General features: G+C 40.6%; 2 protein-coding genes across 3 annotated transcripts; one reads left to right on the forward strand and one right to left on the reverse strand.

Moving 5' to 3' along the window:
• Positions 1-21,708: 21,708 nt before the first annotated feature.
• Positions 21,709-41,633, forward strand: depdc1b (DEP domain containing 1B). Of its 2 annotated transcripts, XM_061777040.1 has the most exons (12): positions 21,709-22,385; positions 25,824-25,854; positions 25,912-26,089; positions 26,276-26,420; positions 30,947-31,074; positions 31,159-31,289; positions 31,375-31,422; positions 33,760-33,900; positions 34,007-34,173; positions 39,975-40,151; positions 40,866-41,048; positions 41,140-41,633. In XM_061777040.1, the coding sequence occupies exons 1-12, from the start codon at positions 22,338-22,340 to the stop codon at positions 41,302-41,304; spliced, it is 1,542 nt and encodes a 513-aa protein (XP_061633024.1). In that variant the 5' UTR covers positions 21,709-22,337; the 3' UTR covers positions 41,305-41,633. The 2 variants fall into 2 exon arrangements, with proteins under 2 accessions (XP_061633024.1, XP_061633023.1); XM_061777039.1 differs by having other exon boundaries at positions 21,713-22,385; positions 25,824-26,089.
• Positions 41,634-47,247: 5,614 nt separating this feature from the next.
• galr1a (galanin receptor 1a) lies at positions 47,248-58,131 on the reverse strand. The gene is made up of 3 exons (XM_061777654.1): positions 57,281-58,131; positions 57,126-57,191; positions 47,248-50,524 (listed from the first exon to the last, which is right to left on the reverse strand). Exons 1-3 carry the CDS (start codon positions 57,920-57,922, stop codon positions 50,210-50,212), a joined length of 1,023 nt encoding a protein of 340 aa, XP_061633638.1. The 5' UTR covers positions 57,923-58,131; the 3' UTR covers positions 47,248-50,209.
• Between the last annotated feature and the right edge of the window lie 7,864 nt (positions 58,132-65,995).

The following is a 65,995-nucleotide window of genomic DNA, read 5'->3' on the forward strand; positions in this document are numbered from 1 at the left end:
GTCTGAAAATGGATGGATGGATGTATTCTGTTTTTATTTATGTTTAACACAACGTCCCAACTTCCTTGGAACTGGGGTTTAATATCATGAGAATCAAGTTGTAATATTACAAGCATACACACTTGCATTGAGATGAATACCATGGAGGACTTTGTCAACATTTTTATATAAAGTTCACACCACCACCACGAGTGTGAGCTCTTTTAATGGGATTGGGCAAACATTTGGGTCTGTTTCTGATAAAGAACACATAAAGTCAAAAAAAAAAAAAGCTTGACGTCATTGAAATGCACAGATTGATGGCATATTGTATATTCACCCCTCTTCTAAAACACCCCATTTAAAACTAAACGACTGAAAAAAATAATATAAAAGCCGAGGCCAACTAGAAGAAGAAGAAGAATCACCTTTATTGTCATGAACATGCATGCATGCACACAAAATGTTATAATATATATATATGGGATAGTTGAAAACTGAACAAAACATAGATGTATTATTGTCTGTCTATGTCTGTTTTTTTGTTTTTTTTTCACCAAATGTAAATAAAAAAATCTACTTTTAAAATTAAAATTTGCTTGTTTGGCATGTGGATTCTGTCAAGGATCATGTCACAGTTATACAACTAACATTTTCAACAAGCCTTGACCATTAACTGTATGGAGACGATTTAAAGTCAGCTATTAACAATTTCTGTTTGTCATGCTTCACCTTTTTTTAAACATGTTTTCCTTCCATCCTTCATTTTTAACATTTCTTAAAATTGATGTGGCATTTATTAGTGAAACACAAAGCCCATGTAGGCTTTGTGGAAGAATACTTCCAGATGAAGTCCACTTAAAGTGGCCCTAACCAGGCCTAAAAAATGTCCTGTAAATCTGACACACCACAGAGAAGAGTAATGTTAATAAGCATGACAAATTTGAATGAATAAAAAAAAAATGACTACGTATATAAATTCAGGCTTCAAAACTTTAATAATAAGGGCCAGCTCTCAGATACTGTGGGCATTTCGAATGGATGCGCCAAAGGGAATCAAACATACGAAGGGGGTGTAAAATACATGATGTAAAATCACGTTAGGAGGCTCAACTTCAAAATTGAATGGTTATTGTGGACTATAATCATAAAAATAAGCACAGCCTCGTTGGTGGTGACATAAAGTCACAGCCGAACACGACACCTCACGACAGCGGGACGGTAGGAGGAAGCCCAGGTAGTTAGACAGTCGGCACTGCCCCGTTCACTAGTATCAAGATACTGTATCTATGAAGCCATCTTGTCTCTTGTGAAAGTTTACAAAACTATCTGTCATAAAATGTGCACTGCAGAGTCGGGTGGTGGTGTTGATGTTCAGCTCACCATCTGCGTGTGTCTTTAAAAAATCAATCAATCGCTTTTTTGTTTTATTGGGGCACTTACAAAACTTCACAAAGCTGTTCTGTAAATTGAGGCATCCAGCGAAGACACATGTTCGGGGTGTAGCCATCGTTAGCTTGGTAACTGCACGTTGGAGTGACAGATGGGCCTTGTTATGGAAGCTAAGCACAGCTAACTCACAACCAAGCAGCATAGCCAAACGAAAAGTTACTTTGTCCTGGGAGGGAGGGCTAGAAAGTATATGCCCCAGTCCGTGACATCACGATTCTGTGTTTTAGCCTCGCCCACAAAATCAGGAAAATTCAAACAGTGAAAAGATGCTTCAGCCATATCTCAACAATTCAGCACTATATTGTTATCAGTCTTTGCATATGCTTTCAGCACTTCAAACATATTTAATCTATTTGGAAACAAAACACGGATTTCTGCTTAATGCCACTTTAACTATTGAGTGAGCTCATTCTTCTGTGAGCAAAAGTTGCTAGCTGAAGTTGCATGAAAGACATACAGTACATAACCTTCACCAAGCACAGACAAAATAATAAGATGAGATGTTCAGATAAATTTGTTGGTGATGGCTGCATTCTGAAATGATGATACGTCACACCACTAGCACGGGAGACATGCGTGATACGCATTTCCTCAAGTGTCCTCAGGTTTGACTGAAACGTCCTTTCATTAAAATTTTCATAACTTTGATTTAGTCCAAAAAATTCTTTTTCCCCAGCTTTCATTGCATCAACTAAACACTGACAATCAACCATGAACAGAGCAGAACATACAGTATTTGCAGTATATAAAAATGTCGATTAATGCCTTTAGGGCTTTAACATGTTTGCATTTTGTTTGACTGTTAATAACAGTTTTAGGGTCAATGTGTAAAATGGGTCTTATAAGTAACATTAATGCAATAAAAAAGCAAAGAGGAAGAAAATGTGCTGATGCGCTGCAAAAGGATGATTACACAGAATGTTGAGATGGTCACAACATTATCAATAATGTGCAACATGAATTGACACCAAAAGACAAAATAAATATATCCCATCGAAAAAGGAGACCTATATAATTATGTTAATGTGTGCCGCCACTAAATGAGTATCGCTGTGATGTTCTAAAAATGAAAAAGGGCACATGGATTTTTTTCCTCAAAGACACTTGAGAGGTCTTAGGACTGAGATCTGTGATCAATATCCTGGACAGGAGCATGCTGAGCTGCATGAGCTTTTCCTCTGTTCACTGAGCCAGCACTGAAAAGGAAAAGTGTCATATTGTGATCTTTATCCAGTAATCGTCCTGACACAGAGTCAAGTGATATATATGTCCACGTGTTTGCTCCGGGGCTCGATGGCTGTCCACAGAGTGTGGCGCAGCTAACATTTCAGCTGCTGATCCCTGGCAATAGCTGGCAAAAGAGAGAGCGCAGAGGCAGAGGAATAATGAGAAAAGCCAATTATAGACGAGTTGTGTTCAGTTGTAACAAAGCAGTCAAGAAATGAATGGATACTGATAATAAGTTTCAGGATCAGTCAATGTTTATTTCCTGCATCCAAACAAAACAAGTTGTTCAGATAAGTAGATGCATGGCCTGTTCGAAAGACAAAAAACAAGCCTTGACCATTAACTGTATGGAGACGATTTAAAGTCAGCTTTTAACAATTTCTGTTTGTCATTGGCATGCACATACTTTGGCTTGCCATCTTCAACTTCTTACTATGTCCGTCTTCATGTCACAAGTCACAAGATCATGTCACCTAACAAAACAATAATCAATGAGTGACAGAAGTGAACAGCATTTAAATTGCAGGTGGAGGCTGGGAGGAAACTAATTGTGTATATCCCAATTCAACCCTTCTGCCTCCTACCCCCTTGCACTCAACCTCCCCATTCTCCCTTTGGCACAGTGTGCGTATGCCCTTACAAAAAGGACAGTCTGATGGCGCAATTGAGTGCCAACATACAGCAAAAGTGATTTACAAAGATGACGTGAAAGTAGCGTTAATTTGCACACAAAAAATACTCAAAAGATAGTGAAAGCAATAGTCATAATTGTGCTGCTTTTCCAGTAAAATTTAACCTATTGTGTTACACTTTATTTTGCTGTGAGGCGTGAGCTGGGATTATGGCAAATTACTTTTTTTTTCTATCCTTCTTTTGATTCAACATCCTGCATTGGAAATATATGTATTCAAATGAACAATTTTTCTATAGCTGAGAAAGAGCAAGGGCAATGCAAAAAAAAGGTCATCGTTGTAACTTTAAAAAATGTGCTTCGACAATGCCATACATCTTCCAATCTACAAGTTTAATTTACAAATTCTATGAAATTAAATTTTCCTGCTAGTCACTGCAATATTCAATTAATAAATGAGTGAATATGAGCATCAGCATTAGCTTTATTTGTTTAGTTGCACTTTATGCTAGTTCTCTATTTGATCCAATACTGTATGAAAATGCCTGCCTATCGTAGTTCCTGACTATTGTCAAGATTTTAAGCACTCTCCAAATTGCACTATTCTTCTGTCTACTTAGTTTGATGGCGAGACTGTGAATAAAAACAGAACTAAGTGAGTTTAATCTTCAAACCGCTTTTCATTTTCTATGCGATGTTGATATATAGTATTTATGGCAGTGCTTTATAGTCAAAAGGAGAAGTGTTTGGGATGTGGGCGCTATGTAGGTAGCAGCCCAGTATTCTGGAAACAAATTACCTCTTGACAAAAGAAAACGTTTGTCAGAAGATTTGCTAAGTGCACCAATAAAAAGTTAATTATAATTAATTTAAATTATCACATCTAGAATTGAAAAGAAAACAACGACACCCCGTTTATTTTAATTTTGTTTTATTTCTTTTAAGGAAGTCACACCAGAAATATGTCATTATCCACACGACCGGTAAGCTTTCAGTAGGTACCATTAGATGCCTTCACAATGATTTCAAAATATATTCCACCAAAAAGACTGGTGGGACGAGTCTCGACAAGACATGATGACACATTAATGCTCGAAGGCCAGCAGCTTCACCACACTTCATCTATGTGAGGGGTACCACAGTAAGGTTCTGTTGAGTGGATTCTTTTTAGGGAAGAAATCAACATTTTGAACAAAATCAAAAGGATCACTGTATACAAAAATATATACAAATATACACTGAGGGGATCATATGAGTCCCAAAATGTACTGCATATTCTATTCTATTCTATATTTGGGTTTAAATCTCAGGTCTGGCCTCCTCTGTGGAGTTTGTATGTTCTCCTTGTGCATGGTCCGCATGTACTCTGGCTTCATTCTAAAAACATGTACTATAACTTGCCCATAGGTGTGACTGTGACCGTGAATGGTTGATTCTCTAGTATTTTACCTGCGATTGCCCGGCAACCAATCCCGGCCAACTGGGATTTAGGCTTCATCTTACTTGTGACCCTCATGAGAGCAAGCGTTATAGAAAATGGATGGATATTGCTCCAGTTGTCCGCAGCTTACTTGTAGACAGTGGTGAAGCCAGCCCTATTTGGGTGGGCTCAAGCCCACCAAAACCTTGCCTTAGCCCACCCTATGAATTCATTCTCAAACTAATATATACAGCGCCTAAAATACATTTTTAAGACGTCACCATTTTTCTCACTACATATACTTCCAAAGGTGCTATTGTGGCGGCACGGTGGACGACTGGTTAGAGCGTCAGCCTCACAGTTCTGAGGACCCGGGTTCAATTCCCGGCCCCACCTGTGTGGAGTTTGCATGTTCTCCCCGTACCTGCGTGGGTTTTCTCCGGGCACTCCGGTTTCCTCCCACATCCCAAAAACATGCATGGAGACTCTAAATTGCCCGTAGGCATGATTGTGAGTGAGAATGGTTGTTTTTTTTCTATGTTTCTACTCAAAGTCCATGAAAGAAGCCTACGGAACCTTTAAGATTTGAAGACTGCTTGTGTGGAGGAATGGGCCAAAATCACACCAGAGCACTGCATGCGACTAGTTCCCCCATACAGGAGGCATCTTGAGACATTTTTCAGCAAATATCATTGCAGACAAAGGCTTTTGTACAAAGTAAATAAATACGACTTGGTGTGTTCAATACTTTTTACACACAACTTAATTTCTGAGCGTATTTGTTCTACTTTCTTTGTATGTGTGGATTACTTGGGTTGTTCCCAACATCTGGTGAAATTGTCATGTCAATAGCACCTTTGGAAATATATTTAATGACAAAAATCGTGATGTGTTAAATAATTATTTCAGCCGCTGTGTATATACAGACACTTTCCAAAAAATTACAATTTCATAGAAAAGTTTATTTATTTCCACAATTCCATTCAAAAAGTAAAACTTTCATAGATTATAGATTCAGGGCCCACAATTTAAAGAATTTCAAGTATTTAGTTGTTTATTTGTACATAATTTGGGCTTCCAGCTCATAAAACCCACAAAATCAGGAATTCCAAAAAAATTGAATACTTGTACTTACTCTATTTGAAGAAATCACCATTCACTTCTCAGTTTTTGTGGAAAAAAAAAAACAAAGAAATTAGGGTGACATTAAATCAATCAAAATATGGTACTTTCAAAACGATATGTTAATCTTCAATACTTGGTTGGGAATCCCTTTGCTTTAATCACTGCCTGGATGCGCCATGGCATTAAGGCCATCAGCATGTGGTATTGCCTGGGAGTTATGGAAGCCGAGATTTCCTTGATGGTGTAATTTCTTCTTTGTTTTTGGGTCCGGTGCCCCTCATTTTCCTCTTGATAATACACCATAGATTCTCAATGGGGTTTAGATTCAGCGAGGTGGCTCGCCAGTCAAGCACTGTGATGGCATGGGCATCAAACCAGGTTTTGGTGCTTCTGGTGGTATGGGCAGGTGCCAGGTCCTGCTGGAAGATGACCTCTGCATCTCCATACAGATCCTCAGCAGAAAGAATCATGAAGTCCTCTAAAACATTCTGGTAGACTGTGACCTTGGATTTAAGAAAGCAGTTTACCAACACCTGCACTGGACATTGCACCCCAAAATCATGACTGACTGTGGATATTTCACACTGGACCTGCAGAAGCTTGGGTTCTGTTCTTCACCCGTCTTCCTCCAAACCGACTGAAAGTCCCACTTTACTTGCATCGGAAAAGAGCAGCATGGGCCACTGGCCAACAGTCCAGTCGTTCTTCTCCTTGGCCCAGTTGAGACGCTTCCTACGTTGGCTCAGACTCAGAAGTGGCTTGACCCGAGGAACCCGACAATTGTAGCCCATCTCCTGGATGCGTCTGAATGTCGTGGGTTTTGAAGCTGTGACTCCTGCCTCATTCCACTGTTTCTGGATCCCTGCTAGATTCTTGAATCTTCTCTCTTTGATAATCTGCTGAAGCCCATGCCATTTCTTTTGCTGGTGCATCTTCTCCTGTGACATTTTGTCCTTCCACTAGACATTGATATGCTTGGACACAAACACTCTGTGAACAGTCAGCCTCCTTAGCTATGAAAGTTTGTGGCTTACCCATCCTATGGAGGGTATCGATGATGGTCTTCTGGCCAGTTGTCAATTCGGCAGTCTTCCCGATATTGAACCCAACTGGGACAATTGAACCAAACAACGCATTTTAAGGACACCTGGGGAAACCTGTGCAGGTCCTTTGAGTTTAGGAGATGATTAGTGTGTGACACTAAGTTTAAAACATTTATTGCCTGCAAAATTTGTGCTGATTTCTTCACAGTATTCTAATTTTTGGAATTCCTGATTTTGTGGGTTTTATGAGCTGGAAGCCCAAATTACGTAAAAATAAACAAAGAAATACTTTAAATTGTAGGCCCTGAATCTATAATCTATGAAAGTTTAACTTTTTGAATGGAATTATGGAAAGAAATAAACTTCTCCATGATATTCAAGTTTTTTGGAAAAGGTCTGTATTTGTATATATATATATAATTTCTTTTCATTCATTTTCCGCAGGCACGGGACGAACATTCAAACTCCACACAGCCGAGGGCAAATTTTAACCCGCGTCCTCAGAACTGTGAGGCAGATGTGCTAACCAGTCAAAATCGCAACTTTGTCCTCTCTCTCTCTCCCGTCCGCACTGGACACAGTAAACGCTCACGTTTCCAACTTTAGTCCAACACACAATGTTCTATTCCCTTTTTCGTACACCGATTTTCCTTCTTTTTACCATTATTAGTGTTATTTTCTTTCGTTAGTGAGACCGCTTTGTGTGTTTCCCTCTAGATCCCTTGTAGATGTCATTAAATTTACCATAAAATTCCACTCTTGGTTGTATTTTGTGTTTTATTTAAGTTCGCCTCTGTCATCAAGAACTCAAAATTTCATAAAGTGTAGCAACCTTCAGATTACGAGACTGATAAAAAGGTTTTTCGTCATTTTTCCAAAATTTTATACATAAAAAGTGACCTGGTACGCATTTCGAGACATATTAGTTTGATTTTAACAATTAAACTTAAAATTACGGTAAACCGAAAGTAACGCAAGCGTCGCTTCCAGCTTATTCTTTTCTCCTAAATTAATAACATTTTTATTTGATGAATATAGGCTACAATGTTGCTCAGTACACCAGTAGTTTCTTTCTTTTTCAGGATATTCCAAATTGTTGTATTGCCTATGCCCAATGATCAATTTTCCCTCTTCTCTTAGCTTCAAAATGGTTTGCTTTTCTACATCTACTTGTCTTGTAGATGTATTTTACTGCTTTTTTACATCATGGCCAGGGGACTACAGATGAAAACTAGCCTTCTGGCTAATTCTGGCTTTTTTAACCATGTGTACTTCATGTGTTTTATGAAATTGCATTGTCCCCTTTCAAAAATAAACTGATAAACAAACAAACAATAGACAACATTCTGGTCTTCATGTTTGCTGAACAGCAAATGCACTTTTCACAGGTGAAACACAAAGCCAAAAAACAAGCACTATCTAATGTTTAAGCAATCAATCTAAAGGGCAACCTGAGCAACTAGAAACACCCATCAGTCACATGTAGCCGTACCATGACATAAAAGCTGGAATTCTGAACTTTTATCTCATATTCATCATTTGAAATGTCTTCAGTATAAACAACAAGTAACAAGTAACAGTAACAGTAAAAACAAAGTAATCGACCTTGCCGCTGGAGGGGACTATATATATATATATATATATATATATATATATATATATATATATATATACACACACACACACACACACACACACAAACACACACACAAACACACACACATAACTAGACTCACCCCTGCTTGTAGAGGTAGTTGGCAAGTATATACATGGATATAGGCAATATAAACAAAGCTTGCACATATTCTATTCTATATATTTGGGAACTGATGTCAGTCTTCAAATCTAGAGATTACTAACGTGTTTTCTTCTGTTTTTTGTCACCAAGTACACATTGGCTGGTAAATCAAGCATTTCATTGTAGCATTTCATTATACAAAGCTGACATCTACTGGTCAGACGCGGTACATGCAGAAGACAAACGAATGTATATAAAAACTAAAACTATATATTTTACAGAGTAAATGCAATCAAAGTAAAAGTCGGATGAAGCATTGCGGTTTGTTTTTGATACAGGAATTAACATTATGATAAAGTGCTGTAGGCTATTTGTCTATGATACTGTTGTTCATTTCATTTAAACAATAAGGCCAACACATTCATTCATTTCCCTTATGCCGAAACATCAAAATGTATCCACCTCGTGTTGAGATATTTAAAGCTGCCATGCATTGTGTTGTGCTGTTGGTTTCCCGTACTCTTACATATGAGAGGCATCTGCTGAGTTATTCATAAAGCCCCATTATTACTCCTTATGCATTTTTAATTCACTAGACATTGCCTTTATGCCATGACATAGTGTCATTTAATGAATACTTACTATCCAATTATTAATCGCCTGGACAGTCAGTAATAACTTAAAAACATTCCACACACAGCACAATTCGTAGCCTATATTTTATGCAGCCCCATCTTGCAGTATATCATGGTATGTTTTTTTTTTTGTTTTGTTTGTTTTTTTGTCCTGTTCGGCTGTTAGGTCAAGCAGAATGGAAAATCTGTATCCCTTTCATGCCAGATGCCGGAGCAGTTTTATTGTGTCACAGTGGAGTTTTTAAGCTTCCGCTGTGGTATTATAATTGAGCTTTATTGAGAATCAGACTTGATCGGTCGAACAGAACAAAGTTTCTAAAAGGGAGAGAGAAACAAAGACAAAAGACAAAGAACTAATTGTAAACAGGATGAGAGAAGTAAATCATTACATTACCTACAACAATTAAACATTAAATATGAGTGTTGCATGGGGCTATTGCTACACCCTGTGAGGGAAGGACAGGACAAGATAGAATAGGACAAGGACAGGAGAAGAAGCATGCAGGACAAGGGTCGTGAACCCGACTGTACAACTGAAGTGTGGTGGCAGTAATTATGTGAATTATAAAAGTGTACAGGACGAGAGGATAAGTGAGGGGTAACACACGCGAATTGCATCTTCATGAGTTATTTGTTTCAGTAAGTGCGTGACCCCACACCCAGTGAAAGAGTCCTAGGGGTGTGTGTCTGCGGATACATGCAAATGAATTGATACCGTTTCACATGCACAAAGACTGACAGAAGCGTCCTTTAATTGCTGTGGCCGCACCGCAGCGGCTAAGGACCCCACCCAATCAATCGAGGGGTGGGATCAAGCCCAGGGGTCCACCAGAGAGCAGCCCGGCGGACGGGACACGTCCCACACCGAGGGACCCAGGGCGGTCCGCCGGCCCCACCGAGGCGCCCGACAACTGGTCACCCGGTGGGGGCTGCAGGGACCCAATGCCACCCCCCCAGCAGGGGGCAGGGCTGCCAGGCACTACTGCCTAACAGCCAAACCCCCCCCCCCCCACAACCCACCGCCCCCCAGAGATAGGTGTATGTGGTGCATTAAAACTTGGGGAGTGTGTGTGATGCATTGAAAATCCAGGTGGGCAGGCAGGGCTGAGGGGCAGGGCACACGGATCGGGAAACAGCACAGACGCGCTGAAACCCGATCCGACATCCACACCCTCCCGATTGCATACCAGTCCCCCAGAAACCCTTTGATATGTGTATGTGCCCAGATGTGTTTAGTGAGAAAAATATATACAGCGAATGGTGTCAGTGTGTGCTAAGTGAGTGATTAAGAGGCATGGCTCCTGCAGGTCGGGCCCATTAGGCCGTACAACCACCGGCGAAGCCATCCCCAAACCAGGCAGGGAAAGAACCCCCACAGCAGGCCCCAGAGCCCACAGTGGACCGCCCGGCTCCCCCACAGGAAGAGGAAGAGGCGACCGCAGCGGGACGCAAGGAACGGAGAGAAGTGGAGGAAGTAGGCCCGAGGAACGACAGGGGGCCCCCACCATATCTTGATATGTTTAACATAGTGGTAAAGGATTGACCATGGGGAAAATAATGTGAGGTCACACTTTCTGACAGCTATCATAAACTGTCAACGTACCACGCATGTTTTTTGGATGTGGGAGGATTTGAACCACGGTCCCCAGAACTGTGAGGCAGTCGGCTCCCGTGCCATGTGTGTGTGTGTGTGTGTGTGTGTGTGTGTGTGTGTGTGTGTATATATATATATATATATATATATATATATATATATATTTTTTTTTTTTTTTTTTTTTTTTTAAACTGCTCCTGCTGGATATAAAAAACTCCACCAGCTACCACTGCAGGTCATTATAGTGCATTCTATCTGTCCTCTAGTACAGATAAGATTTTAATAAGATTAATTCGTGCTCATACAACAGTGTTCTGATCAACTTGCGGAATTGATGTCAACCCTTATTTTCATCAAAACATTTTTCACAAACTTGCTTGATTGACTTTCCAGATGGATGCCTTATTTCCGCAAGACAACTGTCTTATCTCCTTCTTATCTGTCAGGATCAAAGCATACAGAGGCTCTTGAATTACCTGACGATATGTGTCATCTATTTGTCCCCCAAGATGGTGTAACCCAACCTTGAAATCAGAGCCACCTAAGCCGAATAAATGAAACGCTAATCAAAAATGCTGCTCTCCTTTGGATGGGCGTCAAAGAGGACTGATGAGCCATTCTTATTTGATTTTGTTTCCAAACCACATGATGCATTCAGATAATTAAAATTTCAGCAAATCTTTCGCTGATAACCTGTGAGTGAGTGCCGTTGGGCCGAGATGTGGTTTCAGATTTCTTGCGGTTCCGCTGACACTCTGAGGGCAGGTTATTTATTTTGGCTTGCTTCCATGCCCAAGAAAACAGTGTTTCAACTAACCATGTGTCTGGAGTCAAAGAGCAAGGTCAAAAGCTTAAAGGACTGAGCTAATCTTGTGAACATTGCCATTTATTCCATAATTCTTGATTTACAAATGATGTCTGCAGCGGGGGGGAAAATGCCCTAAAAATAGACTCAGCAGTAATTTTAGGCACATTTTCTGATAAAATACGACATTTTCAGCCAGATTTTGGACACATGAGCCTGTTACAGCCTGACACAATAATCAGGAGACAATGGAATTTTCCTCATTGAACTACTGCATACTCTGCAGTGAAGTTTTTGCCTATATTGAAAGTTTTTAGACAATAATGAGTGAAAGTCGTAACAGTGAAATGCCTCCTTGAGGAGACATCCATGTCATCCCACTCGACTAACTGCTTACAGATTTATTTCTGCATCTATAAACAGGTTTTGTAAGCTCAATTTTGTATTGATTGCATCACAAATATCTCTAAGATATTTGAAAAGAGTTCCTATGGATGACAATGGTGTTTCTGTAGTGCATGGTGACATTGTATGACAGATTATGACTGCTGGCTATCTTAATGTCTGACAACAGGTTCTCTTGGCCAAAAGCTTTACATCGCTTAACGTCCCAAAACTGCGATCAATCATCACCCACATTTATTTGGACATCTCTATTTATACCCACACCAGAATAATCGGCCCGATATTTTTAATTTCATGGAGACGTTGAGCTTTTTCTGAATAGTGAGAGGAAAATGCTTCCAACATCCATAAAATCTAAAATATTGGACCGATCATTGTAATATTTTCAGAGGTTGAAGCTGCTATGAGTAGAAAAGTCCATGTAAATGATGGTGATGATTGGTGACAATTTTGGGACATTAAGCCATGTATATGATTGCTTGGGTTCATGAGGCTTGCAAAGATGTGGCACTCGCCTGCTGTGTTTGTATCATTTTTATTGATCACACCCTAATAATCCATCCATTCATTTTCTGTACCGCTTATCCTCACTAGGGTCGCGCCTATCTCAACTGACTCTGGGCAAGAGGCGGGGTACACTCTGAATATGAGAGTGAAATGATAAATGACAGCAATAGAAGGTATAATACCAACTGGAACAAAGCGGTGTTTGGAAACTCAACTAAGGTGTCATTTTTTTGTGTTTCCTGAAAACTTTTGCCGGTGAGGGCGTTCCACCTGACAGCTTTGATATATACAATATGAGTTAATACTGCCACTTTATAGGATAGTACATTCCTTTGTCCAAACCCGCAATACAGTGTCTCTATTCGGTTTTTTTTTCTAAACTGTTGTCATTTTGGAGGTAGGGTCATTCCACCCGAAAGCAACAATATATAATATATGACTAAATACTGCCACTTTCTAGGATAGTACCTTCGTTTTTCCACATTGGCTATGCAGCGAATTTGGTCTCCACTTCTGCCACTGACGACACACCAAGACATTGGGGGGCTTGTTGATTTTCGTGATGAAAAAGGGTCATTCTGAAGGCAATTAGTTATTTACCAATTACTCCAAATTTGATTGATATTATTGATAAGGACTTCCAGTTTCATTTTCTTGAGCAAAAAATACATAATATCAACTTGTTAGTGAAATATACACCACCATGACCCACAGTCTCTTTAAAGGATCAGTGAAGAGACCCAGCAGACAATATTACTGCAGGAAAACCCTTTTGATACACTCACTGGCCACAGTGGTGCACCTACATCTAATCAGGGCCAATACAAGAACTACAAACATACCACAAAAAGTAAGGAACTGTTGTGTTTGGTATTTCTTTGTTGTAACAATGCTTCATGACAATAAAACCTATACAGTTGGAAATCCTGTTAATTTGCCTTTTAAATGGCGCTACATTTGTTAGTAACATGTATTTGTGGGATGAGCAGCCAAATCTCTGCCAATTTATTTAAATTATTTTGATATTTTTCTTGAAACTTGTTTGGCATTTGGAGAAGTAGTGACCAGTAAGTGAAATAAATAATGTTTTGGCTATTAATCTAATGACTTTGTGTAGTAAATCAAATTTTAAGGCTAAGATATTGTACAGTTTTTAACTCTTAAAAGAGCGTATTTGTTGGTTAGATGAGTATCTACTCCCATTCTGACTGTGTGTGTGTGTGTGTGTGTGTGTGTGTGTTTCTGTGTGTGCCCCTATCTGTCAATGACTGCTCCGATGCTCAAAGAGGCTTGTGTGCATTCACTTAGTTTTGACTGCCAAATGTGGCATGGCTGTCTACAGATAAAAGAAAATGAGGCGAAATGTGATTAAGATGAAGTCATCAAGTATAATCTGCTGCACAGCAACACTGCAGAGGGGATTCTGCTGTCTTGGCCAATGGACAACCAGATAGGGAAGTGCAGCAGTCCATGACACCCTTTCACCCACAGGGGTCCATCCAGAATGAGAGTGACAACAAAGATGAGGTCATCAAAATAGGCTTTGGCATGATGTGCTTGAGAGCAATGCCCAGTAGGGGGAGAATTGCCGATTTCGTGAGCAGTGAAGCCTGACAACTCCACTACAGGCAGTGCATAATTCCCAGCACACAGAGAAAGGACATGAGTTGGAAAAATAAATGTATATGGTTCCACCATAAATAATGAAAAACAAATGACATTCTATACCTTCTGGCTTACTTTGTAGGGCTATTTTGTTTTTCTTATTACACTCCATTGGTTTTGTTTTTCATTGAATTTTAATCTTAAGGAAACACAGCCCACTCTTCAAAAGCAACTCAACAAGAAATAACTAAATGAGCACTCCTCAAGAATTGCAGACTACTTTCTTTGAAGGATTTTTGCTAGCTCTGTAAAACTGTATTTGTTTATTTTCATTTTCCTATGGCTTAGCAAAAGTAATTTGAATTACATCATTATTGTGCTTTATATAAAAAAAATATTGAAACAAACTGACTATAACATGAACTCTGACTGACCATAGCTGAATAGAAATAAGGAACAAATATATGTGTGTGTGTGTGTGTGTGTGTGTGTGTGTGTGTAAAGTGGGCAAAAAAGTATTTAGTCAGCCACCAATTGTACAAGTTCTCCCACTTAAAAAGATGAGAGAGTCCTGTAATTTTAATCACAGGTATACCTCACTTATGAGAAACAAAATGAGGGGGGGGGCGGGGGGGATCAGACAATCACACTGTCTGATTTTTAAAGAATTTATTAACAAATTATGGTGGAAAATAAGTATTTGGTTACCGACAAACAAGCAAAATGTCTGTCTCTCACAGACCTGTAACATCTTCTTTAAGAGGCTCCTCTGTCCTCCACTCGTTACTTGTATTAATGGCACCTGTTTGAACTCGCTATCAGTATAAAAGACACCTGTCCACAACCTCAAAGAGTCCCACTCCAAACTCCACTATGGCCAAGACCAAAGAGCTGTCAAAGGACACCAGAAAAACTGTAGAACTGCACCAGGAATGGAAGATATACAAAATCACTGATAATCTCCCTCGATCTGGGGCTCCACGCAAGATCTCATCCCGTGGGGTCAAAATGATCACAAGAACTTCTTCTTTTCCTTTCGGCTTGTTCCGTTAGGGGTTGCCACAGCGCGTCATCCTTTTCTCCTGCATCCTCCTCTCGAACACCAACTGCCCTCATGTCTTCCCTCATGACATCCATCAACCTTCTCTTTGGTCTTCCTCTAGCTCTCTTGCCTGGCAGCTCCATCCTCATCATCCTTCTACCAATATACTCATTATTTCTCCTCTGGACGTGTCCAAACCATTGAAGTCTGCTCTCTCTAACTTTGTCTCCAAAGCATCGAACCTTGGCTGTCCCTCTGATGAGCTCATTTCTAATTTTATCCAACCTGGTCACTCCAAGAGCGAACCTCAACATCTTCATTTCCGCCACCTCCAGCTCTGCTTCCTGTTGTCTCTTCAGTGCCACTGTCTCTAATCCATACATCATGGCTGGCCTCACCACTGTTTTATAAACTTTGCCCTTCATCCTAGCAGAGACTCTTCTGTCACATAACACACCTGACACCTTCCTCCACCCGTCCCAACCTGCTTGGACCCGTTTCTTCACTTCCTGACCACACTCACCATTGCTCTGGACGGTTGACCCCAAGTATTTAAAGTCCTCTACCCTTGCTATCTCTTCTCCCTGTAGCCTCATTCTTCCCCCACCACCCCTCTCATTCATGCACATATATTCTGTTTTACTTCGGCTAATCTTCATTCCTCTTCTTTCCAGTGCATGCCTCCATCTTTCTAACTGTTCCTCCAGCTGCTCCCTGCTTTCACTGCAGATCACAATGTCATCTGCAAACATCATGGTCCACGGGGATTCCAGTCTAACCTCATCTGTCAGCCTATCCATCACCACTGCAAAAAGGAAGGGGCTCAGGGCTGATCTCTGATGCAGTCCCATATCCACCTTAAATTCTTCTGTCACACCTACAGCTCACCTCACCGCTGTTCTGTTGCCCTCGTACATGTCCTGTATTATTCTAACATACTTCTCTGCCACTCCAGACTTCCGCATGCAGTACCACAGTTCCTCTCTGGGTACTCTGTCATAGGCTTTCTCTAGATCTACAAAGACACAATGTAGCTCCTTCTGACCTTCTCTGTACTTTTCCATCAACACCTTGAAGGCAAATAATGCATCTGTGGTACTCTTTCTAGGCATGAAACCTTACTGTTGCTCGCAAATACTCACTTCTGTCCTGAGTCTAGCCTCCACTACTCTTTCCCATAACTTCATTGTGTGGCTCATCAACTTTATTCCTCTATAGTTGCCACAGCTCTGCACATCACCTTTGTTCTTAAAAATGGGCACCAGTACACTTTTCCTCCATTCCTCAGGCATCTTCTCACGCACTAGAATTCTATTGAACAAGCTGGTCAAAAACTCCACAGCCACCTCTCCTAGATGCTTCCATACCTCCACAGGAATGTCATCAGGACAAACTGCCTTTCCATTTTTCATTCTCTTTAATGCCTTTCTAACTTCCCCCTTACTAATCATTGCCACTTCCTGGTCCACCACACTTGCCTCTTCTACTCTCCCTTCTCTATCATTTTCCTCATTCATCAACTCCTCGAAGTATTCTTTCCATCTAGCTAGCACACTACTGGCACCAGTCAACATATTTCCATCTCTATCCTTAATCACCCTAACCTGCTGCACATCCTTCCCATCTCTATCCCTCTGTCTGGCCAGCCTGTATAGATCCTTTTCTCCTTCTTTAGTGTCCAACCTGCCATACATGTCATCATATGCCTCTTGTTTTGCCTTTGCCACCTCTACCTTTGCCCTGTGTCGCTTCTCAATGTATTCCTTTCGCCTCTCCTCGGTCCTCTCAGTGTCCCACTTCTTCTTAGCTAACATTTTTCCTTGTATGATTTCCTGTACTGTGAGGTTCCACCACCAAGTCTCCTTCTCTCCTTTCCTGCCAGAAGATACACCAAGTACTCTCCTGCCTGCTTCTCTGATCACCTTGGCTGCAGTGGTCCAGTCTTCTGGAAGCTCCTCCCGTCCACCGAGAGCCTGTATCACCTCTTCCCGAAAAGCTGCACAACACTCGTCCTGTCTCAGCTTCATTAAAATGATCACAAGAACGGTGAGCAAAAATCCCAGAACCACACGGGGGGACCTAGTGAATGACCTGCAGAGATCTGAGACCAAATTAACAAAGGCTACCATCAGTAGTAACACATTATGCTGCCAGAGACTCAAATCCTGCAGTGCCAGACATGTCTCCCTGCTTAAACCACTACATGTCCAGGCCCGTCTGAAGTTTGCTCGAGAGCATTTGGATGATCCAGAAGAGGATTGAGAGAATGTCATAAGGTCAGATGAAACCACAATAGAACTTTTTGGTAAAAACTCAACTTGTTGTGTTTGGAGGAAAAAGAATGCTGAGTTGCACCCAAAGAACACCATACCTACTGTGAAGCATGGGGGTGGAAACATCATGCTTTGGGACTGTTTTTCTGTAAAAGGACCAGGACGACTGATCCGTGTCAAGGAAAGAATGAATGGGCCCATGTATCGTGAGATTTTGAGTAAAAAGCTCCTTCCATCAGCAAGGGCATTGAAGATGAAACGTGGCTAGGTCTTTCAGCATGACAATGATCCCAAACACACCGCCCGGGCAACTAAGGAGTGTCTTCGGAAGAAGCATTTCAAGGTCCTGGAGTGGCCTATCCAGTCTCCAGATCTCAACCCCATAGAAAATCTTTGGAGGGAGTTGAAAGTCTGTGTTGCCCAGCGACAGCCCCAAAACATCATTGCTCTAGAGAACATCAGCATGGAGGAATGGGCCAAAATACCAGCAACAGTGTGTGAAAACCTTGGGAAGGCTTCCAGAAAACGATTGGCCTCTGTCATTGCAAACAAAGGGTAACCAAAGTATTGAGATTAACTTTTGTTATTGACCAAATACTTATTTTCCACCATAATATGCGAATTAATTATTTTAAAAAAATTCAACAATGTGATTTTCTTTGAAGTGTAAGAATCCATCATATATGTTGTCAATGCCGTACTACGATGTACCGATGCTGAAACATTATGCTAGTACCATGTTACAAGCACAGCCGCAATTTATCAACAATTTAGCAGCTAATAAACATTAGCTATATTGCTAACGTGAGCTACCATACTCGTCTGTATTTACTGTATACCATATGGCCACATTACTTTGTCATTTTATGATGACCGGAGGATTATATTACTGAATAAAATCAAACACTTACAGGTACAGCGTAAACATGGAATTAGCATAAAAGAGAAGCACAAATCCTTGATAACTTGTAGGATTTCCTGCAAGAGCTTGTTTATACGTATACAATATCTATTTTAAAAGTACTATAAATGGTCTTTCTTTCTAGGTGATGACACAAAGAAAAATACAGAAATAATAAAAGAAAGTTTTCCCTTCTATCATCTTTGGGTTTATTTCAATATTAAGTTTGTATTTATGGCAAATTTTTTTCCCTTTAAAATAATTTTAGGATTGCACCAAACAACTCAAATGCATGGATAAATCTTGGTCAACTAAGACCTACAGCAACCTAAAATAAAACCACTTCTGTTTGTGTCCTATTTTGTATGCACCTATTTTAAATTTACCCAGTGGTCTAATTTATTGTTTGCAATTCAGCAAGTTTGGTTTGATCGTCTTGTTTCTTTGCGAGTTAAAAAGTTTTGTGTGAATCTTTTTGGCACAAATCTGATACCATACGAAACCATTATGTACCTTTCAGCATTAATGGTGCCTTCACAGATGTGCAAGTTACCCATGCATTTGGCACTAGCACACGCCCATACCATCACAGATGATGGCTTTTGAACTTTGTGCTGATGACAATACGGATGGTCATTTTCCTCTTTGGCCTCGAGGAAACGACGTCCATGATTTCCAAAAAGAATTTTAAATGTGGACTCGTCAGACGAAAGCACACTTTTCCACTTTGCGTCAGTCCATCTCAGATGACCTCTGGCCAAAAGAAGCCGGTGGCGTTTCTGGGTGTTGTTGATATATGGCTTTCGCTTTGCATGTTTTAACTTGCATTTGTAGATATAGCGACAAACTGTGTGAACTGACAGTGGTTTTCTGAAGTGTTCCTGAGCCCATGTGACAATATCCTTAACACATTGGTTACGGTTTTCAATCAGTGGAACGTGTTGCAGGCATCAAATTCACAATGAGAGAATATTTGCACACAAAAAAAAACAATAATGTTTGGTTTGAACATTAAATATCTTGCGTTTGTAGTGTAATTAATTATATATAGGTTGAAAAGATTTGCAAATCATTGTTTTACACAACATCCGAACTTCATTAGAATTGGGGTTTCTTTAAGTCCAATGTATTTTTCCAGAATTGCTTATTTGTCACAAAAAGGTAAAATGTTCCATAATATTTTAGTGTGCATTGATAACAACGATGCACGCAAAAACGCAGTGTACTTTTTTTTATATTATGCAGACTGTCTTAAATCTCATGAATTCATTTTATTGTATTTTGGAGCCTTAGTTTAGTCAAATATTAATGAGAAATTGAAATATAAAAGAAACGGAATTCCAATAGCAGTTAGTATTTAGGTTCAGTTAAGGACCAATGTACTTTTACTCACAATGCTGCCATCAAGTGGATGCCTGTACACACTACAATTTATTTATATCTGAAATACTTGGTTGTTTCATAATTTGTGAATCGCTTTTAAACTTTAGGAATGTACAGTGCTACTGGCTCGGTTTTCAATAAATGCATACACTGAGAAACAAAAAACGTTGCAAATACTCTAACTGTAACCCTGCAGTGTAACCAACAATCAAATGTGAAGTAAATCTTTTGTGATCTTATTTCTGAAAAGCCAAAAAGGTAAGCAGAACTGCAATGTGTTCTGATGGAAGCACACAGATTAGCTTTAGCTTATGATAAGTGGCACATACTTGCTTATTTTATGAAACTGTGAACGTAGTGGGGGTAAGGAGGACGGGGTTGGCCTTTACAAGTGTAATTTGGCAGTTTGACATTGAAGTGCTGACTCTACGAGTGGTGTATTTATGGTGGCTTGCAGGCGTTGTACATTTCGTACTCACTTATTTAGGCTTGGGCCTTCGCGGGTAGTCACCCCCAAATCCTACCCCTTGCTGTCATGGTAACTTAAGACCATAAGTATAGGCGGCAGGGTGGGCAGTGGCTCAATGTCAGGTCAAAACAGACTAATTTCAGCGAGGCAGAAAATAGTGGGTGTATACAATGTCCGTGGGGTATTTTGATGATAAAAGGCAACAGATGTTAAGGGGTGTTGAAAACGTTGTAAAAGGGCTGTCCTCACAACTTTTTTTTTTTTTGCACCTTTAATATCGTGTGTCTGCGTGTGTGTGGGTGTGTGTGTTTGTTTCAAATGATGTTTGAGGTCAATTTGTCCTCGTTCAATGCTTAACATCTCAAAATATTTGATTGAAATAATTTTTTTTTTTCTTTATATCTTATAACGTTTCCTAATTTAAGGTCGGACAATTTTGCAAACATAAAACATATTATGCAGGTGTTCAACCCCCGTCACAGACCTTCTCATCCACTGTCGATAACAGCTGGACTAGATAGGATCGTCTCAGCAAAATACATTTACTGCTGTATTAACTTGGGTGCACCATCCACATCAAAAATGTTTTCTCATATATATATATATATACACACACACACACACGGTATGGAAAAAGGATGGATGGATAATTATACTCAAATGGGTTTTAAAAGAGCAAGAAATAGAAACGTGTTTTGTTCCTGATCATTACCTTGGACAAATGTAATTGAATCTCATCACAGGAAATCACACTCATCACAACAAGAGCAACCATGGAGCATGGACTGACACAAATCAAACTTGGCTAGTGAAATGCGTTGCAGAACCAAATGGAGTGTTTCTCAGTAGAGATATGCAGGACTTGCACTTCACCTTGCACTTCACCTCCTGCCCGCATGCAATCACTAACGTGGACAAAACAGCTGGATGTACTTTCTTAATTGTGCCTGCGAATTGAAGGGAAAGCCTTACATGTCAGCATGTAGCATTAAAGGAAGTTAACGAGATCTGGTTTGTTTTCCAATTCTGCCGGTTGTATGTTTTCTGTCAGCAGTGTACTGTTATGTTAAAAAACAAACCAACAACAACAAATGGGATCTGATGTTTCTGCCGTGCATACACAAACATTCACACGCAGAAAAACGTTTCATTGAACAAAAATGACACCAGTCACCGTTGTATCACCGACTCTTTCTTTCTGGCAACACCAAGCAATTTCATATGTATCAGGTCATTCCAGAATTTAAGTACAATTTTGGCACCATTTTTGTAAGAACATACCATTTATTTTATATTTTTTGGTTCAAAACAGGTAATACATGATCATATAATTTGATTTGTCAAGCTCAACATTGACGGGACGGTGGGCGACTGGTTAGCATGTCTGCCTCACAGTTCTGAGGACCGGGGTTTAAATCAGTCCTTGCCTGTATGGAGTTTGCATGTTTGCATGTTAAAAAAATAAATAAATAAAACAATGGAAGACTTAGACCTACCCATGCTCAGAGCAATTAGCTTGATGACATTTCTGTGGTGTCATGTAGCTCACTTCTTCCTCTAAATTGCTAAAAAGGTTTTAGTAGCAGCGTTGCGTGTATGTTGAGAGCATAATTACTACTATTTAAAATATGTTTTCAATAAAACAACAATGTATTGACAATTAAAAAGACATAAAAATCATCCAAAAAAGCAGATTTTAAAAAATGTGCTTTATCTGTTATATTTGATGGAAATTGGTTATCAGGAGGGGGAACAAGAGCTATTTGGTATGTTAAATAACAGTCAGGAATCGCTTTTAATAAAGCTAAAGACACATTTTGTCTCAGGACAGCCTGAAAACAAGGATAAGCGACAGTGTATAGAAAATACTTGTGTTCGCTTGTTGTCACAGCAACATCGACAGCGGGTCTGCTGGTCACGTGCTGAGGTTTCCATCCAATCACGTTGTCCATTTTATGTGACGCAAGAGATTCAAAGTTGGCAAATTGGCAACAACCTTTCCGTCCGTAGTCCGGACGGAATCTGATCAGACACGTTAAGCGTCTAAAAGTAGTTGAGATTTCAATGTTTTTGAACCAGTAAATATTATATCTGTTACGGGTAATGGAGGGAAGAGTTATTGGAGCAGGGCCGTACAGGGCGACAAAGCTGGTGAGTCACGTTAAGAAATCCAAACAAAAGAAATAGTTTGTTTGTTTACTTTAAATTAGGTTATCGTAGCATGTAATTGTTTATGATATGGCTATTAAACAACCGGACAACGCAGTTTCTACGTAGATGTAATGGGTAGATATATATTTGGAATCGCATAAAGTAGTTAAGGAGCAATTCGTATCGACTGTGCTAACTAGCCAAACATCAAGAGTTTGGAACGTACTATGTTCCCAAACTAACGTCCACTTTAAAATCAATAGTTTCCACTTTGCCATTGTTTAGACTAACATCTTGCATCACGTTTGCAAAGTCTGTTGTTTGTGCCGAATTTCTTTTGAAAGACATTGGTCACATCATAGTACAATATGCAGTCTTGATTGAGGCAATATTTTGTTTGCGTGGAAAAGATCAGATAGCTACTCTTATAAAAGTATCCATTGAAAACACTCGAGTTGCAAAGTAGCAACATGTAGAATGATAATAATAACTATTTCTATAGCACATTCAAAACCAAGTTACAAAGTGCTATGCAATCCTCCAGTGGTGGACAGTCAGGGCCAATATGGCCCACTCTGTGAGGCTGCTGCTAAACAATATCATACGGTGCCCTGGAAATGCAAAACAATAGAAGAATGTGAAACACTTTAATATTTTAGAAAACACAATTCTGGTCACAAGCTATGCTTTTTTGTCGACAGGCACATTATACATTATGAGTATAGCTTAGCATTGATGTTAAACAACATTTGATGCTGTACGTACTATTTGTATGGCTTGAGCCGAGGCAACGCGGCGCCACGGCTCGCAAACCCGGTAATTTATTTTCACCAGAGGGGACAGCTTCTGTGCATTTTGATTGAATGTAAACTGGGATGAGAAGACGGCGCGCAACGGAGATGATAATTTTGAATCGCGTCAAAACCAGTGGACGGCCGCTCAAGAAAACCATCCGACTGAACTATGGCACAGTGTGCGTGGTTAGGCAACTGTTTCCTTCCCTATCGACCAGACCAGAATGTATGCAAGGTAGATCGCTCGCACGGTACTTTAAAAAATGAATGGAGCCGGCAGCTTCCTTCCCAATATCCACACTTTCCCTTTAATTCTCACCAGCATCCTCTCTTTAGCAGCCTACTTCTTCCTAAACTCTTAATCTATCTTTTTATGGTTTAAGAAATGTGATCAAGTAAAAGATGTTGGCTATACAGCATCAAACGCCTAGACAGGCTCGCTGTTCAGGGCGTCTGTATCTACAATCGCTATTTGGGATGGACATCACGTTCCATCTGTGTAGCCTACCCTTCCCGCGATGCAGGAGCCAATCATTTTGAAGCGGGGCAGGTCTTGCTGAGAAACGCTGTGGGATTTCCAAGAATGTCTGTGAAATGGGCCCCTCCCTTTCCGGATTTACGCAATCGTAATTTATTTAATCTTTTTGTAAAAGTGTTTCGTCTTTTGTTTTTGTGTTTCCTGAAATGTTTTGTTATATTGTTTTGCACTTCCAGGCCACCGTACTATCAGAAGGACTAACCTACATTTAAAACTAAAGTTATAATGCAGCACTGTATTTGTTCCATGAAATTTTACCAAATTATTCCCAACAGTCTATTTTCTTTGTTTTTTGTGTTTCTCTTTGCAAGTCTATCCATCAAACCATTTTCTGAGCCGCGTATGCTCACAAGGGTCGCGGGAGTGCTGGAGCCTATCCCAGCTATCATCGGGCAGCCAATCGCAGGGCACACATAAACAAACAACCATTCACATTCACACTTAAGGGCAATTTGGAGACTTCAATTAACCTACCATGCATGTTTTTGGGATGTGGGAGCCTCACAGTTCTGAGGACCCGGGTTCAATCCCCGGCCCCGCCTGTCTGGAGTTTGCATGTTCTCCCCGTGCCTGCATGGGTTTTCTCCGGGCACTCCGGTTTCCTCCCACATCCCAAAAACATGCATTAATTCGAGACTCTAAAATTGCCCGTAGGTGTGACTGTGAGTGCGAATGGTTGTTTGTTTGTATGTGCCCTGCGATTGGCTGGCAACCAGTTCAGGGTGTACCCCGCCTCCTGCCCGATGACAGCTGGGATAGGCTCCAGCACGCCCGCGACCCTAGTGAGGAGAAGCGGCTCAGAAAATGGATGGATGGATGGAAGCCCGTTTTGGCTTGCCTCCCCTACCTCGGGGTGAGGAGGGGGCTTTTTGGGTGGGAGCCAGCGTCTTTGGCGAGCAGGAAAAACCAATAGCTCAGAGAACAAAAGGCTTCGGTCTTTTGTACCAAGAAAGAAAGAGGAGTGGCTCCAAAGGCAAGAGCGGGAAGGACAGACCATGCCGCTGATCTTGAATTTCACTCTAGAATTATGTGTGGTCTAAAACTAGTGGACCTAAAATAAGAAATCAATTCCCAGCTTTTGCATTGTCTCACACATCATGGTTAATCTATGAGTGTGTTTAACTTTATTTGGTGGCTAAGAACACTTAATGTCCGTTATGTAACATTTTCGTGTTGTCATTCGGTTGACAAATGGATTTGGCAACATACCTGACAGAAACAGTCATTAATGACATTGATATCATGATATACACTGGGAGCATTCGTGCAAAGTTCGTAAAATATCAAAACAGACATTTAGCATGGTAAATAGCAGTCTTGACCAATAAAGTTGCAGTGACTCTTAAACGCCAGCGGGTGTCACCCATGCTCCACCAATGATCCCAGATGGTTCATTGTACTTCATTTGAGTTCCTGCAAATGGCGGAAAATAGTAATTCCATTGTGGCTTGTCTAACTAATAAATCCATTGTCGTGCATTCATCCCGAACTATCACATTGGAAAAGAGGGTTTTCCAAATTCTTGGTCATAAGATCAGTCTGTAGGAAGAGGTCTTGGAGAAACCAGTAAGAATGGCTGGAGGAGGAGTGATGACCAGTTTATGGCCCAGGTGACATCAACCAGATTTCCTGTGTCTTCTGGAAACAGACCGACTCGTTGAGAGTCAGAAAGCAGGAATGCAAAGGTTATCAGCTTGTGGGGGTTGCAGTAGACAACTGTGCCTCATAGGCGTTTTCGCTACACTATCTATATATCTAAAGGACTCCAAAACTGCAACTATCGATGCTCACTGCGAGGGTTAGGGTCAATTGTGTTTTCCATTATACGTTAGCATTAAGCTTGCAGGCCATTTTTCAGGCAACATTGTTTGGTATTTTTAAATACACATGTAATTCTTTAGTTTGACAGTTAAGTTCAACAGAGAGTGGCATTAAATAGTTGACCCTGCAATAGCATTACACTCCCCATAGAACTTTTGAGAAAATACGAGCACGGCACCAGCAAGCCCCTCAACCGTGCATGAACAGCAGAACTTGCAAAATGCAGATTCATTATACACGTAATTTGTTAATACAAAACTTCATATTAAAAATATTTTTTTACAGTGGAATGAAACCATTCAACTCTTCCGTGGAGGTATGCCATTAAGAAGACATTGGGCGCACTTCCGCTACTATGATTGCACTTTCTCAGGATCCGAGGCTGTGGATTATCTCAATCAGCTTCTCCGGCACAATTGCAACTTTGGGCCAGAGGTGACTCGCTACCAGACCTTGCAGCTGCTCAGGAAGTTTCTCAAGGCCCATGTCATTGAAGACATGAAGGGACGCCATGGGACGGAGGACTTTGAAGATAACAGTCATTTGTACAGGTAAACATAGTTTCTTTATTAGTGCACGTGTGTGAAGCTGGACTGGTTACTGTAGAGAAGTTGGTTGGCTTCCTGATCCCACATGTAATTGTGTGTGTGTGTGTGTGTGTGTGTGTTTATGTGAGTGAGATACTTTGTTACTAATACAACTTGGCTGAGCTCATTGAGGTCTCCTTTTTGTTTTAGATTCCCCACTTTGTCTCCCCTCAAGTCTTTTCCATCGAGATCCCTGTCGAGAAACAGCCCTGACCTGCCAAGACTCATCCGCTGGGATGACTACGAAGAACTACCGCAGCAGGAAAACACTGCACTTGTGAAGTCTACTGGCATGGTGAGATAGTAACAATTGTTCCTCTCTTGGGGTTTGTGTGGCGCTAGAAATTTGTAAGAATAAGTTTGTGAATGCATGTGTAGCGTTTTTGGGATTTGTAAGAATTGTGCTTAATGTAGAAGGAAACGATGAGTTGGAAGCGGCGCCTGCGTCACTTCCGGGTTATCGTAATTTTAAATTACAGTGTTATAAATCAAGATATTTGACATATATGGGGGGCACCACGTCATATTTTTACAAGTTTAACTTGAGGCGAAATGACGACAAACCTTTGTAATCAGTCTCTTATCGGAATCTGGCTAAATTTTAGAAGCTTTGAGTTTTAGACTTTCTAGAGCTTTTGTTCCGAACCCAAACATAATCAATGCAAGCGGTGAATTTTATAGAACATTTAATAATAAAAAGGGGTTTCTACAGGATAAAACACAGACAAACACAAAACAAACAAGGTACAGACGAACATTGACGAAGGAAGGGATTTGTGACGTGAGATGAGCAGAACGGGCGTACAGTGAATGCGTATGGCTGAGGACTCCTGGTCTCGTTAATATCAACCCAAATATGCACTAATCCGTACTTTTAGTAGACCGCAATGTTGGACTTACGTGTCTGGAACACGTTTGAGGCAGGCGAGTCAAGCTCCCGAGTGTTCGGCCGGCCCGGTCCGCACCGGGAACAGGTGGATTCGACGGAGGGAAAAGAAGGAAGGAGAAGAGGCCAACGAGTTCCCAGGCAGGACGTCTCTCGGGTGTCTCTGTTTGCCAGACGTTCGGAGCGGTCCCGTTGCGTCTGCCTCCGTTCCCTCGGACTGTGCTCGGGCCCCCAAGCAGGGTGGCTCGCAGCGCTTGCAGGAGGCTCTGCAGCTGGGGATCATCCGATGTGTCCTTGCCACCTCGGGTGCGGTGGGCGTCCTGCCTGGCCCGGTCGTCGGCGAGTTGGTCGGGTTGACCAAAGGAAGACAAAACTCCCAAAAGCTTCTCTCCTGATCCCAGCTCTGGCCATAAAAGGGGCTTTACCCGCCCTTTTTCTACCACCGTCGCGTACACCGAGGGGCTGGACTGCCTTTTGGTGTTATTTTTCCATTTTAGGATTATTTTGCGGTTTAATACCAGTGGAATAAAATATTAATTACTGGATTTAAGATAACGAGACCATCTCCTCACCCTGCATTGTTCCACGCTCATCCTCTTTCATACCTGTAATGACTGTTTCAAATGTTGTGTGGTGTGGAGAACATTACACCTGGTTCAGTTAACAACATATTTGACGTTATACATTTAAGTTTGCAGCAATACAGTCACTTGTGGCGTTCCTGAAAAGTTCTTAAAATATTAACTCCCAGTCGAGTCACAGACTGTCTTATTAACCCATGTCTGTAGTGTCATTCCGTCGCCCGTGGGTGTCGCTGTTTCCTGTTCCAACTCCCAAGTGGTGGTACTCAACAGAGTGGAGGTGCCTTTGTTGGTGCGATCTTTCGACTGGCGGGGAGTTCACTGACCTAGCGTTCGGGGGCGAACTTGGCATCCTTGGGTCTCCGGCTTGAAGTGCCAGGCAGCCGTGATTCACTTAGGTTCGGCATGGCAAAGCAAATAGTAGTTTATTGTGTTGATCCGTTTAGAGTCTGCGTGTGACTCTGCAATTAACGTCTACCTCGGCGGGGATTGGCGGTAGTGGGAGGCTGGGGTGCCGGGTGGCATCTTTTGCGTGGCATGTCCGCTACATACATTGAATTTGTAAGTTAAAGTTGGAGTACGTTATGGTACTTTGACTTGCGAGTGTAATTAGTTGTTTGACCAACCTAATAACTCAATTTATCAAATATCAAATCATTGTTCCCCATTATTCTGTTCCATCCCCCCAAAACACCAACATTTTTGTTTTTAATTAAATAGAACTGTTTTTCCTAAAACATAAGCAACTCCTCCTTGCAGGTCTTCTCATTTCACTTCACTTGAGCAACCGCGTGTCTGAAGCTTGCTCATAACTAAAATTTTGTCTCACAGCACGACGCAAAAATCGACCAAGTGACAACTTATAAGGGAAAAAAAAAATGTAAGTCAAGGCCGCACTAATGGAACATACATAGAACACTGGTCTCCAGCTCCAGTTATAGTCAAAGAGAAAAAAACTAATAGCTAATATTGTACAGCAGATATTCAAAGCTCTCAAATACATCATTTTAAAAGAAAGAACCGTATTCAGCTCTCATGGCTCTGTCCCTCCTCACTTTTTTGGTCAACAGTGGTTTTCAACTTGGAACGATGCCATTTTTGCCCAGTCTCTTCCTTATACTTGTGTCATGAACACTCACCTTAACTGAGGCAAGGGAGGCCAGCAGGTCTTTAGAAGTTATCTTGGGTTCCTTTGTGGCCTCCTGGATGAGTCGTTCGGTTCTCTTGGTGTAATCTTTGTAGGCCGGCCACTCCTGGAAAGGTTCACCACAGTCCCATGTTTTCTCAATGTGAAGATAATGGCTCTCCCTATGGTTTGCTGTAATTCTAAAGCTTTAAAAGGCACTAAACCGGCCCAAAAATGGAATGGAATGTAAATTTGGCACACCACAGAGAAGAGTAATGTTGACAAGCCTAGCAAATTTTAATGAATTAAAAAAAAGTAAATGGCTAAGTATATAAATTCAGGTTTCAAAACTTCAATAATAACGAGCACCTCTCAGCTCTCAGATGCTGCGGGCGTCTCGAATGGATGCTGCCAAAAGGAATCAAACATACTGAGGGGTGATACCTTATATGATGTAAAATCAGGTTAGGAGCCTCAACTTCACAATTGAGTGGTTATTGTGGACTATAATCATAAAAAATACGCACACGTCAACTTACCCTCATTGTTGGAGACATAATCTCACAGCCGAACACAACACCTGACAACAGCGGGACGGCAGGAGGAAGCCCAGGTAGTTATACAGTCGGCACTGCCCCATTCACTAGTGTCAAGTTACCCATGAAGCCAGGTTGTCTCTGATGAAAGTTTCAAAAGCTATCCGTAATAAAATGCGCACTGCAGTCGGGTGGTAGTGTTGATGTTCAGCCATCTGTGTGTGTCTTTAAAAAGTCAGTCAATCACTTATTTATTTCCAATTTGTTTTGGGAGCTTAAAAGATGTTCTATAAATTGAGTCATCCAGCGATGATGCATTTTTGGGGTGTAGCCATTGTTGGCTTGCTAACTGCATGCTGGAGTGGTAAATGGACTTTGTTATGAAGCTAAGCACAGCTAACTCACAACTGAGCAGCATAGCCAAACAAGGTGACGTCACTTTGTACTTATATAGTGGGGGAGGGAACTTGCGCTAGAAAATATACGCCCCAGCCCCGTGACATCACGGGACTGTGTTTTAGCCCCACCCACAAAATCAGGAAGCAATGGCTTTTGTAACCCTTTCCAGACTGATTGATGTAAATTTATTTCTCGACTGTTCTGGAATTTCTTTGGATCGTGTCATTTTGTTGCAGCTTTCTTAGGTCTTTTGTCTGACTTGATTTTGTCGGGACAGATTCTGTTAAAGTGATTTCTTGATTGAACAGGTCTGGGGGTAATCAGGCTTGGTTGATTGTGGTCACTGAAAATTACCCTCAAATTGTGATGAGCCGCAATTAATTCATGACTTAACAACGGGGGTAATTACTTTTTCACACAGGGCCGGGTTACTTTGAATAGCTTTTTTCCCCCTTAATCATTGAAATCTTTTTTTTTTTTTTTTTTAAAAAGCATTTTAAGATTACTTGGGTTATATTTGTTTCATATTTAGATTTGTCTGATAATCTTAAACAAAGTGGGGAACCTATGCAAAAATACAAGAACATGAGAAGGGGGCCAATACTTTTTCACGGCACTGTAAGTATGTGGTGGCCACTCCACTGGCCAGACTCAACATCGTACTAGCCTGTCTGTCACACGCATGTGGTGTACATGTACGTGACGGTGCTGTGGATAACAGCGTTTCCTATCTGGAAGAAGCCGTCAATTATGTTGCAGCAGGCAGCCAATCATACTGCAGCGGGTCTCTCTCTCTAATTCCTCAAGCAACAGGTTCTTCCTCATGTTTTTGAGATTGCATTTGAGACTCTGCCCTTGTTTTAGTATTTTCACTTTGTTTTTGTTTTGTTCTTAGTTTTTTCTTATGTTTGGGCCTTAAAACAGGTTTTGACCTTTGTTTCGTTATACAATAATAATAATGATAAGTACAACAATAATAATAATACTAATAATGTACTTATTTTTCTAATCCGTTATTCATTCATTCATTTTCCATAAAGCTTATCCTCCCTAGGGTCGCGGGCATGCTGGAGCCTATCCGAGCTGACTGGGCGAGAGGCGGGGTAAACCCTGAAATAGTCGCCAGCCAATCGCAGGGCACATATAAACAAACAACCATTCGCACTCACATTCACACGTTTTTATTGTTATTGTAATTATTATTATTGTTGTTATTTATGTACACATGCATGATGTAGACGTACCAACATTTTTTAACCTGAAAACTGTTTACATATCTGTCCTTTTTAACAGACTTCCGATTTTTGGACCAAAAGGCACAGTGTAGCGATTGGGGATGTGAATGAATGCAAGCTCATTCGCAGAAAAGATATCACTCCCAAGCAAGTGGATAACATCTGGAAATCAATGACTGCTTCACAGTATGTAGCGATCTCTCCAATGTTGATTATTGTTACTTTGCATGTTGTTAATTTTCTTGATGTATTGTATGATTTGACTGCCAGTTTACAGCGAGTGCTGGGTCTAACGACATTGGATGGTGTGTTAAATCCAGTTCACGTGAAAGGCAATCACATAGTTCACAACGTCTTCAACGTCAATAAGTCGGGCATAGTTGTGTTGGAGAACAATTCTGGTAATGGCATAATCCAGTATTTAAGAATGTTTTCTGTTTCTGATGAAATATCTGACTATTACCACTCTGATCCTCTTGTTTTCAGATGACATGCCTTACTGGGTGATATCAGCAATGAAATGCTTGGCCAACTGTAAGTTGTGTGCAATATTTTACTGTGTCAGACTTTAGCAGATATATTTGTGTTAAAGACCTCCAGAAAATCCACTACACTATATACAGAGCCTTTCCAAAAACATGTAATATCATGGAAAAGATATTTCCATAATTCCATTCCAAAAGTCAAACTTTCATAGATTATAAATTCAGGGCCTACAATTTAAAAACAATTATTTACTTGTTTATATTTACATAATTTTCAGCTCATAAAACAAATGAAATTAAGAATTAAAAAAATTAGAATACTGTGAAGAAATCACCATTTACTTGCCAATTTTTTTAGAAAAAAAGAGAAATTAGGGTCACATTAAATCAATCAGAATATGATACTTTCAAAACGATATGTTAATCTTCAATACTTTGTTGCGGATCCCTTTGCTTTAATCACTGCCTCGATGCGCCGTGGCATTGAGGCAATCAGCCTATGGCATTGCCTGGGAGTTATGGAAGCCCATATTTCCTTGATGCTTATGGCCGTTTTTCTTTGTTTTTGGGTCTGGTGCCCCTCATTTTCCTCTTGATAATACCCCATACATTCTCAATGGGGTTTAGATCTGGCGAGTTGGCTTCTGGCGGTATCGGCAGGGGCAAGGTCCTGATGGAAGACGAAATCTGCATCTCCATACAGATCCTCAACAGAAGGAATAATCAAGTCCTCTAAAACATTCTGGTAGATTGTTGCGGTGACCTTGGATTTAAGAAAGCAGAGTTTACCAACACCTGCACTGGACATTCCACCCCAAATCATGACTGACTGTGGATATTTCACACTGGACCTCAAGCAGTTCTGTTCTTCACCCGTCTTCCTCCAAACCCTTGTACCTTGATTCCTGAATGAAAGCCACGCTTTCATTGGAAAAGAGGACCGTTGACCACTGGCCATCAGTCCAGTCCTTCTTCTCCTTGGCCCAGTTGTGACGCTTCCTACGTTGGTTCAGGCTCAGAAGTGACTTGACCCGGGGAACCTGACAGTTGTAGCCCATCTCCCGGATGCGTCTGAGTGTGGTGGTTTTTGAAGCTGTGACTCCCACCTCATTCCACTCTTTCTGGATCTCTGCTTGATAATCCGCTGAAGCCCACGGTCATCTCTTTTGCTGGTGCATCATCTCCTGCCACATTTTGTCCTTCCACTAGACTTTCCATTGATATGATATTGATAACTGAGACAATTGAACCAAACTGAAGCAATTTTATGACACCTAGGGAAACCTGTGCAGGTGCTTTGAGTTGAGTAGATGATTAGTGTGTGACACTCAGTTTTAAACATTTACGGCCTGCAAAATTTGGGCTTCACAGTATTCGAATTTTTTGAATTCCTGATTTCCTGGGTTTTCATGAGCTGGAAGTCCAAATTATGTAAAAAATAAACAAATAAATACTTGAAATAGTTTAAATTGTTGGACCTGAATCTATAATCTATGAAACTTTAACTTTTTGAATGGAATTATGGCACTAAATAAACCTTTCCATGATTAAAATTTTTTGGAAAGGGTGTGTCGGTGGACCACCCATTCCTCCATTCTCCATAGCGCTTATCCTTACTAAGGTCGCCGGTGTGTTGGACATTTGGGCAATTATTTTTCCTGCTGTGACATTAGGGTGGCTAAGGCTGAGTTGGTAGAGCAGGTCGTCCAGTGGCTGAAGGGTTACCATTTCGAATCCCAGCTCCGACTGACTGCATGTCGAAGTGTCCTTGGGCGAGATACTGAACCCCAATTTGCTCCCAGTGCGCCTGGCAGCGCCTTGTATGGCAGCAGCTACCCATTGTTGTATGAATGTATGGGTGAATGTGAGGCTTTGTGAAGTGCTTTGGGCACCGTGATGGTGTCGATAAAGTGCTATATAAGTGCAGGCAGTTTACCATTAGTTTAGGGAAAACCCCTCCGCTCCACAATTGCACCCCCAGAGCACAGAGTGAGGTTCTTAAAAGCATGGTTGGATGAGTTTGGTGTGAAAGAACGTGACTGATAAATAAACTCAGAGTGAAGATAAAGTAATGCATCTACACTGATATCCAAATCCACACCAAAATTAAATTGGTTCTTCCATGACCAATGCACCAACCTTCTACAGAGCTTTTTGAAATTTAATTTTGTATTTTTTATCCTGCCAGTTCTGACCTTTTTTGTTGTCCTGCAATTTCTGACCTATTGTTTTAACAAGTCAAAATAACTGCCTTGACAACAATAATTAAAAGGACAAAGCTAGTGGCCTTTGCTGCTATTACAGTACCTTTGCAGGGTACTGTATTTATCACTGGCAACTTCAGTGTGTTTAGAACTAAAAATTGAATTGTCTTCTTCTGTTTAAGGGCCTAATGGCAATGATGCCAAACAACCAGTTTACCCAGGATTTGAGAGGGATGTCCTGAAAACAGTAATTGATTACTATCAGAGACTTAAAGAACCCCTCTTGACTTTTCATCTATATGAAGTCTTTGTCAACATTCTCAGTGAGTTTTCTTTTTATCTGTAGTTGTTTTTATGTGCACCTGTCACCGCTATAATCGAACACTTTGGTTCATTGTATCCTTCTTGCCTGCTTAATTGTCTCTCCAGGTCTCCTACAGAAACAAGAATTGGCCACTGAGGCTCTTCAAGTGAGCACTCTTTTGCTGCCGCCGCCCAATCGAAGGCATCTTCAGCTTTTGCTGAGACTCATGGCGCGGGTCTCTCAGAACCCCCATCTGCCACCACTCAATGACACTATTGCCTCCCGCACACTGGTATGGATTCCAAACAGTTACAGTCCTGCTTACCATTATTGGCACTTGTGGTGTCTTGATACCAAAATGTTGACTTCAATACTATACTTGCGTAACGTACCTCAATACCGGTACTGAAACAACATCACGGCAAAAATCTCAAACATTAGCAAAAGCAGTGGAATGAAAGCTGACAAAACAACTTCGAATATCTTTATATTTTTACTATTTCAAAAAAATTCAATAACCTTGAAAAATTATATAATAATAGAAATAGCCCATTCTTAACATTCGTCAGTTTTTAAATAATTCGATAAATGTCTGCATGATCATATATATTATATGACGAATATAAAATTGTACAACTATATACGGTATATGTATGATACAGTAATTACAGTCATTAAATAAAAATATTACATCACCCTTGTTTCCTGTTCATTTTAATGCCTGGTACCACTAAATGCATTTTAGCTGAAGAATACATATGCTTAATTTTATTATTAAATATGATTTTGGTTATTATCGAGAAAACCATTGAAAATTGCTTGAGCTTGGTATCAGCTCTTATGCTAAACTCATGAGCTATTTTCGTTGTCACTATATTTGTCCAAACAAATGTATTTTTAGTTGCACCAGACATTAAAACTGAACAAGAAACTAACAATGGGTGTAATATTTTTTCCGTGACTATATAAATTATTTCTATGTATATGTAATTTAATTTACTCATGTAATACTGTATACGCTTTAGTGTGCAGTATTCGAAGAAGAAGAAGAATCATCTTTTATTGTCATGAACATGCATGCATGCACACGAAATTTGTTCTCTGCATTTAACCCATCACAGTGAACACATACACATGTTAGTGGAACACACTGGAGCAGGGGGCAGCTGAAGCGCCCGGGGAGCATTTCGGGGTATCAGTGTCTTGCTCAAGGACACCACAGCCGTGAGTCCGGGGGATGTTGGCAGATGGTCCAGTCGGGGTTTTGAACCTAGGTCCCCCACGGTGGCAGGCGATGATCTTAACCATTGGGCCACGGCTGCCCATGTATTCATGTATATGACTGCATTTGATTTCTCCCATTGCAAGCAATACATGTGTGCACCCACTCAGTGGCCAGCCAGTGCTGTTTTTCTTTGTGTGCGGAGCTACGACACTCGAAAAGTGGACCTTTTGATTGCACGTGGATAGTAAGTGGTTTTCCTTTTGCATTCGGGTGGATTTTTATTCTCAAACTCCCCGATTTCCAGGGTGGTCTCAGGCGACAAGTGTAGCCTGTATCCTGTTGGAGCGCACAAAAGCTGGGCTTCTATGAGGGGCCGTTAGGGACATTATTCAGAATTAGCTCTCACACTTAGTATTCAAATGTTTTGACACACACACAAACTACTGAAAGGCCCTCATAAACACTCGTCAAATGCTCTCATAAACACTCGTCAAATGCTCTCATAAACACTAGTCAAATGCTCTCATACGCACGAGTGAAAGTCTTGCTCTCATAAATACACGGCCCAAGATGTAATTATATTTGGCCCGCAAGACCATATTAAATGTGTTTTACAGCTGGCCCGCCAGTATATAGCACATGTGCCACTAATATTACAAATCCCAGAATGCTTTGCTAGTGTGTTGGCCCCCCCATCTGTCGAGACCGGCAAGCGCACCTTCCCTTTATGTTGCAGTCATTAGCAACTATGGTACCAGTTTCCTCTAGCAAATTTGCACTTTCCCTTCCCAAAAATGCCCAAACGTAAGATGGAAAACAGTTAACTTCCAAGGCAGATTATCTGTTCACTAAAGTAAAAGACAGACCTGTTTGTCGTGTGCAGAGCAACGTGGCTGTAACAAAGAATATAACATAATTGAATGAATGTTTTTTGAATGCCCTTTATCAACTCATACGCAGGGACTGTTAATAGTTTGAGGTTTGGATTTTTATTTTTTATTTATTTTTTGGGGTTGTTTGGTTTTTGGCCTTTGAAAAAAGATTTACATAAAAAAGAAAGGCAGTTGGAGATAGATAAATAGAAGATTTTGGTAATAGTGAAAAATGAAGTGGAACAGACAATAATTTTCATCAATTATTTTCCAGAATGAGACTGCTTAAAGAGGAGGATGCTATTCATGTGGCACAGCTTGAAGCAGGCCTCAGGTGCAGGTGGAGATGGGCGTGGCTCAAGTTGGAGCCCAGAACAAAAAAGCAAAGAAATGAGGCAACTTTAATTTTAATCTTAAATTTGTACATCAACGATTACTAGAGCGTTGTAAATAAATGGTTTTCTCCGTGAAGAAAATGTTTATTTTGCCTTATTGGACACTTCAGAGTCTTCCAGATTGCTTCAATTATGTTAAAATCTAAAAGAAATTCTCTATTAAAAGTCGTCTCATGCTATCGATGACCTGCTGATAACACTGACTCCCATGTGCATTGAATGCTGAGTTTACGGAGCAGCACAGGAAAATCCACTGCCTATAACACTGATTTTGATCACAGATGCTCGTGAGCTGTGGACTCTGAGGTTCCGTCCCGGTGGCTAACGCTAACGTGTCTGCAGGATAGTAGCACACGCACACAGAACCCTCGTCCCTCACGCCGCACTTAAAGGCATTTTCTGACTTTTCGGAAGACAGGAAGTCATTGGCTGACTCTTGGCTTTTTGGCCACTGGCCTTTAAATGAGTGCGGTTGCGTATGTTTTTGTTTGTTTGTTCTTTTTTTTTTTTTTTTTAAGTACCAGTACTAACAAAAAAAAAACCTGGGACCATGCTATTTGTCAAAATACTTTGTTCCGCTACTGGTACCGGTACTTGGTACAACACTAATTGGCACCCCTTAATTTTTTTTCATAATCTGTATATCTTCAGAAATAAGTGGAAATGTACCAAACTTATATTACTCGGTGCAACACTAAATGGCACCCCTTCATTTAAAATTTTGTTTTTTCCATTTTATAGATATTGTAATTTCAAAGAAAAAAACAGTATATAGTATGCAGCAATATTGGCACACCTCCTTAATATTTTGTTGCACACGCTTTGGCAGCGATGACAGCTTCCAAACCTTTCTTGTATCCATCTATAAGATTTTTGCAGTTCTCAGGTGGCAATTTCTCCCACTCTTCTTTTGCAATTTGTTCAGGCTCTTGAACATTTGCAGGGTTCTTTTCCCCAGTGGCAGATTTTAGCTACCCCCAAAGATTTTCAGTTGGACTGAGAGCAGGACTCATTGCTGGCCATTTTAAAACAGTTCATTATTTCCTTTTCAACCATTCCTCTGTGTTTTTGGATGTTGCGTTGGGTCTTTGTCTTGCTGGAGGACCCATGATCTTCGCCTCAAACCAAGTTTTCTTACACTGGGTAAGATATTTCGCACTAAAGTCTCTTGATCATTTTCTGATTTCATGATTCCAATGATGTAGTCAAGGCCTCTCGTACCAGAAACAAAGCAGTCCCGCAGCATTATGGATCCTCCACCATGCTTGAGTGTTAGCAGGGTGTTCTTTTCCTTAAAGGCTTCATTGCGCCATCTGTACACATACTGTTTGTGTGCATTGCCAAAAAGCTCTATTTTTGTTTCATCTGTCCATAAAATGTTGTTTATCATTTGCTCTTTTGTATCAAACGCAAGTTCTCTGTAGAAATATGTTGTTTCACTTGATTCATTTTCCTCAGGAGATATTCCACATTTAGTACTTCATGGGTACCAATAATGGTGAGGACTGTATTTACTTCATATGTTTGAATCATCAAAGTAACTGTATATACAATTTAAAACCGATATTTACATATACTATATAAAAAGACACTTTTTTTCTTGTCTGACATAAAATCAGACTTTTTCTGTTTTAGGTCAGTTAGGAGTTATTTCTATTTGCTAAATGCCAGAATAATTATTATGCCTTTAAACAGTTTGGGAAAATCCAGATGATGATTTTTTAATTATTTGGAAGCTTCTGATAGGTTTATTGACAACATTCGACTTAATTAGAGACACACCTGTTTTTGAAGCTAGGCACACCTGAAACACGTTGTTTCTTTGTGTAACATCATAGGAAAATCTCAAGTAATTAGCCACAATATCAACAATAGAATTGTAGACTTGCACCAGTCTGGTTCATCCTTGAGTGTATTTTCCACATGCCTGAAGGTGCCACACTCATCTGTTCAAACAATAACGCGCAAGTATAAACACCATGGGAATGTCCAGCCATCATACCTCTCAGGAAGGAGACGGGTTCTGTGTCCCAGAGATAAACTCTGCTTTGATCCAGAATGTGCATATCAACCAGGAACAAAAGCAAAAGACCTTGTGAAGATGCTGGCCGAAGCTGGTAAAAGTGTAACATTATCCACAGTGGAACGAGTAACATACCGACATCATTGGCTGAAAGGCCACTCTGCTCGGAAGAAGTCATTACTCTAAAAGAAACATCAAAAAGCCAGATTTCAGTTTTTAAATCCACACATGGACAAATACCTTAATTTTTGGAGATAGGTTTATTGTGCTCTGATGGAACTAAAATTGAATTATTTTGCTGTAATGAGCATTGTTACGTTTGGAGGTTAAAGAAGGCAGCTTGGAAGCCTGAGAACACCATCCCAACTTTGATATAAGTGGGTGGCAACATCGTGTTTTGGGGTTGTTTGTTACAGGAGGGACTGGTGCACTTCACAAAATAGGCCAAGGTGGCATCATGAGGAAAGCAAATTACGTGGAAATAGTGAAGCAATATCTCAAGATATCAGTCAGGAAGTTAAAGCTTGGATGCAAATGGGTCTTCCAAATGGAGAATGACCCAAAGCATACTGCCAAACTGGTTACAAAGTGGCTAAAGAATAACAAAGTAATTGTTTTGGAGTGGCCATTACAAAGACCTGATCTCAACCCTACTGACAATTTATAAGCAGACGTGAAAAGGCATGTACGAGCAAGGTGGGCTACAAACCTGGCTCAGTTAAACCACTTCTGTCAGGATGAATGGACCAATATTCCTGCCAACTATTGTGAGAAGCTTGTGGAAGGATATCCAAAGTGTTTGACCAAAGTCGTACAGCTTAAAGGCAATAGTAGTGAAATGTATGTGAACTTCTGACTGTGAAGAATGTACTGAAAATTTGTCCAAAAAAAAAATCCTTCTCATTATTCTGGTATTTAGCAAATACTAATTATGTGGTCATCCTAATTGACCTAAAACAGCTTAACTTAAAACATCCGTCCATCCATTTTCTACCGCTTATCTGGTGTCGGGCAGCAGCTTAAGCAGGGAAGGCCAGACTTCCCTCTCCTAGTTCCCAGGCCAACCGGGAGACGTAGTCTCTCCAGCGTCTCCTGGGTCTGACCAAGGGCCACCTCTGGGTGTGACTAACCAGAACACCTCACCAGGGAGGCGTCCATGGGGCATCCTAACCTGATGCCCTAGCCACCTCATCTGGATCCTCTCGATGCGAATGAGTTTATCTCTAAGGGAGAGCCCGGACACCCTGCACAGGAAACTTATTTCAGCCACTTGTTTCCGCGATCTTGTTCTTTCGGTCACGACAAAGCTTGTGACTATAGGTGAGGGTAGGAAGGTAGATCGACCGGTAAACTGTTCCTTATAGTATTTTCTAACTCTAATGAGTACAAGCGGTATAGAAAATGGATTGATGGACCATGGATGATAGCATTTTCTAAATGTGTTTTCTTTGGATTGTTATATTGAACATGTCGTAGCTACTGTATCTTAGATACCATGCAAGCACTCAGTAAACAGTTTTGCTCCTTTGCAGCTGGATGATCAATTGTAAATTATTTCCTGCATTCGCCCCTGCCTAGATGGTGCAGATGTTCTCACACTGTGTTTTGGGCTCCCCGGATGAGATGGACTTGGATGAGCTGCTTGCCTCAAAGCTGGTCACTTTCATGATGGAGTACCACAACACCATCTTTCAAGTTCCCGACAAGCTGCGCCACCAAGTTGAGGAGCACCTTTCTCACCTCCGAAGAGTTCAGGTCTGTGTCATTTAGAAATAGGTGAATGGCAAGATGCCCATTGCAGTTTTTCCATAATTATTGATTATATGTAATATCAGCTTCCTCCTACAGTCCAAGATGCAGTCTTTAGTTATTGCATAATAGAGTACTACAACTGATGTTTTAGGTTTGTATGTGCTTTTTAGCTGATATGCATAACAAGAACACTCTACAGTTGATCTCTGGAATTACATGACTATAGTAGCATCGCATCATCAAAATGTCTAAAAGGAGGATGTGGCCTCCTTTCCCAACACGGCACAGAAATTTTGAATGAATTATTGTTATGGACTGGGATGATTTGACTCTCCTTAGCAAGACACTAAAAGGATTACACATCTTTCAGCATGGTCTGGGCTTGACGGCTACAATTTCATGCTAAATCATAAATGGGCGGTGTGGCTGATGTGACACTGAACTCCAGCTTTCACACTGAGACAGACCCAATGACACGGTTTTCTTTCTCCTGTATGTACCTGTTTTCTTGTGATTACTCAAACATTGTAACAAAAGCACGTCTTTAGTTCAGCGTTTACACCTGCACATAACCTTGGAAATATATGATATTATGAGAACAAGCTTGCATAAAATATTTGAAGTGGAGTTTATTTAAGCTTTAGAGGCACAAATTTATTTGGTGTTCATTATATGCAGTGACCAAAGTCACTTCTGTTTTCTTTTGTCCCCCATCAGATTAAATATGCAGGTTCTGACACAGACTTCAGCACATCTCCAGCATTTTATGAACAGATTAGCAAGGTGGAGTCGGAGGAGCCGAAGGTGATCGGTACCCAGACTCCTCTGCAGGACCTACTGGAAGGCCTGATCTCTGACAAAGAACTTCCCCCCAAGGACAAAAGGAAGAGACTTAAACAGGTATGCCTTCTTGTGAACAAATAAGCTTATAAAATGCCCATTTAAACATCCTTCCATTTGACTTTGCTAAGTAATACAACTTTAATTTCAGTTCCAAAAGTCATATCCTGAAATCTACCGCAAACGATTCCCCTCTGAGGAAAGTAGAGCAGCTGTCATACCTGAGAAAAACCCTCGCCTCAAACCTCACCGAATGTTTTTCAACCTCAAGAAACCCTCTAACCCTTTTCAGAGGAGCTGGAGTTTTAGGGCATAAACTACCACCGCTTGACTCTGGTTTAGTTTTAAGCATGGTGCGTTTCTCCGATTCCTGACATCAATGGTTGTTTGAAAAAACAGTTTCACAAACCCTCAGAGAAAGGTTAACGAAAAGGTTGTAGGCAGGTGCAGCCGCTAAAGATTCAAATACTTTGTGGAAGCTTGACTAGCAGCTAGGTGCTGGGGTGGGAAACTACCAAAGGAGGAATATATCTGACCTTCAGTCATTTTCTCTTCTACTCATACTTGAAAAATCAGTTCAGTATTAAGTAATAACTACCCAAGACTGTTTAACTAGTGTGGTTAAGAAGGCCCGAAAAAAGAAAGCCACAGTAGATGAAACCACTGACAACACTGAAAATTACAAATAAGAAATTGTTTTACAAAATGAATTAAAATATTTGTTTACAATTCACTAGCACTAGAAGAACCACTTCTGTTTGTTACAATTAATTCTAATAGCTGAGTACCGTAATTTCTCGTGTATAATGCGCACCCATGTATAATACGCACCCCCAAAGTTGACCTCAAAATTCTGGAAAACCGTTCTACCTATTTCTAATGCATTTTTTCAATGCATGATTTTGCTTCTACCCATATGATCAAAACATGAAGTATTATCTGCATTTTGTTAGTTTTTTTCAAAGAATTATTCTGAAGTAAGCAGTTTTATTTGAACACGCAATCCTTATTATTATTAATTTTTAATTTACTTATTTTATTTTGAAATTCACAGCCCTACTTTTATTGACTAAATTAGATAACACACAATTGTGATCATATGTTTGATTACCCAGGCAGAATTTGATGGTTCGATTCTTTAAAGAAAACATGAAGGACCAGGCAAAAATATTTTCAATGGGATTAAAATTAAACGGCTAAGCATTTCAGAAAATAATTATCATTAAACAAAACATAACCATAAAGAAATTAATGATGGTTGTTGTTCAGTCATCAGTCATATTTATTTTTTTTTAAAAAAAGTAAACTTATGAGCAAAACTGTACATATATGCAGTCATAACGTACATACCTCTGTCATATTGGAATGAAAGTGTAGCCTACACTTTTTTAATAACCACTAGGTGGCGGTGGCATTTTGGAATGAAAGTGTACAGCTTTTTCATAACCACTAGATGGCAACATACATTTATAAAATGTGAAAGTTTTTTTTCCATTTGCCCCTCTACTCGTGTATAATGCGCACTATTGAGTTTTGACAATTTTGGGGGGAGGGATGTGCATTATACACGAGAAATTACAGTACTTGTTAAGATGTAATGCAAATTGAAATTTTACTCAAGTAAAATTATTGCATTTCAAAAATATCCAAGTGTTACTGGGTCTAAACATTATCACGTCAAAATCAGTAGGTTTATGTTAAATTACTGTTGCATTCAGTAAGAGAACTAGTATAGACTGCATAAGTTTTTCTATGTAATTGACCGGTTAACTGTTGCATTTTTCATTTGTAATAATCATGATAAACAGCTTTTTTTAATGTTATTTGATACATTGTGAGCTTATGTTTTATGAATATTTGCCTGGAAAGGGTGTCTTTCAGCTGATAAATGTAAATTCAAACAAAATGACAGTTACACTTTCTACTTGAATTCTGTCAATTTACATAATTTCTCCTAAAACAATCTTTAGATCTTATTTGATGTGTACTTTCAAAACATTTTCCTTTTTTATTTGCATCCATGAATATACTGTATGTGTAAACTTTCTTTATCGGTACATATTTCAATGTATTATGAACTGTAAACTTATTTTTAACTGCTGTATTGTCAGTCAGATTCACTCAAAGTGTGGTTTCAGAGATGTTTTATTTTTATAAATGTTAATATTTTTCCTGATTAATACACTCAAATCCTTGTAAAAATAACACTGGAACAACTGTTACACTTGAACTTTGAGTTTGCTGGAAATTGAAACATTATTTGATGTCTTAAAGGAATTTTGGTTTGTCCTCTAAATCCTCTGATATCCCAGATTTGAGATTATATTATTAGTACTTCTCACTGTAGGATCAAAGCATAATTATGTTATTTTCTTTAAAAATAAATAAATAGCCCTGCAAGATCAAAATCTGACTGTGTATATGTTCCTACCTTGATTAGATTGGATGCAATAAGGTTATATTAAGACAGTATTTTTCTCTCATGAACATTTTTTGCAAGCATTGCATCATAATTGCCTAACACTGTATAGGCTTTATGCCATAAACATGTCCCATCAAGGGATGAAATCTTCAAGACAGATGAGCCATGGTATATGGCACCAAAATGTTAAAGCTGACATTTTACATTAAATTCCAGTGTGGGCCCCTTTTTTTGGAGCGTGACATTATTTTGCTTGCTGATTATCCTTTGATCAAGAAAACATTTTATTTATAGGCATGGGCTGATGACTGTGTTGAAGGCATGGGACGCGAAAGGTCATTGTGATGTAATTCTGGCGCATGCGCATTAACATCAAATGGTATAAGTCCATTTCACTTCCATATAATATTGGCTAAGAAACTGTTTTTGTGTGTTTTTTATCGCTGTATGCAAGTTTGGGCCAGCTGATGCCAGGCAAAGCTATGCAGCAAAGCTGTACAACAGCAGCAACCAGAATTTGCCTTAAATATGAAGCTTTGGACAAATGTGTCCCAAATCGGTCCACTGGCCTGATCAGAGGGGATGTTTTGGATTGACAACTTTTTTTATTTCTGCCTACACAAAATATGTAATGAAAGTCTTGACGCACAGAAGTGAAAAATTAATAATTCCATTGTTGTTTGGAAAACGTTCCGATGGCGAAAACCTATCCATACGTGACATGTATTTGCATATTGTAAGGCTCATCCATTTGTAATATGGATATGATAGTAGGCCTACTATAAAAGTATATCACCAAAAGTAACGGCACCATGAAGTATTTAAGAGTGAGGTGCAAGTTATTAGTTCATGTGATATTTATCTTTTTTTGTGCCAAATATTAAATCTCTACAATACATCTACTCTAATATATAATATATCCTCACAAGGGTCGCGGGCATGCTGGAGCCTATCCCAGCTATCTTCGGGCGAGAGGCGGGGTACACCCTGAACTGGTCACCAGCCATATATATGGATGGATGTTGATATTCTCTGACTGGTTTCAGTCAACAAATGCAGTGCTGATTGTCAGAAGAACAATTTTTTTTATTTTTTTTATTGAGTCGAAAGGCAATTACATCATTCACCTATTAGCGCTGAGGCTGTGGGAGTTGCTATCTGTGCATTATATTGTTAGTGTCAGGCACTGCTGACCAAACTGAACTGTACTGAAGGCCCAAACTGTTTCTTTATAATAGGTTTCTGGGAAAAGACTTTCATTGTAGCTTTTGAAATGTTTACAATGCCGTTGATTGAGTCAGTAAAAATGATTTTTCAAGACAGCATTTGTCAATGTTAATCTTAAGGAGTGAGTTGTAGGAACAAAAATATAAAATATAGCTCCCTGCATGCCAAGTCCTGGAGGAAAATGAGTTGACTGATTAAGGCATGTTAAAAAAAAAAAAAACTGCCAGCCAAATATATAGATAACAGAATAGACAAACCTCACTCACACATTATTAGCTCAAAGTGCTTCAGCCCCAGAAGTGCTAAGTCATGAGAGAGACACAATTCTGTTCATTACAGGCCGGTGAAGGGTACCATCCAAGCAATTTGTAAGGTAAAATTGACTTATACAGGTAAACAAGGTTCACATCTGTTTCTCTCTCTCTCTTTTTGCTTCCAATGCAAGTACCATTGGATGTTGCAAATTACACTAACGTGTGAATTTTAAAGTATTAGATTGTAGTTTAAAGTGATGATTGGCTATATGGTTGCTCACCTGTCAGTGAAAAGTTACCATAAAGTATGCATCCCAAGCCGCTGTATGAGTAATATTTTTATTGTGAAAATTGTCTGAAGCAGCTGTGTCTAATGCTTATGTAGTTTAGCCAAAACTACACAGCTGTTTATTTTTTTTACGACTATATTGAGTCAGCATGGTTTTGTAGAAATTTCAGAATCAGAAGAGGTCTTACATATTTTCTGGTAGCATTTTATTAACCCTTCTTAACATTTTAAAACTTTTAAATATAAAGTCGTGTGTAGCAAATATATATTTCAATTATAAAAGATTGCTTGGTGACAAACACACACACACTCTCCAGATTCAAACCCTGTAGAGCACGCATTTTACCTGCAAAAGAAAAGACTGAAGTGAGTACCCCTCCATCCCCCTAAACAAAGAAGAATGGAAACTTGGTGATGTCAGTAGTTCACAGGCTTGATGCAGCTATTGCATGCAAAGGATTTGGAACTCATTTATTATCTAATTAAAGTGAATATAACTTAATATTGATTTTATTTATCTTTTCCAGTACTTTTACTAAACTAAAGATGTGAAGTTTTGTTATTATCTTTTAAGTTGTGTATCGATTCAGCTGTAAATACCCAGAAAAGATGTCATGTCGCAAATTCATCCTGTTATGTACCACCCAAATATTTTTAGTCTACTGTTCCATTACTTTTGTAATATGTTTCTTTTTACTTTCTCTAGGTGGAATGGCCACATGTCCCAATAGTATGTCAATGTGTCCATGTTGTAAACTTTGTCTGGTCATAGGGCTATATTTTTTAAGCTCCCGACAAAAGGTCCATATTCTAAAACTAAGCGCCATATTCACTTCAGAAACCTGAAAAAAATAAATCCCTTCTCCATGAACCTGGCCATCCAAAATACTTAGCCAGTAGTACGGCTCAATCAATGACAGTGATTTAGTTGAAGTCTACATCTCTGGCCTTCAGAGCATTCTCAAGTCCCATGCCCCACTGAAGACGAGAGCAGTCTTCTTCACCAGGACGGCCCCATGGTTCACGGAGCTACGGTGTATGAAGAGAGTTGAGCGCAAATTGTTGTATCTGGTTTGGCACAGGCAGGCTTACCATGACCACCAGAAAGTCTACTCTAAAGCACTAGCCACAGCCAAATCTAAATTTTATTCTGATCAAATTAATAACTGCACTGAGAAGACAAAACTGTTGTTTTCCACAGTAAATTACCTACTGAAACCCCAGATCTGTACCACCACACCGAGGAGCAGTGTAATAGCCTCATGGACTTCTTTTCCAACAAAGTGGAATCTATTCGATACAATACACACCAATCCTACCACCCTAACTACCGGTTCACAACCCACTGAGGTAGCGCTGCAAGAGGTAGGTACTTGTGATGGGGGATCACAAGTATTTTATTTCCGGCCACAACATTTCTCCCACCTCCCCTCTGTCATCACAAATCGAGATATCAAGTTTGACTCTAATCTTTCCTTTGACACCTACATCTGCCATCTCACCAAAGTTCCAGTTTCCCTCTCCCTACCTGACGCTGAGAGACTGGTCTATTCCTTCATCTCCTCCAGACTGGACTACTGCAACTTGTTGCTGGTTAGGGTCTCGGACAGAAGCCTGCAGAAACTACAGCACACCCAGAACTACACTGCCAGGGTCCTAACATTGAGTTGCAAATATGACCGACCATATTGCACCAATTCAGCTTCCCTCCACTGGCTGCATGTCTGCCACCAATCCTCTACAAACTCTGCCTACTTATCCACCAGTTTCTCCATGGCAATACCCCCTCATATCTCAGCAAGCTTCTCACTCAACACACCACCTCAAAGTGCCTCCAGTCCACCAAAACCCCCTCCCTCCACCACCATGGGAGACTAGGCCTTCCAAGCAGTGGCACAACATCTCTGGAATGCCCTCCCTGAGGGCTAAAACGCTTTCTATTTAAAACTGCTTATTAGCTTTTTAACCCATGATGAGGATTATTATCTAGAAGAGATCAACCGTCTGTGAATTGCAATCGTCATAGAGCCCACGACGATCAGTTGAATTTTTCTTTTTAATAATTAAAGAACATTTTCCCTTTCAGAAATCTTCACACTACTCAAATAGGCCTTGCATAATGTTTCTTGGGATTATATATATGATGTCAGGAAATGCCCTCCACTGGTCTATGATCAACAAAACAAACTCTTGGTGGAACCCAACTGATGGGAACCTTCTCTGTTATTTTCCTCAACTTATTGTGGGAGCAAAGGAAGTCTAAATCATCAGTTCATGCTTTCACTGAGAACGAAGACAAACCTCCTTTTATGGAAATGCAGTTAAATGGAATGAGCAAACAAAATTTCAATTCAAAGTAAACAAGGGAATTTCAAACCACAGAATGAAATTGTAATAACAATGTTTTTTTTGTGCAAATACCACAGAGTTTAATACATACACTGCATAAAGACACAATTAATCCTCGATATTACAACAACAAGCTTCTCTCTCTTGCAGCACAGACAGCAGCAAAAGATAAGAATGTGTACATCATATCAACAATGCTGCTCATAACAAAGAACATACAAACTGCATCTATATTAAAATATGTACAGCTACTGTATAGTGAAACAAAATCAAACAAACTAACAGACCACTGAAAATCATTCTTTTGTGTGTGCATGATTTTCTACCAACATATTTTCTCTATTTAGATTTGACAGTATTTATAGAATAGGGGCATTATCACAAAAAGGTTACATGTACTTAAAATCTTCATGTCTTTCTAGATAGGAATATATTATACAATGACATACAATCAATTTCACAATCATGATTAATTAGGAACTAGAGCTACAAGGAAGGGTTCTGAGCAATTATCTGGAGCTTTACAAGTCCAAGAGCTTTACTCAGTGAAGTCAAAATAATGTGAGACATTACACGAACATTGTTATCCGTGTCCTTAATATTTATAATAACCCCTATTTAACAAGCATTTACTGCATGAACAATGATGCCTTTTTAGAAGCAGTCTGAAAAAGAAAATATGAGCGCTCCAATTTTCTATACACATTTTATGTATGTAAATTACAGTAGATTATTTATCATCTCCATAGATAACAGCCACATACTCCCTCCTGAAACCTGACTGTAAGATCACCAGACTTTAGTGGGAAATAGCACATAAAGGTAAGCAATACATCACATTCCAGTGCTCTGTTGGCATGTACATGCTGCAGCAGCAAGTTACAAAAATTGTTCCGTCGCAGCCCACTCCACATATTTTTTTTCTCATAAAATAAACGGTAAAACATTTTGTTTTCATGAAATTAAAATAATTCTAATAAGACATCTAGTGTCGCAAGCAATTTTGCCAAATCTCAAATCTTTCAGAATACTGTATTATGGACTGTAGTAGCAGGAGGCTTCCATATATTTCCAGGCTTGAAATCTTTGGTCCATAGCTGAATTTAACTGATGGATCCCTCAAGATTCTGACATTTTTGAAGCGGGTGTGGCACTGGTCTTTGTGGTGAATGTCATCTATTTATTTTCTATCCCACTTGTCTTGACTAGTCGCCAGTCAATCGCATGGCACATAGACACAAACAACCATTCACACTCACAACTATGTTACAATTAAGTGCAGGAGTCACCAACATGGTGCCTGGGGGCACCTGGTCGCCCCCTAGGAGCACATGATTTGCCCACATGCCTGCTCTAAAAATAGCTCACCAGCGATGGATCATTGTGATTTCCTAGGAACGTTGTGATCATTTCTAAAAAAAATATTTGCACTGATTTCTAGAAATCAAGTTTTGCCCTGTGGGCAATTTAGTCTTCAATTAACCTACTATGCATGTTTTTGGGATGTGGGAGGAAACCAGAGTACCTGGGGAAAACCCACGCAGGCATGGGGAGTGCATGCAAACGCCACACAGGCCGGATTTGAACCCAGGTCCTCAGAACTGTGAGGCAGAAGTGCTGACCAGTTGTCCACCATGCCACCTCGATGAATATCCATCCAAGGATATCCCAGCTATCTTCGGGCGAGAGGCGGGGTACACCCTGAACCGGTCGCCAGCCAATCGCAGGGCACATATAAGCAAACAACCATTCGCGCACACATTCACACCTATGGGCAATTTAGAGTCTTCAATCAACCTACTATGCATGTTTTTGGGAAGTGGGAGGAAACCAGAGTGCCCGGAGAAAACCCACGCAGGCACGGGGAGAACATGCATTTCAAAAAGGTTGGTGACCCCTGATTTAGACTTCAATTAACCTGGAACATGGGAGGAAGGCAGAGTACCTGCAGAAAACTGACACAAGCACGGGAGAACATGCAAACTCCATGAGGACCTGAGCTGAGATTCAATCCCCAAACCTCATAACGGTGAGACAGATGTCCTAACCACAGGTTCACCGTGCTGCCTTTGTGAGTTTACCATTATATGGTACACGAAGAATAAATACATTTGGAGGAAAAAAAGCATATTCTTCACTGGAATTTTTTGTCACCTGATCTAAAGCTACAGTAATCGAGCATGCTTTTCATTTTCACTTAGTAAAGTGAAGACCCAAGGCCCACAAACAAGCAGCAAGTGATGGTGGCTCCACTGAAGACCTGTTAAAGCATCTCAATGAGGAAAATTCATTGTCCCAATGCTTCTGGACCGAACTGTAGCTGTGACATCAACTAAGCAGTCTTCATGGTTAGATTGAGCAATATTACCCAGCACAGGTTTTCATAGAGGAAGAACATTTCTTTACTAAAATAAACTATTATTTTGATTTGTTGGGGCCCATTCCTCAATGTAAGATTTCACAAAAAGAGAAAGTTGAGACAAGAACATATTAGATTTGAAAGCATTATGTATGTTTGTATATGAAAACATTGTGCAAATAATTTAAACCTTACAGCGGTTATGTGGAAAAGCCGTGGCAACGTAATATCTACAATTTTGGGCTTTCACTGTCTCTAAATTCAGTTTTAGTTTTAAAGTTGCCATAAATTAGTCATACACCTCTATGCAAACCTTGAATATCAAACATTGGTGCAGTTAGTTGGTGTGTCTGCCTTACTGCGGACCTCCTTGATCTCATTGAACGGCACATCTTCGGTGCCAATCTGGCATTTGAACACTTGTTTATAAGCCTTCCTGAAGTTTTCTGACAGGAAGGCATAGATGACTGGGTTGACAGATGAGTTGCTGTACGCCAGGCAGTGGGCAGCAATCCGGAGCAAAAAGGAAGCCTGGTTCAGTGGGAAGGTCCCAAACTCTACCCAAAGGTGAACCACGTGATGAGGGAGCCATGACAGACAGAACACCACCACCACAACCAACACTGTCTGAGCTGTCTGAGAGCCACCACATGAGGAGGAAAGAACACAGAATGCCGTTAGTGCAAAGTGCCCTCCAGGTCAAAGGTGAGGTGGGGCAAATTCACTGGATAAATTGAGGGTATCGTTTACTGTTCGTCTCTTACCTTTCCATCAAAATTGTGTATTGCTTGTTTCATTACAAGAAACGCTTTTGCGCCAGAGGATGGGATGGGATGGCAGAGTCAGCAGAAAATGTTTATCAAAGTTTATAAAAGTCATCTCAGGCTTATTAAAATTCAAAGTGAATGTCAAAGGTGTACAAGAGAAGAAGAGAAAGGTTACATGAGTTCTCTCACAATCTGCATCCAATTACCATTTATCAGAAAAGGTTTGACTAAAGTTAAGGATTCCCATAATTCAAAGGTTCTCAATTTAAACCTGGCAGAATTAACCCTGAATAATGTCAATAAGAATAACCTGGCATCATACGGTGCGAATCAAGTCCATCAGACAAGCATACAGTATTTGTGGTCGCTCCATTTCAAAGCAAATGTCTAATGACAGTTTACAAAGAAGAACTGAATGCTATTACTTGATGCAAGACTTTTAGTCATGCAGCTGGAACCTGTCATCAATTTAAAATATATATGCATAATTACATGCGTTCTCATCTGAAGCAGCCACTAGACTTATTCCAGAACTAATCAGTCTCCATTGTGGAAAACAAAGCACATTTAATAGAGCCTGAAAAAAAAATGTGGCACATTCACTACAATTTTGTTGGAAAGAGCCTATAAATGGCTGCCAAATCACTCCCAAAAGGGATTTAAAATGAAATAACAATTTACACTATGTCTTTGGTACTAAACAACACACACAACGTGCAAAAGGTATTGGGACATTGATTATATAGTTAAGAATGAACTCCAAAAACATCTTACCAGATTGCATACAGACAGTAAGTCAATATTTTCCTAAGGTTCCTTTCCAGTCTTGACACACAAACACAGCAGCCATGGAGAGGTTCCCACAGTTTTGAGAACTTTCAAACAGTACTTTGTTTAGGTAGCCTCCATAATATGTTCACAGCTTCATTTCAAACCCTTGAGAGTCATTCCTAACAGATGTAAAAACTACAGGCAGATTCAACTTTGTTTCAGATCTCACCTCATCCCACCTTTCAATGTCTCTAGGTTCAATGATCTCTTAAATATTTGAAGCTATTAATATAAAGATACAGGCTCTACATTAAAACATGTATTTAGTCAATTCTTTAATGGATATCACAGAACAAAAATATAAACGCTGCCATTTTTCATTAACTGAAATCAAATATCTTTTTGTACTCAAAAGGCCTTTTTCTCTCAAAAATTATTCACAGTATGTCTAAATCTATGTTACTGAGTTCTTCTCCTTTGCCGAGATAATCCATCCACCTCACAGGTGTGGCATATCAAGATGCCGATTAGAAATAGAAAGTCACTCTAAAATGTGCAGTTTTGAGGAAGTGTGCAATTGGCATGCTGACTGCAAGACTGTCCACCAGGGCTGTTGCCCGTAAATGTTCATTTCTCATTCAAAAGCCATCTCCAAAGGTTTTTCAGAGAATTGGGCAGTATATCAACCCAGCCTCACATCCACAGACCACGTGTAACCACAGCAGCCCAATACCTCCACATCCACTGCTGCAACAATCAGTTTGCGTTACCAAATCATTTCTGCACAAACTGTCAGAAATCATCTCAGGAAACTCATCTGCTTGCTGTTCGTCCGCATCGGGAAATCGAGTTCGTCTTGACTTGCGTGGGCAAATGCTCAAAATTGATGGTGTCTGGCACTTTGCAGAGGTGTTCCCTTCAAGGACGGTGACGAGTCTGCATATCGACAGGAAGCGGAGCGGCTGGAGCTGTGGTGCGGCCGACACAACCTGGAGCTGAACACGCTCAAGACTGTAGAGACGATCGTGGACTTCAGGAGGCATCCTTCGCCACAGCTGCCCCTCACGTTGTCCAGCTGCCTTGTGTCAACCGTCGAGACCTTCAAGTTCCTGGGAATTACAATCTCCCAGGACCTGAAGTGGGCGACCAACATCAACTCCGTCCTCAAAAAGGCCCAGCAGAGGATGTACTTCCTGCGGCTTCTGAGAAAGCACGGCCTGCCACCGGAGCTGCTGAGACAGTTCTACACAGCGGTCATCGAATCAGTCCTGTGTTCTTCCATCACAGTCTGGTTTGGTGCTGCTACAAAAAAGGGCAAACTCCGACTGCAACAGACAATCAAAACTGCTGAAAGGATTGTCGGTACCCCCCTACCCACCCTTGAGGACTTGCACGCTGCCAGAACTAAGACAAGGGCGTGCAAAATCATCTCGGACCCTCCCCACCCCGGTCACCAGCTCTTCCAGCTCCTTCCCTCAGGTAGGCGCTACCGATCAATGCAAACTAGAACTATCCATCCATCCATTTTCTGAACCGCTTCTCCTCACTAGGGTCGCGGGCGTGCTGGAGCCTATCCCAGCTGTCATCGGGCAGGAGGCGGGGTACACCCTGAACTGGTTGCCAGCCAATCGCAGGGCACACAGAAACAAACAACCATTCGCACTCACAGTCATGCCTACGGGCAATTTAGAGTCTCCAATTAATGCATGTTTTTGGGATGTGGGAGGAAACCGGAGTGCCCGGAGAAAACCCACGCAGGCACGGGGAGAACATGCAAACTCCACACAGGCGGGGACGGGGATTGAACCCCGCACCTCAGAACTGTGAGGCTGACGCTCTAACCAGTCAACCACCGTGCCGCCCCAAACTAGAACTAGTAGACATTCAAACAGCTTCTTCCCTCTTGCAATCAACTTCTTAAACAGCTAATTTATAATTCCATTACAACAAGCTGGCAATTTTTTGACTTGAGTTTCTGTGGGGCCAATTATGTATTACTCGTGCACTCACTGTAGTTGTCTCGCCGTGCTGCACTATTTGCATATAGTGGCCACTCATGCCAGAGTAGCATCTGCTCCATTTGCACACTGATTGAGGAGTGTCTGTAACATTTGCACAACCATTGTCCCAGATTATCGCACTACTCGTCACTTTAAACCGCATACACTCCTTGAAGTCTCAGTGCCCTTTGCACAATGGTCATTGCACCGGACTATTGCGATATTAGCCATTTGAACTGCTCGAAGTGCTAGAGGACTCTGCATCTTTTTGCACAATTGTTGTTTGTTGTTGTTTTTTGTCAATGTCTTTATGTCTCCAAAGTGTTCTGTAAATTGACTGTCTGTTGTACTAGAGCGGCTCCAACTACCGGAGACAAATTCCTTGTGTGTTTTGGACATACTTGGCAAATAAAGATGATTCTGATTCTGACTAATTAATTGTGTTTTTCACTGTACAGAGAAGATAGCACAGAGCAAGTGACCCCCCCCCCCCCTGCACCCCCACAATACAGTAAAATTGCAGATTTTAGAGTGGCCTTTTACTGTGGGCAGCCTAAGGCACACCTGTGCAATAATCATGCTGTCTCATCAGCATCCTGATATGCCACACCTGTGAGGAGGATGGATTATCTCAGGAAAGGAGAAGTGCTCACTAACAAAGATTTAGACAGATTTGTGAACCATATGAGTTGAATAAGCCTTTTCTGTACTGTAAAAATATTGGATTTGCGAGTTCAGCTCATGAAAAATGGCAGCAAATACAAAAGTCATATGTTTAAAGGTATTTTTAGGGAGGGTTTACATTCAGATTATAATCGCTTTAGAAGCCCAAACCAAATGAAAATGCTCCATATAAAAACCTAAAACGGAATAAACAGGCCGAATCTGAATGGAATTTGATTCGGTTTCACAGGGGGTGGAATGTTCCTTTTGCCAAACCGATCACAAAGTAAATTTTTCGTCACGTAAACTGCCATTCGGAATAGAGCCGAGAAATGCTCTGTCTGCGCATGCTCCGTCTCGATGTAAACTAAGTCATCATTTACGCACAGCGTCAATATTTCGGCTCCTGACAGAGCTCGTATGCGACGGAGATCTTATTTTTAACTACTTATAAGTTGTTTTTCATCAAGTATTTTTTCAATTAAAAAAAAACAATCCCAACTACTGTGCTGAATAGTGGTATTGTACTCTCTGAAGCATTCACTGCCTCAGTTCTGCTTACAGAATACTGAAAAACTTGGACACACATTAAATTTGATAATACTTCTTAACAATCTTAACAAAGTAAAATGAGCCTGTACCCATTTACCGGTGACTTTAGTAAATCTTTGCCACCAACACTCTGGGATGTTTAAAACTGTTTATCTGAAAGTTTCCATAACTAGAATATTTTAAAATAATTGTCACATTCCAAGGAAGATTTTCTTTCTTGCTCAATTTGACTTTTGAGAGCACTGGATATTCCACTGTGTGCGTCTTTGTATCATACATGAGTTTGCTAAACAAACAGTATTTCGCAACAACAGTGGAAGTTACCTCGCTCCATCCTGCTGTTACTACTAAGGTCAACAGATGCATATTTAAACCAGATATCTGAGTGAAATCATGAGAGCATGCAAATGTAATTAACATGGCAAAATTAAATGATCCTATTCAAGTGGCGTTTTAGCTTTTGATCCTTTAGTCAGTTAGCGAAAAGCATATTAACTGTTGCTTATTTGTACTATATACTGTATTGGCTTATTGTACAGGTCACAATTCCAGGGGGAGCCTTGGAGTATAAAAACAAATTATTTCTTACAGCTATCGCTACTATTACAGTACTTTGTAGGTTGTTGAGGCCCAGATTCCGAATAATGCCAAGGATGAACAACATGGTGCCGTCAACCACCACGTAACCCCAAAGGAACACATTAGTAGCCAGGGCCTGTTTTAAAAATAACTCACTAGTAATGGGACAGGCCTATGAATGTTGTAGAAATGATCATTTGAAGATGTTACCACTTGTGGAGATTTGTAGTATTAAAGTGTTGCATGTGTAACAGTGCCAGTTGCTAGTAAACGTCACACCCCAACACCTTAAGAGCCACACTCGCCGGTCGGTTGAAAGCCTCGACTTTTGGCCCATCGATATTAGACTAGTGCACTCAACTCTCAAGCAGTGGCAATGTGTGGTCAAACTGATAGCCCCTGGCATTAATCATTACACAAGAATTAGCTCTAATCTTAAAAAAAAAAAAGGTTGGTGATACCAAGGAGACGAGCTCATATATGTAGATGTATATGGGTCATTTATACTGTATTTAATTTGATCAATAATGGTAAAGACATACCCCACTGTATTTCATTTTGAAAATCAAATACATTTTCCTGATGAGTTTTGGAATTTTTTGTCAGTTGTTTTCATTCATCCATCCATCCATCCATTTTCTGAGCCGCTTCTCCTCACTATGGTCATGGGTGTGCTGGTCTTATCCCAGCTATCATCGGGCAGGAGGCGGGGTACACCCTGAACTGGTTGCCAGCCAATCGCAGAGCACATACAAACAAACAACCATTCGCACTCACAGTCACACCTACAGGCAATTTAGAGTTGTCAATTAACCTACCACGCATGTTTTTGGGGTTGTGGGAGGAAACCGGAGTGCCCGGAGAAAACCCACGCAGGCACTGGAGAACATGCAAACTCCACACAGGCGGGGCCGGGGATCGAACCCCTGTCCTCAGAACTGTGAGGCTGACGCTCTAACCAGTCATCCACTCTGCTGCCCTGTTTTCATTCAGAAGGTAATAATTGTTTCTAAGAAAAAAAAATTTTAAAGTAATATTTTCCACACTTTTATTGCCAAAATGTCTTTACCGTTACATGTACCAAATGAAATATGATTTGCAACATGCTTTTTGAAGACACTCATAACATTTTGGTGATATACCTGTATAGGATATTTCGCCTATTGCTTAATATGCCTTTGCCATGAAAACCATCTGGGTGTCTGAAGTGTTCCTTATTTTGGTTGGTTCTTTCACAAATGGTCATTCTTTGCCACTCAAGCTCTTTACTGTGAATGCCACTGGCAGAAGCCTCATTATGTTGTTGCAATACACCAGAGGGATATGTGATGTAAAGTGCCAGGATGTGGCAGCCACTTTGCATTCACACAATAGCAGACAACAAAATGGACGGTGTTATTTCTGAGATATGTATAAATTTGTGAAAGGGTCAGAACAATAGCAGGTCTTTACCATTATTTTCAATGTATATAGACACGAGTGTAATGAGTTTAATGAGTAGTTAGGATCATTTATGCACTTGTATCTGCAGAGTTTAAAGGGCAGTACATGTAAATTGTGCAGCTCACACGGTTACTAGGAAGCTGTTAGTCTTTGCCGTTTTGCAAGAAGTATATTTCAGTGGTTCGCCATCATTTGTTCCGTCTGTGAGTTCTATCAACAAAACTGGAAAATGTAAGTCGTTATCATTGTTTATGATTTTCCCCACACAAGATTTAAAAAATGTTGTTGTTCAGATTACATTTGCATTGGTCTGCCAATTTTCATTTGATGGCAGGATACATCATACCTTGTGCAATTATATTATTATACATACCGTGTATACAATATGTACAGTTCAATTTAGTGCTTCTCAGTGCAATGTGGATCACGCAGCCCATCTCATAGGGAACTCTAAACACATACCTTTTTCTTTGATGCCTCAGACTTTCTGGACATATTTCTCAGCTTTTTGTGCAAATGTTTTAAAACCTGCAAGCAACGAACGACACCTAAGTCAGATGCGTTGAAGTGTTCAGGAAGCATCATAAGCAGCAAATGGCCAATGTAGATTCGCTTACCTTTGCATAGCAAAAAGAGATGAGCAGCAGTGGCAAAACGTAGCCAAAAACAAAGGTGCACACCACATAGACTTTTTTCTGGTTTTGTTCTGGCCACACTTCCCAGCAAAATGTGAGATTTTCTCCCCCGTGAAAGATGTTCTGGTAATACATGATGGGCGCTGCCATGGCCAGAGAGAGAATCCAAATGACCAACACGCCGATCAAGGCATGTTTGGGCACCCTGATGGCGGAGGACTTTCTGGAGTGTACGATGGCCACGTACCTGTCCACGGACATGGCCGAGAGGGTGAAGATGCTGACCAGCATGGACACCGTGAAGAAATAGTGGATAAATTTACAAATGAATGCGCCCAGCACCCAGGTGTGCATCATGTAGATGGTAGACTGGAAGGGGATGCAAAAGAGCAGATAGGACAGGTCCGCGATGCTCAGGTTGAGGATGAAGATGTTTGTGGTGCTGCGTGGTTTTCCTGGCTTGCTCCGTGCCAGCACGGTGATCACCATGGAGTTGCCCAGCACACCCAGTACGAAGATCAGGCAAAACGCCACCAGGGTGATGAAATTATCCGCGCCGATCCCGAATAAAAGTTGCTCTTGCTCTGTTCGGTTGAGGTCCCACGGCAACTCCGTGAGATTCATGGCTTCCTCGTCAACTTGGAAGTTCGCCAGACCAATTGACTTGAGGTCTTTCTGCGCCTCGGCTTCGTCTTTTTCTCGGATAGATGTCAGCTTTGACCAGTGAACATTTTCGACGGAGGATGAGTTTGTCCAAATCCCGCGGTGTACTCCTTCAAGTGGCGTCACAGTGCGGATTCCATTAAAACATTCTACATATGCTTGGGAGCAAATCAGTCATGTGAATGTGAGTCTCCGAGTGCGCACCCGATGCGTCTGCGTAACGAACGCGCGCTGCAACCACTCGGAAAAAGGCTCCCCCCCCCACCCCCTTTTTTTTTTTTTTTTTTTTGTTCTGCTCCTGCACTTTTCCTCCCACCCTCGCATTCAATCGGAGCAGTGGTGGTCCTCCCTTGAATGGCGCACAAGTGCGAGCCCCCTCCGAACACAAGCACATTCACAGACCAATGAAAAGCAAACTGCAATGGACCTTATATTTACAGAGATAGAGATCTCCCATGACTAGCTTTAATATCGATAACCTCTAGGAGCAAAAATCTTTGAAGACCCCTTATAATGTCTCCACAAGGGGGTGAACCTACCCCGTATAAACGCCAATGACTTCCATGTCTGGATGCCAATAGAAAACAATTTCACCAAGAATTTTGGGGGTTCAAGATCTGCTGACATTTTAAAGCGGACAGAGCACTGGCATTGCTGGTGTACAGTACCTCACTACCCACCTATGTTGTATGGGGGGGTCCCTCAGTCACAACATCCTGGAGGTTGCAGTCATTACGGGGGGTTGTAACACATGAAGGTATTACCTACCTACCTATCAACCAACAAACCAACCAACCAAGTACTTCTTATTATCACATGAATGAAGCTAAAGAATAGCAGGTCAGTGCTGGTCTCCACGGAAAATCCAGAGTCCGACCAGTCCGAGACAGAGACAAAACCAAATAAGACTTTTGGGAGTCGAGTCCGAGACAAGACCAAGACCTGCAAAATGTGGCCTCGAGACCAAAACCCGCCTCTAATAATAGGCAATTATAATAACTTTTGGGGTAGAAATTTGCTCCCTGTGTTTGGGCTTCTTAAATAATGTTGAAGAAGTTGTTTTGGAGTGATGACACGTGATGTCTGTGTAACGTTTCCACTGCAGCCACTGGTTGCCATGACAGAAATGTGTTTTTCTCTTCTTCAATTGTCCCCCTTTGCACAGGATACGGGGATTTCATTGGACTGAATGAAACAGAAGCAGATCCTTTGTTTTCTACCAAAAGTAATTGTACAGTAGCTGAAAGGTGAAGGTGTAGTAATGTATTTTCTGCTTGGGTTAAACCTTGCTGGAGCTCTTTGTTCGCTGTGTCTCCCATCTTGTAAGGAGCAGGCAGTATGGCGAAAACGTCGCACAACAGACATCCATCAAGTGGAACATGATTACATTGAAATTCTAATTGGCCATCAAATTATTTAAAGGTCAGACATCAACCAAAATGCAAGGGAAATTTTCATTTGAATGAAAACTCCTTTTGTATAAAATGACAAAAAAACATTTTTTTTAATGATTCTTAGCTCAATCATATTTTTCTCCTATTAAATTAAATCTGTGTCATAGTCAATTTGTGCAGCATGGACTGCCATTGCACTCAAAAGCTCCTGTTATTTTTAGTGTGCGTCCATGTGCATGTTTGTGTCATCAATTTCATGCCTAGCACTATAGTTTGCTCGAGTTCAAGATGGTACAGTTTTTGCTTCCATTGTCAAAAATAGTGGTAGAATGGAGCAAGATTACTTTGCTGTCCATTAACTGATGAAGAGACATCACTTCCTTGCAGCATCAGGAAAGAAATAAGAACACAAATGCATTTTCCCTCACACGCAGCTTGTTTTGTTCTTGTAATAAACAAGCAGCATGCCAGAAAGGAACAACATAAATGCTGGATGTCTTCCAGTGATCGTAAGTGTTACTTTCCATTTATTTGATTAATCTATTTGCTTTTTACATTTTGTCTCGCTGGTATGTTCATGTATTTTATGTGGCTGCCCCAACTATCACTATATTGACCACACACCCTGCTGAGGAAAGGGTTTAGGGTTTATCCAACCATCAATCTTTTTCCATTTAATAAGGGTTGGCTCACAGGAGCAACAGCCTTAGCAGAGAGGCCCATACTTCCCTGTCCTCGCCCACTTCATCCAGCTCTTCCAGCAGAATCTCAAGGTGTTCCTAGACCCTCGTCTCTCCAGTGTGTCCTGGGTCATCACCAGCGCCTCCTCTTGTTGGGGCGTGCCCAGAACATCTAACGAGGGAAGCAGCCTACCCATATACCCTTGCCACGTTACCTGGCTCCTGGTTGATACGGAAGAGCCTGGGTTTTACTCTGAGCCCCTCCCCTAACTTAGTCGAATGTGGAGGAAATAAATTTTGGCCGCTTGTATCCATAATCTTGTTCTTTCGGTAACTATCCTCATCTCTTGAACCCCAGCGAAGATGGGAACGAAGACGGAAGGGTAAAGTTTCACCAAGCCAGACCATTACAGAGTCTACATCACTGCATCATTCCTCCATCACTCGAGAACAGGACTCCAAGATACTTAACTTCTCCACTTGGGACAAGAGCTGATCCTAGACATGGAAAAGGCAGACAACCCTTTTCTCGGGGCCATGTTCTCAGATCTAGATATGCTGATTGTCATTCCAGCAGCTTCACACTTAGCTTCATACCACTCCAGTGAGAGTTGAAGATCAAGGCGGAGGCCTGATGTAGCCAACAGAACCGGACAGTACATGCTACATAATGCAAACAATATTAAGTTCACCAAAGCGGATGCCCTCAATGTCCCTGCTGCACTCGGAAATTTGGGTGTAAATGAGAGAACAGTCCAGGAAGAGCAGTAATCACAACGACTGTCTTTAGCAATTAGAAACCGGCCCCAAAATCAAAAATCCCAGAGGCATGTGTCTAGATTTAGGTTTAGGCTGATTTGCTAAAAAAGGAGGTCCTGCGACAAAAGTTTGGGAACTGCTGCTTTAATGTTGGTCATCTGCTCAAAACATTACATTCATAATACAATGACGTTGACACTCGATTAAGTTAAAATAAAGTTAAAGCGATTGGGCTTCAGCATGTGTGTGGTCGCTTGTCTCCAATATAACGTGGATGGGTTGGTTTGGTGTTAAAAGCGAAAGTGGTTTGAAAGACAGTTCTGGCACAAAATTGCTGTAAAACATGCTTTCGTTGGTTGTTAGCCTATACTTTTAACAGGACATACAGGAGAACCCTTAGAATGAATTATTGTAAGACTCATCATAAAGTGAGGATACGGGATACAGTATTCATTGGACAGCGAAAATATTTAGAGTTTGCCTTAGATTTGGATCATATTATCTTCTTAGCAGATGGCAAGTCCGAAACTCTCACAGGAACTGCAGTACGTGCCGACTTTGGTAACTGAACGTCTCTTTTCAAAAAATGCTAGGAATCCATTTTGATTATTTGTAAAAAAAAAATTACACTGGTTATACCCATGCTCACGGGGTAGCTGGAGCTTATCCCAGCTGACTTTGGCTGAAAGACAGAATACACCATGAACTGGTCACAATTATAGACAAACAGCCATTCACACTCACATTGACCTCATCACTGAGTTGGAAGTGAATACGGTACACACATTTGGCACTGTCTGGTCAAGGGAGTGAACCACTACACCAGTCAGTGACACCTTAATAATTTTACAAGCATTAATTTTATCCTATTCTCAAATAGTCCATCTGAACGTGCTCAACAGAAGTTAATAAAGTCTACAAATTGAATGAATAACAGCAATTATGTTTAAATTTGGCTTTTATGTTGTTTTCAAAAAGAGCTATTCAGTGTTCTTGGCATCTTTATAAAATACTATCCATTCATCAATCCATTCCTGTATCCTTCCATTTTTTTTGACACCATTTATCCTGTTCACGGTCACAGATAACAATCCTTTACCTATCCCATTTCCAAAATAATTCATAAATAATAGAATAATATATTAAAATAATACATTCATAGCCAACCAGTTCAGGGTGTACCCCTCCTCCTGCCCGATGATAGCTGGGATACGCTCCAGCACGCCCGCGATCCTAATGAGGAGAAGCGGTTCAGAAAATGGATGGATGGATGGAAATTTCATAGCCACATTGGTTTAGAAGTGGCTGTGGCTTTACTCTTCCTCTGAGATGTTATCAACCTGATCCCCTTTCCATGTGATGAAACTGAGTAAGAGCAAACAAAAATGTGTTTAATACCCATAAGCCTCCCAGGTCATTAACAAAATGTGGACAGATAAGGTAACTGCTTGTAAAATGTCCCGAGATGACCTGTGCAGTTTCAGTAACCTTAAAAACATTTGCAGTGAATTTCCTGCATATATTTTTCATTACCTTTCATTACATCCTGTTTGGCTGATGCAGCCACTGCTTGTGGGTGTTGCAATGTGTCAACTTTATAAAAAATGTTTTTTGGAAGTGTATAATTTTGTTGGCATAGTCACAAAGGTAATAGTTGTATTTTATATTAATTATTAAGGTTTCTCTGCGCTTTGTACTATTTGTACTGGGGTGTATTATATCGAATGCTAACTGAGTGAAAAAAGTGTTCCGTGTACAAAAACAAAACAAAAATAGTCATCTGGTTTTGGGTTTATCATTTTTGGGCCAAGCAGTCAGAAAAGAACAGAAAATGACACTTAAAAATAAAAGTTTTAATCTAACGAGAATAAAGTGGTATATGTATAGCACGGTTATAGTTTCATTCTCTGGAACAGGCACAAATGTTTACACAATTACTTAAATCACACAAAGTCTTCAGGATGTACTGGGCCCAAAATTCAGCCTGGACATTTAGATGGAGAGGCGCACAACCGAAGACCGATTTTTTGTTGTTGTTGCTCCTGCCTTGCAACGAAGCCCCACATACTGACCAATGAGCGGTACCTGTGATTTTAGGTCTCATCCTTTTTTCTCTATACACTGTATGCATAATACAATTGCCTGCCCAGTACGTCAGCCTAACACAGGGCATCTCTACCTATCTGGTTATTGTTGCTTCATGTTCCATTCTCTTCCTTCTCCCCAATAAGACCACCACATCCTCCTCCTCCTCCTCCTTCTCCAAGACCAGCACCACCTCCTCACTGCCACCATGGGGTCACCCAGTCCCTCAATAACCCCTCTGCTAGTCACCTTCACCCCTGATACTGCTGCTGCTAATAATAATAATAACAATAATAATCATAACAAGTGGTATGTTCTTAATACACAAAGGCAATCCATGTAAGAAAATGCCATAAATCCCACACGCACGCACGCACACACGCTGCTGCTGGATCCTTCCTCCACTGAAAAGATCTGTCAACATTTTGGTTCACGTCTGGTGTGGGGTTAGGGGGCGGCGGCGACCTGCTTAGGGCTTGTCTCCTGCTTGACAACAACTGTTGGGCACACCGTGCACGGCATAACAGCAAGGATCCGATGAAGTCACGAATCATAAATACATGCTGCAGCATGCATGCTATAATCTATACCGGTACTCGGGCCGTTGGCCGGGACACACGACTTGGCGTGCACGGCTTTGTTGACATAAGGCTACTTGTATTTGTTAAATAGCAGTATGTAGTTATGTTTTGTTAAAATATTGCTGCGTGTATTGGAAATTATATAGGAATTATCGGTAACGGTACGCCAAATATTTGGTGGTACCATGATTTTAAGGTGATGGTTCGGTTCACATTGGATACAGTCAGAGAACAAAGTGTAAAACAAAGCTGATCTTTTGTGTGATTTAAAATGAAACATCAATCCATCCATTTTCTCCACTTAGAGTAAGCTCACAGGTGAACTAGGGTCTATCTCAGCGCACTTTGGGTGAGAAGCAGGGTACACCCTGAACTGGTCGCCAGCCAATCGCAGGGCACATATGGACAAAAAACAAACAATCACATTCACACATACGGACAATTGACTATCCAATTAACCTAACATCCATGTGGTTGGAACGAGGGAGAGGTACCTAAAACCCACGCAAGCACGGAGAGAGCATGCCACACACAGGAAAGCCAGAGCCCAAATTCGAACTCCAGACCTCAAAACCTTGAGGTGGATGTGCTACCACTTGGTCACCGTGCTGCCCAACATGCAACATCAGTAGCCTATATTCACGTCCAATAGAGTTCAAGTATTGTTGCTAGATTTTGTGAAATTTTTCCATTGTGTGATGTAGAATGTTGTTAAGATATTCCAAAGGAATCAACTCCATTATTATCTTACACGAACCATTAACAGAAGGGCTCTTATTATTGATCCCTTGTAACAATACAGTATATTCCTCCTTGCAGCAAAAGAAAGAATGTTATATAACATCTTTTCAGCAACCGTTAGTAAACGAGTACTTGGGAGACCCAAAATTAAACAAACTGGATCCATTTCTAAATCTATTCCAAAAATCTTTTCTACTTCACTTAATGTCTGACCAAGATACCCTTATTATATGAAATGACCACAGGCAATGATTTAAGGTATCAGTTTTGATTTTAAATTTAAGGCACACGTGGGAAAAGGATATATATCTTCCGATTCGGAGATATATGCACCCTATGTAATATTTTTACCTGGTTCCTTCGAGTACAAATGTTTTTTTTTTTTTTTTGCGTACCTCCAAATATCCTCCCTTGTGTTCTCATCAATATTTACTGATAGCTCCTTCTCCCAAAGACCTATTCCATCTGTGTTACCAGAGTATAAACCACACAACACATCATATCTTGTCCCTTCCCTAATATGTTCTGTCCGAGAACCCTAATAATCTCCCTATCATATTAAATACTTGCCCCCGCATCATCTTTTTTTTTTTTTTTTTTGTGGATAGTTTTGAACAGAAGTCTCGCAAAATGATAGCAAGCTTTAGCATGCCTCATAAATTGACGTGAACTGCCAGATCCAGCTCACGGACACTGAGTTTGACAGCATTGTTCATCTTTGTTGCCAACAGTCAGCTACTCCCATATGCTTCCTTGAACAAGTTGACAGAAAGTAGTCTAGTATTTTTGTTTGAAAAATAAAAAGACAGCCAGAAACATGTATAACAGGAATGGCACTTTGTCGAGCGCAAACCTCCATCACTATAACAATCCTAAACATTTCAATTTGACTTGTTTGATTTAAAATTCATGACAACAAAACCATATTGTTCAACTCATGCTTTTGCTCGAAAATGGCCTCCATTCTTCCTTGACCAATTCACAGCTCCACTACTAAATTTCATGGGAATGAGTCATGTACTTTAAATGACTAACTAACTAACCACCTAACTACTAACCAGCTCCTTTAATGTCTGATTTTCTTAGATAAAAGGAAATCCATTTGTCTTTTTATGTGCATGAGGACTTTCAATCAGGCTAATTACATCCTGACAAATACAGATGAGGGGAAAACAAGTGGATTTATTTCCAGTTAGTCATCAGGTAAAGCATCCAGTCATACATTTAAATATGAAAACAGTAGGAGGTTTTTTTTTCTTCTCCCCATCTGTCCATCAATATAGTTGAAAACATTTTGCTCCTAATGAGAATGACGATGATTTCCACTTGGTAATTTGACTGAATCCATCTTCCTGATCAGTAAGCGTAATTTCTCCACAAAAAGACTGACACTGTTGATGACAAAAACAAAAAAAAACTACTCTTTCACCCCAGTTGCTGTGATGTGTGGTGGCTAATTAATGACATTTTAGGTCTATTACCTCGACTGAGGTCAAGCTATTTTCAAGGCAAAGAGTTCATGTATCTCTGTTGAAATCTGTCCAGGCTCTAATCTATCCATCCATCCATTTTCTGAGCCGCTTCTCCTCACTAGGGTCGCGGGCGTGCTGGAGCCTATCCCAGCTATCATCGGGCAGGAGGCGGGGTACAGCCTGAACTGGTTGCCAGCCAATCGCAGGACACATACATACAAACAACCATTCGCACTCACAGTCACACCTACGGGCAGTCACACCTACGGGCAGTCTCCAATGAACGCATGTTTTTGGGATGTGGGAGGAAACCGGAGTGCCC

The sequence above is a fragment of the Phyllopteryx taeniolatus genome, chromosome 6 (genome assembly GCF_024500385.1).
Source record: "Phyllopteryx taeniolatus isolate TA_2022b chromosome 6, UOR_Ptae_1.2, whole genome shotgun sequence".
Taxonomy (NCBI): Eukaryota; Metazoa; Chordata; class Actinopteri; order Syngnathiformes; family Syngnathidae; genus Phyllopteryx; species Phyllopteryx taeniolatus.

What these genes read in the sequence shown, in the direction of transcription:
- depdc1b (XM_061777039.1), top strand. Translation starts at nt 22,338, where the DNA reads ATGGAGGGAAGAGTTATTGGAGCAGGGCCGTACAGGGCGACAAAGCTG. An exon ending in TGTGTTGGAGAACAATTCTG is followed by an intron (nt 31,290 to 31,374) that starts GTAATGGCATAA and finishes TCTTGTTTTCAG; the next exon opens with ATGACATGCCTTACTGGGTG. An exon ending in AGTCTTTGTCAACATTCTCA is followed by an intron (nt 33,901 to 34,006) that starts GTGAGTTTTCTT and finishes TTGTCTCTCCAG; the next exon opens with GTCTCCTACAGAAACAAGAA.
- galr1a (XM_061777654.1), bottom strand. Translation starts at nt 57,922, where the DNA reads ATGAATCTCACGGAGTTGCCGTGGGACCTCAACCGAACAGAGCAAGAG. An exon ending in TCTCTTTTTGCTATGCAAAG is followed by an intron (nt 57,192 to 57,280) that starts GTAAGCGAATCT and finishes CGTTGCTTGCAG; the next exon opens with GTTTTAAAACATTTGCACAA. An exon ending in CTGAGGCATCAAAGAAAAAG is followed by an intron (nt 50,525 to 57,125) that starts GTATGTGTTTAG and finishes GGTGGCTCTCAG; the next exon opens with ACAGCTCAGACAGTGTTGGT.